The sequence below is a fragment of the Ammospiza caudacuta genome, chromosome Z (assembly GCF_027887145.1).
Source record: "Ammospiza caudacuta isolate bAmmCau1 chromosome Z, bAmmCau1.pri, whole genome shotgun sequence".
NCBI classification, from domain to species: Eukaryota; Metazoa; Chordata; class Aves; order Passeriformes; family Passerellidae; genus Ammospiza; species Ammospiza caudacuta.
In genome coordinates, this window is record NC_080632.1 from 70,982,707 (window position 1) to 71,033,472 (window position 50,766).

Sequence of the window (50,766 nt, forward strand, 5' to 3'; positions counted from 1 at the left end):
AGGGTAGCAGACATTGTAGGGCAATGACTGCAAATTGTGTGTAAGCAGTTGCTTCTCTAGATGACTGACTGTGCTTCAGAGGTGTGAAGGGCTCACAAAAAGTGGTGAAGCATGGTACTTTGAAGGATAATTCTCAGAGGGCTATGGTTAACCAGGGGATTAGGATGACTGTAGATGTCCTGCCAGCCAGCCTTGAGGAGTCATGCTCCAAGAGAGGAGGGAGAAGGCCTGTGCAGGGATCGGGAAGAGCAGCACTGGTAGGTACCACCCTCCACCCACCTCCCTGGGCTGCTTTCTCTGGTATGAAATACCTCTGTAAGTTCAAGCCTAGGAAATCATGCAGAAAAAAAGTGGTTTTTTCCCCCTCCTGCTGTTCTTTTCATTATTCCTTTTGCTCTTATTTTTCTCTTTTTTCATTTCTTTTCTTTCCCTTTCAAATTTTCGTTTCTTTTCTTTCCCCTTCAAATCCTCACAGGGTTTTACAAAGGGTTTTCTTCTGCCAAGTTCATTTTAAAGAGAGGAAAAACTGAAGTGCAGTGGTTTGTGAAGGCAGCTCATGACGCCGCCTCATGCTGCCTCACCCAGCCTCAGCTGCACACCAGCAGCAGTGGCTGCAGGACAGCAGCAGCTCCCAGAACGGGCAGGAGTGCAGCAGAGAGCACCCTGTGCACACAAACTGCATTGAAGAAAGAAGTGTAAAGTCAAAAGAAGTGTAAATGCAGCAGTTTGAATTTAATTTGACATTTTGTGGTGTCATTGAGAGGAGGATGCCTTGGTGATGGGATCTCCCTGCTCTCCAATAGGCCTCCAGAGAGAGTCTGGGCTGCTTCTGTGGGCTGGCTGAGCTGACCCTGCTTCTGCAGGGTGCCCATGGAACCTCCCAGACTGTCAGCACTGTCAGGTTCATCACAGCCCTGCAGTGAAGGGAGCGAGAGCCATGGTAAACTGAAACACGGGGTGCTCAGCATGTGCACAGTACTATGTTGCTCTTACATACTGTGCCTGAAACAACAGATCCTGGTCACTCAAATCCACTCTGAGTGTGTTTCACTGGGACATTCAGCCCCAAGGGTGGGTACATGATGAACACATGAGCCGTGGCCTCACAGGTGCCTCAGCCACCCCTCTCTGACCTGGAAAGGTCAGAGCAGATGGTAGCCATTCTCCCATTCTTTATAGGTTCACACTTACAAAATCTGTGAATCTCTCTTTCTGCAACAGCATCAGCTGTTACACACAGTTCAAACTCTTCTCTTTTTCCTGTTACTCCTTGAAGCGAGTGAATTTTGTGTAACAATGCTGGAAATGCCCAGAGGCAGCCCTTCAGCTGGGGTAGGGAGGATTGCTCAGCACTGGCTGCTGTGTCCTTCAAGGCAATGCTGAGCTCATGTGGCACATCTGTTTGCTGTTTCACAAGTCATAAAAATACAACAATAGGGATTCCTTCTCAAAAAAAAAAAAAAAAAAAAGGCCAGGGAATAATTTTTAGAGCACCAAGAGAATACAGTGAGTATTAATGCTGCCCTTAGCTAGCTGGAATTGACATTCTGAATGAATTATCAGAGAAGTTGAATATCTATGAATTATCAGAGAAGTTGAATATCTATGAATTATCAGAGAAGTTGTGTTTCTGACAGCTCTGAACTTTCACCATTGTGCTGGGAGGTGAGATTGGTTCAAGCAGGGGCTGGGATGAAAATGTACCTACTGCTTAATACTTTCAGTTCCTAAGAAGAAAAATACTTTTATATTTTGCGATGGTACAACTAATAGCAATTATGAAAGGAAGAGGCATTGCTGGTATTTCAGCTTGATTTCATGGCCTTTATGCTGTATTTTTAAGGTAATTCCTAAAGGCCATATTTAATTTAAAATAATGTAAGAATGCAGTCACATGCTTTGAAAGGAAGACAGCTGATTACAGATTACAAGCATAGGGCAAGCAATCTGCATTTTCCATTTTAACTATGCTCTTAAGTCAAGAACTGCAAACCCATTAAGCTGAAATATAAATGATCCAGTATCTGATCTCAAACCAAAAGAATTTCTGCTTTACAGTCATGGGATAAGACTGATAAATTTACATTTGCAAAGTATTCAAGATTATTCAGTGACTTTTTGGGGGGATTGCAAACTCTGTTTTCACTACTACAAACTGTGCCTGCACCAACTCATTGAAATGAAACAGACAATTTATACACTGACATTTACTGAGAGGATACCAAAGGCTCTCAGATTTTCAAATTGTCTTGGAAACCCTCTACACTGTAAGAACTCTGCTGGCATCTGGGGCTCACACTACTTTAAACAGGTAAGTTTCAACAGAGTACTCCAGTGAAATACTGCAAAAGCATTTCTTAATGGTGTTTTTCAAAAGTAAAGTGTTAAGTTGCAGAGTTCCCATGCTGAAAGCCTAAATGGACCCTCTTAGTAAGAAAAGTAGTCTATAAAGAAGTTTTCTTTCACTTATATCTTCTGCTGGTTGATGAAAATACAGAACAGCTTTATTTCTTGTGCACAAAATTTTGAGCGAGTTGATAACAGCTTGCACATAATTCTCAACATTTCAGTATACAATTCCTCAGTGTGCAATTAGTGGTCTTCTTATGACAGTTTTTGTTTTAACAAAATCCACTTCTGGTGAGTTTCACTGATGCTTAGACTGGGGAGATTTTTATACCTAAACTTTGAAAAATAAGAAAGTGAAGAAACACGCATCAAAGGATATGTGACTCTTGTTAAGCAGAAGAAGCAAGCATTTCAGGACAGTATACTTCAACACAAAAAAATAAAGTGGCTACTGAACACTGGCTTTGATTTATGAAGCCAACAATTTGGTAATAAATATACATCAAAATCTGTAAGAGCTTTGAATCTGAAAAAAAGATCCCCTTTTGCAAATTTCTGTCATGGGGGAAGTTGCCCAGGTTCCCCAGAGAACAGGGTATGTTTCTGTGTATTTTGGCCTTCATTGTTTATTAGTCAGCTTGTCAGCTTTCTCTCTCTTCTCAAAAGTCAAATACAGAAAGAGACGAGGGTTGGTGTAAACACAAGGCCTCTTTATTTTGTTTCAACAGTACATGACTTCCTATTTAGCGTGACCAAAACCAAGCAGAACAGTGGAAATCGCATATACCATTTCTCCTAATACATTGTTCTTCCTTGAAACTGCACAAGTACAAAAGGAAGGATAAATTCAACAACATTATCTCCAGTTAGGCATTTTCACATGAACCAGAGCTTATGCACAACAGGTGACAAGCAGACAAATCAGCATCAGAAAAACTTACTTCAGCAAGGTGTGAACTCTCCTTTGGGGAAAGAAAATTTGTCTTGAAGCAAGGGATGCAAACATCCTCAGGTAAGGAGCACATGCTAATCCTTTCTAAAAGCTTCATCACTAAAAGTTGTTAGAGGAGTACACAACCCAGCTCCAAAGCCACAAGGCCAGATAGGATGCAGTTTAGAGCCTTCAGTCGTCACCAAAACTGGCGCCTTCTCCTGCTGGCTTATCTCCAGTTTTCTGTATCTAAATATGCCACAGAGCACTTGGCCAAGGAAAGCTGCTGATGGCTTAAGTGCAGATCACAGTAAAACACCTTTATGTATTTGTCAGCTGTTCACAGTTTATGTCCTAGCCTTGACTGGGTTTAATTGTTACGAGTTGACTCAAGTCATTAAGCCAAATCATTGAGTCTAAGAGCTGTGCAAGTGTAACATCATCTACCTGGTGGGACAAATATTTTGTGTTGGAGCATTAGGCAGACTGGTGTAAGATTGCCATTTATCCTTATCCTTCCCTCAACTCCACTCCTTTACCATAGTTATTTTCAAACTAAGACTCAGTCTATGAGAAACCACAAACCAATACCAGAATTAAAGCTAATACACACGAGTCATGACAGGGTAAAGAAGTGAGGATCTAGGCATGAATAAGGCATTCACTTCTGCAGAAGTGACTGCCTCTGCAGAAGCCACAAAGGACCTTTTGGTAGGAGCGCACTGATTCTGGGCATTTTCTAAGAAAGAATTTCCACTGAAGTTTCCAGGAAACTGTCTCCCAGAAACTGAGCTCAGCCTTTTCACATAAACTAACAGTTCTATTAACTTCAAACAACAGATTGTTGTTAATGCTGCTGATGTCCTTTTGGCCTCACAAGAATGGTATTTGTTGTTCTTGTTGTTACTCTTTTTCATACCTCGGGGATGTAGTTTGCTGGTTTCTCTGTTGAGAGAAGCATGAGTTGTTGCACATTTAGTGCAAGGACTTAAAAACCCCAGAGATTTAAGCCAAAGTCCTAGTATCTAGAAGTTCAGTACTAGATATATGATTGTGTGATTTAAATTGTATGCATTGGTCTCAACAATGAGCTTAATTCCTAAACAATCTGATATTTAGAGGAGTTTGTATTCAGTACTTCAGTCACACCAGACTGCTTGCCTGTGCTGGACTGGGTTATCACTGCATCACCAGGCACATGACAGGGAATGATGTCTGGGGCAGGCACAGACAGAAATTGTTCACTGGGACCAGACTAATTCAGCCTCCGTTCTGGCCAGTGCTCAATGTTTCACAGGACAGGTGTAGGTAAAACATAATATGCCCTTACATTACATTTCCTCTGGAGCCATTACAGGTAATTTTGATTTAAATCTTGGAGCCAAGCTCTAGAAGCTGTGAAGAGTTACATAATTATGCCATGAGCAGGTATCTGGGCCTTTATTATTAAGTATGTAAACAACTGCTTTGGAAACTTGGTCAGGTTTTGGACCTCCACGACTTTTAGAAGGAATGATATCCATGATCTAATGGATCATTACCCGGGAATGTATCTTTTTCTCTGAGCATTTCACGGCTAAAATTTTACTGACATATCATCTTCCTTTTATGAGCTCCTCAGATCGATCTCCTTTCTACTTTGCAGTATTTTGTATTCTGCTACCAGTATTTTCAAATGTCTTCTGAAATAATTTTTTTCCCTGTCCTTGGGGATGGTGCTATGTAGGGCCAGGAGCTGGACAAAATGATCCTTGAGGATCCCTTCCAGCCTAGATTATTCTATGACTCTACACTATCATTTTACAGGTGAGTTGACTCCTAACACATACCAGGCTGCAAATAAAGCAGCATAGTTTATTAATGAAAATCCAGAACTTTCAAAGATGTCCACCTTATCATCTGTTATGGATTGTTCCTGGAAATGCTTTAAATAATAATTTTAAACAGGTCATCTGAGTAATGACATTAATGTCTTTTCCTTTTAAAACTGCGATATCCTTTGAAAGAACCTGGGCTTAAGTATTTTTTTAAATAAATAATCAAGAATAACTGTGTTCTCTTTTGCTCAATTTAACTGTAGCTATTCAACAGTAATACCTTTTGCTAATTTGCATTGCATTATAATAATTATATTTGAAAAAAATTCTATTTATCTTCACTTCTTTTTATATTAAATGTTACTATTCAAGTTCATAAAACCATTATAATTCTTTCCATTCATGAGTGTATAATCAGGCACAGAATTTTAGACAGGGTAATTTTAAAGTTCCCTTTTCTAAAAGAAAGCCAACTTACTGAAAATTTCAGTACAGTGAAAAAATACACTTTTTTCCCCTACAAAACCTTAGGATTACACAAAAATACAGCGTAAATATAAACATTAGGCCAAGGCAACATTTTAAAGTGCAGAACTCCACTTGCCACACATGAATAATTCAAATAATGCTGCATAATGCATAGGCAATTCTTACTAGTATTTCAAAACCTAAAGTGACACAATGAGATCAACACATAACAGTAATTCAAATGCATTCTATTTATAATAAATAAGTGCTCATCTGACCATAGAACACAGTAAGCATATTGTCCCAACAAGCAAGCTCTACACAAATACCCTTTTTTTTCCCTTTGTCTGAATGGCGTGCTACCATTGAACATAAAGACATATTAAGAAAGAAAGATCTCATCCACCATCTGGTAAGAAAACTTGTGGGGAGAGACATCTGGAATCTGTTGCATGTACATTTTTCCAGAGGTTTTATCTTTAATCAATCAATTTATACTGTCATATTTTTCAATTTATACTGACTGAAAATTATTCCTTTATTTTCTTCCACATACTCATATCCTCTTAATGTTCAGTTGTTTCATCTTAAGGTTTGGAATTTTTTTGGTTGTTTAGTTTTTTTAAGGGGGTAGTGTTGGGGGAAAGGGAGGAAGGTAGAAGAGGGTTGCTTCAATTTGTATTCAGCTACTAAGTTCCGTGATGGGATGAGGACAGATGGAAAATAGTTCAAGTTCTAGCCTCTATTAGCATTTTGGTTTGAGACAATAGTACTGCTCTAAATTCCCAGTCATTCTCCCTTGTTGAACCTTGGTTCAGTTTGCAGAGTGGTTTGCTATACAAGAATTAAGCTGCCTTCCAAATATTCTCCAGTCTCCAAAAGAGACACTAAGAATCTGAATCCATTACTGGGCCAGTTTCAAAGTGCATATGCAGTAGGGTCACCAAGCAAGGAAGCAGAATAGATGTAGTCTTGAGATGCACAGAGTGTGCATGAAGTTTCAGCAGTAACCCCTTTTATCCACTGATCCTCCCCCACCTAAACAAACATCTTGGCAATCTACACACAGGCACAGAGTCTCAAGGACCAAGACTTTACAGTGGGATCCTTAGTGATCCTTAGTGAGTAATTTTCCCTAAATTACTTCAGACAATTCTGGCTATTACATTCTTTGTATGACCTAAAACCTTTAAATTTTTGTGCATAAGCCATCTTCCTCTGAACAAGCTTTTGGGACTGCCTTAGATGAGCCCACTTAGCTTTTCTGGCAGCACATTTTTTTTCTCCATTCAAATCTATTTAAATGCCGCTGTCAAAAGACCATGAGTTTATTTTTTATACGAACTCCTCCACTGGCCTCTCAAACATCAAATTCAGACTTCTTTCCTGTACCTCTTAACACCTCAGCATTTAATGTAATGTTATCCATCTTGGGCATTGCAGAGTGCTGCAGGCAGCCCAGGGCACTACCTGCAGGCAGAGTTCCTCCTCCAGCTGAGATTCTTATTAAAAAGATGATTTTCCATTGCTATGTCTGGGTAATGTCTGGATACTAGACATTAGAAAAGCTATAATCAAAAGAGGAGTTCCTACTTTGTCCCTGAATTTAACAGGAGTCAAACAGCTCATGACCCAGTAAAAATTCAGATACAAAGCTCAATGGCAGCAGTTATTCTAGAGTCCCTTTATAATTGGGCCAGCGGTGTAGTCCTGAACTTGTTAAAGTTTTAGCGTGTTCTCATATTGCAAATAAGTAATCTGTCCACCCTCCGAAAGTATTTTAAGAAATGCTGAATCCCTTTCTTAAAAACACCACAAAATAATGGGAAAACAATTAAGTCAGAGACAGTTAAGACTATCACTAAAATAAAAGCATAGATTTAATTCATAGCTCTGGAGACAAAGAAGTAGGGCACTAGCATACATTGTACACAAGCCTGTGTCATCTTTCTTCGCCACAGGAAGGCCAAAGCTGAAAACCATGTAATTCCCTAAAAATAGTTTCAAACAGTAACTGGGAGGATTAAAACATGTGTCTCACAGTTCTTTGGCTTTGAAATGTGAAATTTGGTCAATTAAATTAATGTCAAAATTCACGAGAATAGATGTCCCTGAATCAGGAAAGCAATCTAGAAAGCTGAAGGTTATTTGCTGAACAAGTGTGCTACCGTGTAGGTGATTGGGACACATGCAAAACATAATGGTTGAGAAGACACCCTGATGGAATGTGTAAATCTTAATCCTTAGATCTTGACTCCTAAAGCCTTAGGAGCCTTGGAACATAGTGGGTAGGAGGGTTGTGCCTCCAGCAAGCAGCAGGACACCTGAGCCAGCTCCCAGGGAGTGGCTGCATCCAGGTGATGCCTGCAAGGCACCTCCTGGTCATTCCCTGCTGTTGGTGCAGCCCCTCAGCTTTGGCAAGGAAACCACACTGAACACTGACTGTACTGCTAAAAGTGCCCAAATTAGCTGTTACACTTCCCCTTGACGCTATGCTGTCTCATGAAAGCATAATCATAACAATACATAAGCTCTGAAAATTCTTTTAAAATCATAGCATTATGAGTGGCGTTGGCCAAGCACTCTCTCTGAAGTAGACACATAGTGAAACTTTGGTGCAGTGACCCCCCCTTGTTTTGTAAACAGAGGTAAGTCCTATATCCCCAGGCAGTGAGATAAAAGTGCAAAACAAGGCTTGGTGAAATCAAAGAAGTTTGAAGTAGGCCTTAAAACCATATTCAACGCATGTTTACAGTGTCTAAATACAATATTGGTCTCTAATGACCCTGAAATTAAAGCGCACATTCTTTGCGTTGCAAAAACGTAATAGAGAAACAAGAAGAAATCCCCTCATCAAACAAATCTAAAAAAATAAATTAAAAAAACTTAGAAAAAAAACCCAAAAGAAAACAAAAAGGGCAGGGAAATATGCCATTTTAGGAAAGGAAGTCACACAGATTTCCAAAACAAAAAGGGCATATTTTTTTACCTGGAATCCTGGAATTCTACAGGGCTGGAATTATGGCTGCCACATTGAAAAACGCAAAGAGCACAGTAAAGCTGAGCTGCTATTTTCAGTGATGATTTTCACCTCAAGTCAAAGGTGGTAATGGCCAGAAAGAGACCCTTTCTCCTGGAAATTTTTAAATGCATTTACTTCCCTTACAGAAAGGAGAAGGGACATCATCATATCATCCTGTCTGAACAGTCAGGAGCAAATGAGTTTGGGAAGATTCTGCAGGATGCTGAACTAAATGAAGTACCTCCTCTAGTCCAGAAAACCCTCCTTATTTGTTTGCCTTTGTGTAGCCTGCAGAGATATCTTAGTGCCTGCTTCTAATTTAAGAGAAGTTTCATTCAGCCGTCACTCAGATCAAGGTAATTCAATGAAGTGTCTGACTACAAATGACGATCCTAAACTCTTAAATAAGGACCCTTATTTATTTATAAACACACACTTCTGACTTAACTCTTCTTAAAATAGAACATTTTAAATTAATTTTTTTTAAACTCATAGGAAAAACTGAAAACTACATTCTCCAAAAGGACACTGATTTTTCCATACTTGATAATAATATTATGGAAATTGCAGTCTTCCATGATATTCATTACCTGCAGAATCAATTTACAAGCACTGGGGTTTTTTATTTCAATTCCTATAGAAAATGAGTATTTCATTGTACTACGTAATGCTTCCTACACTATTATTAAATAGAGCAGCAGGTGTCCTCTTTAAATAAGGTATTCATCAAATCCCCAATCAATGCACAAATGCTATTTTTACAAAGAAATTTAAATAGCCATTCCCTCTAGAACTATGAAAGTTACAGTATAGTAGTTCTTGAAAGGTCTAACAAAATTTTCAATGTATGCAAGTTTTTACCATTATCCAAAAGTGAGGTGTCATTCCTGATGATCAGGCACTGCACTTAATCAATCTTTTCCAAATCAGATGCAGAATGATCAGCAGCATATTTTGCAAACAGAAAATGGATTTATACAGAGCTTGAAAAAGGAACCACTTGCTTTCCAGCCACATACACTTCAGAAATATTCCGATCGTCACCTGAAATAACATGGTCAAAACTGAGGTTTGTTTATAAATACAAACACTGATTTAATTAATGACAATTATGCAGTCTAAAAAAACAGTTTTGGAACACATTATTTGCAGCAACCATTTCCTAGAACTAAGAAAGTCCATTTGGAGAGAAATAGTCAGGGCTACCACAAAAATTAATAAATATTTTAGCAGCCCATGTGTTCTTAAAAAAAAAATAAACATAGCATTCAGCTGTTGCAGTACTGCAATGGATTTTCTGTATATTCAGTAGATCCAAACCTCCAAAATAATATGTATCTGTACAGAAAATCATTTGTTGCACAGTATCTGAACTGGCTTTGAACCAGCCACCAAGAAAGCTGGTGAGACAGCTCCTCAGAAAGGAAAAAGCCTCATTACAGCATGACACAGCTGTGGCCACAGCTGGCACCAGGCACCCCAACATCACAACACAGCAGCAGCACAGCCCCAGCCCGGACACTGCCCAGACATGTTTACAAACAATTATAATCATAGGCCAGTTTGTATTTATTATTGTCAAATATTAATGCTAATTACTGGGGACATGTTAATGTTCACATGATAGTTTAATAAATATATTTAATTACTGCAAACAAATGTATACTTACTTATGTAAAAATACATTTATTATTAACCCCAATATTAATTGAGACATTTGATATAGGAAATGAGAATTCAACTTGAGCTGAAATTCAAAACATACCTAGATACAGGAACTTCTGGAGAGTGTCCTTTAAAAAAATGGAAGAAAACAAATTCAGAAAGCAATATGTGCTGTCCCGGTTCATAATCATTTGAAGCTTGAAAGAACTGATTAAAACACTTCCCCTAAATATTTTTAGTAATAGTGAAATAAAAACTTAATATACATAATCTGTTTTTTGAAAACAAGGCAAAATTTAAATTTTTGTAAAGTGCTAAGGACCAACAACTTAGCTTAAAAGGTTTAGATTTAAACTTAAAAATAATTCTTTTTACAGAACTGGAATTATTTCCAGGTAGTCTGACGACACCTATAAACTCCAATAACTGCTCTTAACTATCTTTTTTGGTCAGAGAAGGTTTTTGAATGAGAAGGTGTTTCCCTACCATAAAACCAACGCTGCTTTAACATTAACATAAAAACTGTGCTTCTAACTCAAATTAGCCATCTTGAGTGCTTGCTTCATTTTGTAACAGCAATACAGAAAAGTCAACCTAACCTTTCTCTGGGAACAGGCTGAGATTTTTCAGTCTGAGCTCTAAGTATTGACTAAAAATAAATTGCTTATTCTCAGCTGCCATTTGTCACTGCAAATACATAACTGTAATTGCCATCTTGGGCTAATAAGATGAGCATTAAAAATATTACATGCATTTTTGCTATGGTGTTGTGGCACTGTCACTGGGGTCAGCAATATTCTGATGAACAAAAACCCCATGGAACATGCAGGAACACGCAGGTGTAGGACACCCAATTCCAGCCACCAGAATCACTCTCAAGGGACCTTTTCTGTATCATGGACCTCCCCCATCACTTCCATTCATGTTCTGATCATCAATCCTGTTCTGATTACCTCAAAATCATCAGCAGAGAACAAGTCAAAAGGGCTATCTGAAGCCTTTGTGTTGATTAGCAGTGCATCAAATTCTTTTCCCACCTCAAAGTTTCCAATCACACCATCCAGTCCTAAAGCTGAGGAAGAAAATAAGCTCACAAATAAGTCTTCAGGACCAGCCTCCTCCCACCATGTAGTAGTACCTGGAACTAACTTGAAATATTCATAAGACAAACAAAAATTTCAATGATTACAAGGAAAAACCCAAAACCAATTTGAATAATATGTTAGCACTTAAGAAACAATGGCTTATATTAAAAAAACCATTCAAAATCCAAATGGGGCAATGAGAAACAGTAAAGCATATAATAACATTCATCTTGCTAAGGCAGTATTAGACTGCATTTTTTTAAAAGTTTAAGCAATTTTGAAAGTTTTTATAGACATATTGCAATAGTAATATGATAATAGAACAGGTATCCAGTGGTAATTGCAATTAGCAGGAACAAATAATAATATGGTGTGGAGAAATAATCATGGCCAGTCTGAAGGTCTCATACCTACCTCTATGGCTTGCCTTGTGGTCTATTATTTAGCTTTTTTTTTCAAAATTTCATTACAACCAAAGTTCTCAGGTCCACATGCCCTGAAAACCTACAAATTCATCTTCAGGGACTGGGTGCTTGCTAGTGCTTAGAATTCCTAAAGAGAAACCCCTGTGCATCTTTAGAAATAAATTAGGGCCCTTTTAATTTCTAGAAAGTACCTGTGAATTAAATCTATTTTTCCAATACTCTGAAATTAAGTCATCAAAGAGCATAATACCTGCAAATAATTTATTTGTTTTCAGATTGCACTGATAAAGGAAATTCAGTCTTGAAGTTACTTTAAGAAGTCATTGAAGTTTGTGAGTGGCAGGAATATCACAATATCTTAAAGACATTTAAACTCCTACAAATTCTGAAATATTTTGATTACCTACTACTTTCAACAAAAATGATCTCATATTCCTTCAGGTTTTTGAGCAGAATGCAATTTTTAGATTAAACACAAGAGGGTGATAAGTGTTTAGAAGTCTTAACAAAGCAAACTATTAAAAAAAAAATCACTCATTTAAATTTCTGCTACTGAAATTTTTCCTTTCAGTATCCAGGCTACAAGAAGCTTGTAGAAATAATTTATATTCTACCCTTAAAATTGATTCAGTAAGGATAAAACAGCTTAAAATCAATATAAAAAATTAACACTTTACTAAGGAAACCTAATATAGTAAAAACACAGGAGTAGCTGGGAAGGGAAGCCACATATGAGTTTGGGATTTTTATAAGTCTTCCTTTCTGTATATATATAACAGCATATATATATATATAACAGTATATATATAACAGCATATATATTGCAGGAAAAAGAACACTATTTGTTCCCTGCTCATCTTCTGTCTTCTCTGTTTTCCCCATTACACTCTCCAGGAATTCAAACTCAGTTCTGAGAAGACCTGATTGACATTTTCACTACATCTTTTAAGCTTCCATTAATAATTCCCAGTGGAGCTTTTTGGCAGCTACAGGCAGGTTACAATGAGAAGATTTGGGACCAGTGCTTTAGAAGGTAGTGAGCTCATTTCTGGTAACTGAAACAATAATAGGTTTTCACTTACATGTGGATTTCCTCTCTGCTAAATCACACCAATTATACTAAAACTTTTCTAATTGTATCTATTTTTATGTGCACACTGATTACAGCAAAATTGGTTCTCCAAAACTGGATAACCTATATACTACATGATTGCATTCTGCAAATGCAATTGTGTTTTGAACAACCATGGTGGAAAACCTGTTTTTCTCCTCTTCCCTGAGTGAGGAGTGATTTGCATGATGTTTTGATTTGCAACAAACTGCCTCACTGGCAGCTCAAAAAGCACAAGCAAAATTAGAAACTCATGACAAATAGAATGCATGATTTTACAGTAATTTCAGTTCTTCTTCTAGGTGATAGTTGCTGAGAAAACAAATTTCCAGCTGGTACAATAAACAGACAAGCACTTACAGCCTTATGACTAAGTCTGAGGATCTTTGCAAAGCAAATGTACAACCCTGAAAAGCCATTAAGATTTTGTTATTAAACTCTCAGCATTAATAGAGTATTCTTCTCTAAAAAGCCTAGTGTGAGTATGAGAAACTGAAGGATTATCTCTGCCTACCAGTTAGATTTCACTCTGGACCAGAAAATCTGTGAATCTCCCATGAAGACAGGAAGACATATAATCAAAGAGAGCTGTAGCTCTTTGTGTGCACATGATAGAATTTTCTTCTTACCTTGGCTTCCTCCCAGAGTGGCTAGCTGAAAAGCTTCTTTAAGAGTTAGTCCTGTTTCATTCACTTTATTGATCTGAAGGCTATTAGATGCCACCATTGTTTTCCTTATAGCATCAAGCATAGAAGCTGAATATCCACCTGCAACATCTAGAAGGGATCAGAGTCTTAGAAACAAGCTTTGGGTATAAATCTCTATGTTAAATTTCTACAAGTTTTAATTCAAAATTCTGAAGTGACATATGTGGTAAACCAAACAAGTTCTACAGCTAAGCACTGTCTCTGAAGGCATAATTCCCAAAAAAGGTGCTCTCACACACAGTCAGGAGAACAGAACACAACACAAAAACAGAAACCTGAAAAGTTGATGTTCAGGCCCTGTTTAAGCTCATAACAGCAACAAAACTCTTAACTAATTTTTTAAATTTGTTTTAAAAGAGTTTTGGACCAACCCTAGAATTTCAATTGTCTACACTTGCTTACTCAAGTGGAGAAAACAAAGGAGGACCAGCAATTGGAGACATGCTGACTTTTAAATATGAACAGGTGAATGTATCTCCCAATGGTTTCCAGAAAAAAACACTTTCAGAGCAAACTACTAACCTGTGCCAAGACCAACTTTCACATTGTGTTCGAGAACCTTTTGCACATTTAAGACACCGCTGCACATCCTGGATTGGAAGAAGAAACATGTTCTGTGTGCTACGTGCAGAAAAAGTTCAGAAGAAGCAGGGCTGCAGAGCCATTTTATGACAAAGACCTTCCTTCAATGTGTACAAGATTTGGTTAATTACTAATTCTGTCCGGATACCATGCAGTATCTCATGTCAGTTCAACAGAAAGAAGACTTTATAGTCCATTTCCCCAAAACATTAACAGACTTCAGGGGAAAAGAGAGATTCCACTGACATCTACTACTGAGAGAACAGTCAAAAGAAACAAATTTTTAGAAAAGAAGTATTTATATAGATATGGATATAGATGCAATAACTAAACTGAAAGACCACAAACTCGTCCAGAGCATGCTATGCAGAAGTGGATAATGAATAGTCATGTTCAATCCAATGTCATTTATGGTGTAATGAGGTATCATATACCTTCTATATCATAGTTTTGTAATGGTAGCACTGACTCAGGGTACTACACAAACAACACCTTTATTTAATTATGCACCATTCCTTCTTTTTTTTAACTTACGAAAAGTTAGAATTGGGGCAATGCGAAATTGCAGCTCCACGAAGACTAAAAAGTTTCAGCTCTTCTTCAGAAAGATGACAGGCATGTGCCATCACAGTCTAAAGAAAAAGAGAATCACAAATTTACTCAATATTTCATTTATTTCTGTGGCTATGAGGTTTGCTGCACTTCTTTAAATAGCCAAAAAGGATAGGTTACCATTTAGTGAAATTAATACACTTCTTGAATTAAGCTCTTAAAACCCACAAGGGAAAAGCTGATTAACTTCAATGTGCCTGACATATCATTCCTTCAGCCTTTTTGCATTTTTTAAATATAAGAATACAGGATACTTGCTCTTGCAGTGACTGCTATGACCAAAGACAAAAGCGAGAACTTCCCAGTTGTCGTAGTGCTGTAGCAAGCTTACAATTTATATTTTGTAGCTAACACAGAGATTAAGTACTGGGGCTAGGAAAACATCCAATAAAATGGAAGATGTATGTACTCTTAGCATGTTTCCTATTAGCTCTCTAAAGGTTTGCACCAGGGAAAGAGAATGAGATTAAATATTCTTTATGTAAAATATAATTAATTTTTTATGCAACTGACAAATTACTTCTACTTTTTAGCCAACATAACTGACTTTAAAAATAAATTCACAAGAAAAACATAGGATAGGATAGGATAATTTAATGGTGGATAAACCAATTATTCCCATTCAAATCTAATTGGCGTTACCTCATATGCCAAATGCCCACTGAAAGAGAGGAGCAAGAGCTCTGTTAGATCTTGCAATCTGCACATAAAATTGAGCATGGCACTGAGACTGCTTCCACTGAGCATCTCCTAATGGCACTGTACCCCTCTCATCTCTACTCATCAAGCTCACTGTAGCTGAAAACACAAAGAGAATAGCCTCATCTTCAGATAAGGACCTACATATGGTAGCTACTGAACCATATCCCTGCCAATCTGTGCTGTTTTTAAAAGGAAAGAAACATTTCAGCAACAGCTCCAAAAAAAAAACCCGCTTTTAAAACACTTAAAAAAAAATTGATTTGGTGTCTTAGTTTGAGAGTATGGGGAGACAATATCTGAGGTTCTGCTGCTGTGCTTGTGTTTAATAGCATCCTTACCCAAATATCCAGGGGCCTGACTCCAGAAGGCATCAGTAATCATGATTTTTCATGACCATTTTCACTTGTGTGCATACAAGTCACAGAATTAGGACCTGTGCTTTTGCAGCACAAATATGCTCTTTAGAACACTTGCACACCAAATCAGCACGCAAAGGACCACATAAGAAAGCAAAGGTCAATTCTGTGTACGTACTTCTTTAGTCCATATTGATTTCTCAGCAAAAAGGACAGTGAACAAGTCATTTACTGGGGTAAAATTTCAAACACAGAAATGGGAGCTCAGCAGCTAATTCCTTGGCAGTTTCCACCTGCCCCTTGTGCGACTGAGAATTCTCTCTCAAATTTTTAAATGAACTTGACTGAGGTTTAGGTACGCTGACTGTAGTTGGGTTCTTCATATTCACTTTTGCAGGAGCAGTCCACTATCTAATTAGATGTGCCCTGGGTCTCTAGCCTGTAATTACTGTGGGCAGGTATAGAACATTTATCTCAACAGCACAAAGCTGCAATGAATTTCAACTCTTCGGGCTAGTGTGCCTGTCAAAGCTCAGTAAAATAAGTTGGTAAAATGAGGTGAGAGTACTTGTGGATAGTCAGAGCAGTAAAGTGCAGCTGTCTGCAAGTGAGGCAGATGTTTAGAATTTAACAGGCAAGGTTGCTTCTCCATAGGAACAAAATGTTACTGGTCCTAACGTAACACCACAGAAGAAACCTTCAGACAAACTGGAAAGACTGGGTAACATCCTTGGAATATAAGGATAACTAGGTACTGTCCAAGAATTACCAGTTCCTACAACACCAGCTTTATCTTGCCTCCTTCTAATCCCACTGCCCTAATTCTCCTAGAGCCTTTAGAAAATTAATCAGGTAGCATAAAATATGTTTCTTTTTCACTTCCTCTAAAATACTTAGGAACACAGAGGGCTTGTTTAAAGATCCAGCAACTCAACATAGAACATAAAACAAATTTACTTTTCCCCAGATGTCACTGACCTTCACAGAACAAAACAAATTTTTCAGGTAAATATATCAAACCATCATATTCTCTACATGGATTAATTTAAGTCATATTTGGGAATTTTTAATGTGGCTACCTTGCTGGTTAGCAGCTTGTTTTTATCATACAGTTCAGTGTAATTCTGGTAGGCAGGAAACATGTTCTCCACAAGCTTGACTTCTTCCTCAGTCTCACTTATGTGACTCTGCAATAAGAAAATGCATAGAGCAAGTCCTTTAAACAGCATTGAACCTGACATTGCAACCTTCTGAGCAATCTACTGGTGCTAAACATACATTCATAAAAAATAGTGCCTGTAAAGCCTATGGTTCCATCTAGTCCTTGCATCTCCTTTTTCATCAGACCTGAAGAAGTTTTCATAGAACTTAAAGAAATAGCTCCATTTGTTCCTTGTCCATCTCAGTGATGTGGTGACACAATGGCTCCACTTCCAATTTTAGGAAGATGTTAAAATAATAGATAAAATAATACACGATGTTATTGTGAAGTGAAAGAGAGAACAAGCCTACAACAGAGTGGATGCTGAGATCAAAGGCATCTTTAGATGGTCAGCATGCTGTCTGTCCACACCACTCAAATGGCACACAGAGCTCTGAGGGCTTACCTGCACATGGAGATCGTGGGTTTGTGCCAAATCCCCAAGGGCATTCAGCAAGTCCTCTGTGCAGGAGGGGCCAAAGCGGGGGGTTATGATAGGCTGTACTCTGGGATACTGAAAATAATAGAAGATGGCATTTGCATTCTACATATATATTTCAGCAACCATAAGACTAGCATTTACACGGCAATTACATTTTGTCTTCATTGCTTACTGCTTACTGCATCCTTGCCATCTCAAATTAAGCTGTACAGTTATTTCCTTTCTTTCATTAGACATCTCGTTGCAGAAACAGAGAATGAAAGTGGGGGTTTCTGACCATAATTTTAATGAACTTTATTAAAGAACATGTTTTTATTTGAACTTTCATCAAGTCCCTGAAATTTTGCCAGCCTTCAGCAGCACTGGATAGTTTTTCATATTTGCTAACAGTCTAAATGCATGATGAGAAGTCAGTTGAATGACCAGATTTTTTTCAGTCACACTTCCATGACCATTGAAGATAAAATTATGCAAAACTGCAAGTTCTATAAAACCAAAGCCATTTTCTTGTTCAATCCTCTTTACTCATAACAGCAACAAACCCCTGAACTCCTTATATGAAGAAGAATGGTGGTATAATCAAATATGCTATACAGGAAACAGGGGAGGAGACACTAAAAACTACAGAGGTTTACACCTTGCATGTCTAGATTAAAATTTTCCTAAAACAGTCAGCAGGACTGCAATTCTGTCACCAGTCAGAGGCCAGAGTTTAGCACAAGCCAGTAAGTGATAACTTGGACTGCAGTTCCTTGTATTATCTCCCAGAAAAAAGGAGCTCAGGTCTTTGCAAATTAGCCAACTAACTCAAGTGATACATTCAGATTAGGCATTAAACTCCAGGCAGCTGCTCTTGAATATTTTGAGGTGGGATGTCAAAAGAAGCCACTGAAAACCAAAGGCTGATAAGAAAAGTACTCAGAAAAGTACTGCTCTGTATAATGTTGGAGTGTAAACTTTTATCTTTACCACTGGAGTGGAAGCATGAAGGTTATTAGAAACACACTTTAAGACACGCACTGACACAAAACACTAATTTTATAGTGGATTAGTAACTTTACTAAAAGAATAGTGATTTCTGCTGGTGAGAATTCCTTCAATTAGTCTGTCTATCTCTATACTAAGAGTGCTAAACTGAACTCCACCTTTCCTAACAAGAAAATCATCCTTTCTAGGAAGCAAGGTTTTTTAACTCAGTAGAGAAACACGCAGAACATTGCACTGCTCTGAGAACAGAAAACTGATTTTACACTGTTACAAGTACCTTTCTCAACATGACCAGAACATTTTTCAGAGTGATGATATCTGTCTATTACACAGACATATGTATATTTATTGATTTGTCACTAAGACAACAGATTTGGATAGCAAGATTAATTATTTCATGTGTTTACACAGCATTTTCTGAATACAGAAGTGAATTCAATAAAGAACACTACTTACTTTCTTTTCCAGTAGTTCTCTAACAAACCTGAAAAAGGGTAGAAATAAAGTTGCTATAAATCTGTCCTCTATGTTATTAATTATGAAAAATATAAAAAATACATACTTGGATACCCTGTAAAACATTTCTGACAGATCAATTGTTTTACAAAATTTTGAGCCAGATTTTCAGATGAAATAAAAAAAGGGAACACAATGAAGTCAGCTTAGTGACACCAATTATGCTAGTTTTGAATTTGACTCTGAACATGCAAATGTTTTTTTCATTGCAATGCTTAGCATTAGACAAGTAGTAATTATTCTGAGTTCTCCCTGAAAACCAAACACATGGTACATTATATGAATTGAAAACATAATTATAACCTACAGCTGCAATATTGAAGAAGGAAAAAACAAACCAAACTTTAATTTGTTTGTCCATGAATTCAAATTGCAGTGTTTTAACCTTTTCAAATCCAAGTTTTAAAAGATGCAGCAATATTTTATATCTTGCAGTAGAGGCATATGTCCTCGTTCACTTAAAGAAGCCTTGATTTTTTTGGAAATCTTATATTAATATTAGTGTATAGACTATCTACCTTCCAGAAAATAAAGATTTACTTACTCTGCTAAATAAAATGCCACTCAGACCTCTACAAAAAACCCTAAGTAGTCACTATGGATAATGCAGATGAGCAAATTAAGCTTCCTCCTACTTTGGAAGGAGGAAATTCTTTCAAAGCCCATTTGTTCAGTGTATGTAAGTGACATGTGAAAGACAGTTTGAGATGCTTTCTGGACAGGATCTCTGTGAATTTTTTTGTTATAGTTCATAATAAGCAAACTGTACAATTTTGATCACAACAATATTGTATCAATTTTTTCAAATGTCTTCAGAGGAAAAAGAAAATTATGCTAGAGGCTACATTCACAGCCCTGAAGGTTGCACTAGATCACCAGATGGAAACAAGAAACCTGAGTTTGACTTCTGCAATCACCAAAGGAGTTTGGGCCCACCATTGTCTTACTTTGAGAGCTAAAATGCCAAGTGAATTAACTACTATCTGCCTGTTTCTCCTCTTACCAATTAACCTGATCACACTCAATCAGAAGCTTTATGATCAGAACTTGATCAATAAAATACACAGTTTAATAGAAATATAATGCCCAGTTGACAAGCCAAAATTTCAATGTGGCTGTTTTCATTCTTTCTCACATTCTTTGAACAGTGTGAGCTGTTTCAAAACTGATGAAATGTGATGAAATATGTTTTGCAAATATAGGCTATAGTTTGTTGGCTTATGTACTTCTCTATGACGAAAGAAGCTCAGCTTCAAATCACTGTCTTCTATAGCAGAACAGACTTGAACACAGGTTCTCATCTTTACAGCTGACTATAACTAATAATACCATATATGGTAATCTAGAGTTCAATTCCCCAAGTTTTTATTCAATCCTCTTTGACAAAGAATGATAGATTCAAATTCTTGATGAATTTAAATTTAATATATTAAGTACTTGGAATTGTATCTTATTTCCATGCATACAATATAAATATTTCTGAATGCTGACTTTAAGTAACTGAAGTGAGTGTAGTCCATTTTCTGACAGTGTGACAGATCACATTTCTTAGATTCTTAAAAAACCAAGCAACAAAAACCCAACTAACATGTTACCCTCTTAATGAAGCAGCTTTTTCGTCCTTCTGCAGTTGTACTGCTGTGATTTGGGTAAGTGCTCCAGATCCATGCCAGGAAGCACACAGCCCCATTCCCTAGACAGCTATGGAGTACTTGTACCAACCTCTCACCCAAACTTCAGAATAATTTCTTTTTACACAATCAAAAAGGAATTAATTGGAGGCAGAAGATTGATATTTGAAAGAAACCTATTTAGATCCTTCTGAAGCTTTTAAAACTATCAGAATTGGAAGTTCTGCTTCTTTCAGACCGTATTATGGAAACTGGGGATTTACATAGAGGGAAACAAAGGTTAGAAGAGTGAAGGTAACTCACACTGCATGTTTTAAACATTTCTTTAAATATAAACACTATAGAAATACATTACTATTTCTAACTTTTATTGTCACGCCTTTAGCATGATTTGTAAAAACAAGGGAACAACCTCACACAAGTGCCAAAAGACATCTATATTACTCTTAGAGGCTTTCTCTTTCAGCACGACATCTGAAACATTTATGTAGGTAAATAGATAGTCCTATGAGAAGAGCTGTGTGTCTGCTTAACTGTTTTCTGAGCATGGGTGCAAAAGACAAGAGAAACATGATAGTAAGCTGCAATAATCCAGTCCTGGCTCCCCTCCACTACAAATATTGCCTTCATTTGATTCCCCTTCATTCTCTCAGCTGCATGTTGGAGTGGTTTGACCGGTGTTGTGATGGAGAAGAAATGTTTAAAATGGGGTATATGAGAGCTGAGCTCTACAGCTTGAATAAAGTCTTAACATAAATGATGGAAGGAAATAGCTTAGAAGTTAATGGGGATGAAGGAACTGACTGCCACCTCACCATTGTATGTCAGGCCCCAGGACCTCCACACACAGAGCTGTGAAAGGGAAAAGAGGCAGAAGAAAACAGACATATCCTCTCAAACCCTAGATCTGTGGTTTCTCCCTCTCTTTAGAAAAGCCAGAGGGATGATACTTGGGCTGTGCAGCAACTTTTTCAGGAACTGCCAGGATTTTCAGGAACTGCCAGGACTGTAGGGGATGCTACTGTTGGAACAAAAAAACCTGTTGCTAATAAATTCACACCAGTAAGCTCTTAGACAGGTTCGCATCCACTTTTCAGATGTAGCAAAAATCTTACTTTAAAAGGTTATGCCGTCAATTTTATCATTTTACCTTTCTGTCTCTTGGACAGAGTCAGCAGTAATCTCTCTGTATTCTGGCACACTGTTATTCACATCCATGCAGACTTTTCCAACAAATGCTCGTTGACCGAATTTATCTGTTGAGATGCATTAGAATATAAAGCTCAGAATCACTGGTTCTCAGAAACCATTACCAAAGCTTGTACTGAAATAAAAAAATTAATTCCACCCCACCCAGCTCCATTTAGGATGACCAGAATTTATGCTCCTGCCTTGTCTCTAAGTTAGGATTATTCGTGTGACTTTTAAGGATAAAAAGAAAAGACAAAAAGAAGGAAACAAACAACATTAAATAGGAGCTGTCTTCCACATTAATACTCATAAATAAGAAGTAGATTACTATAGTTTAACCACAACCAGAATTCTTAATGGTAGTCTGTGAAGACAGCTGTAACACACAGGATGAGAAACACAAGCATCAAAGTACAGTAGCTGCAGTAGATGACTACCTGAAGATGAGAGAAGGCATAAAGATCTTAGCAAACCATCACTCTTTTTGCTAACAGGCAAAGATTGTTAACAGGCCAGTTAGAGGGAGAAGTTTCCAGATCTATTCTGGCCTCTTTCTTGAGATTTACCCATGCTAGATGAAAAAATCAGAAATCATATGTAAAACATGCATATAATATCCTAGGCTGTCAAATGCGTTTTAAAATCAGATCGCTTTGTCCACTTTTACTATTTGAGTTGTTTAATGCAATGGCTTCAAAATTTTCCAAATAAATCAGAATAGCTCATTTTTGATTAAATTTGAGGTTCTTATTAAATTTCTCTGCTTTATGAGCTGTCTGAGCCTTGAGAAATCCTGCAAGAACAAAAACATTTTCAAGCAGGCATTTGCAACTATGAACAGAAGGGAAGGATTCTGATGCAGCTTCCACTTCTCTGATTTCAGAGGGTGTGTGAAGATTTTTGATATTGATTATCAGATGAAACCTCAGTGTATCAGGAAATTAATGCACCGACTGGGCCTCCTGTCGTTCAGTTCTTTTAAACCTCATATAACAAAAGGTTAGAAAAAGCAGCTGAAGAACAAGTCCAGCAGACCTAATTCAAGCTCAGCCAGCAGCAGACTTGGGAATGAGGAGAGAAGGAGCAGCAAGCAGGACAGAGGTGTTTAAATGAACATGGGTAACAGGTGGGGCCTGGGGACACAGTGTGACAGGTACAATGAACAAAAAACAAATTAGGAGAAAGACAGATCCCTAGCCAGTTTAAACTCCTAAACATTGTTTCCTTCAACTAACTCGACCCACATAATCCTTCAAACTCACTGTTAGACTTACCTATAATTTCAGCAAGAAGAAGGGAACTATCTGTGTGAATTGTTGCAAAGTAGCAAGCTGTAGTCGTGCCATTCTTTAGAGTTCGTCTCTAAAAAAAGAAATCAATTTCAACTGTCTGAGAAAAAAGCCAACATAGCTGCCAAAATGCAGAACAGGAAGTCTCATTTCATGCCGCAAGAACATTTAGTTATTGTGAAATTTTGCAGTGAAGTGGGAAGGTAAAAATATAGATTTTTAATTTCATAAAAGCTTTTTTAAGTCTGAGGGTTACTAAATACAAAAAACTGCTCACAAAATTTTTACAGCAGCTAAACCCATAGAAACCAGTTATTATTCCTTTCCCCAAAGTGGAAATACTCCAATTTATATTTAGAAATACAAACAACTAGTAATTTCTTTTTATTTCCTGGTTATGAAAGGCTCTCCAATTTTGATGGTGAAGTACCGTTTGTGTAGTGTTAGCAAAGGAAGGTTTTTGGGGAACATGGTGGTTTTCTTTTAGCAACCTGATCTAGCTGGAAAAACGAGTCAGGTTTTCATGTATCAAAAACCTTTGTTGCCCTCAAATACCAAGTATCAAACTTAACTGTAAAAGTAAACTGAGCAAAACCACGCAAACTATGAGTTAATTATTTATCTAATATACCAAAGGAAATCCCTGTATTACTTTTGGGGAACATAATAGTAAATTATCAGGTATTTTAGTTACATTAATTCATGATGAAATTTGTAGCTTCTCTCATCCTTGGGACTGATACAAACCATGTGGACCACTTATCCAACATACAGACCTACGCTATACTTTTGCGTTCTGGCTGCCAAATAATTTGAGAATTTCTTAAATTTCTTTTAACGAGACAAAAGGTGGGACATTCCACACAATGTTTAGAGGAAGGGTAGAGTTAATTATTTGACAAACATGAAGCCAAGCTCTGTCTTTTCCTTACAATATTCAAATTAAAATCTTTAAAATTACAAAAAAGTCTCAAAATAGCAATGTCATTACAAAGACAAGTTACCTTTGTCTTTTCTAGCTTTTAAAATTCAGAATTCTGTACTTCTGAAATCCTAACAATATTGTTAAAGTAAATCTAAAAAAATTCTGTTTCCAAATCATCAGCACAAAGAGGAGGTTCCAGCTAAAAGGAGGAAAATTGCACCTAAATTGTTTCTTTTGCTGAATATAGAAGGCATTTGTTGGAAACAGGACTTTGATTTGAAAAAATCGGCTGTTTTTTCATAAACACAATGAAACTTATGAAAAGACATCTGCTCCATGAAAGTTTAGTTCTGTTTCTAACAGATGAAGGTTATAACTGGCCCCTTCAAACACTGCAGAGGGTGGTATTATGTATCTTCCACATGTGAAGACATTTTCTTAACCCTGTTCTATTTGATTCATGTGGGGAGAGCCTAACTGTGGTGCTCAGGCTCCCACAGCTAACTGTCACCTCTCTCTGGCAGCTCTTTTCCAGATGATTCTGTGGCACACCTTGCCACAGGGTGAGGTCTCTGCTGCGCTGGGGTGGCTCAGCCTGCGCGGTAACAGCGTGCTGGGCACACGGCTCAAAGGCGAGGCCACCTCTCTGTCTCAAGCACTTGAAGGCTTAAAAGTGCTTATGACCAGGCTGCTCCTGCATGCTTTTATCATGGCAGATGGCAGAAAGTAATTTCTTTTAAAATTTGTGTGGCAGGGAACAGCATAACTATTTATTTCAGATTTGTTATGTTATTATATTGGCAACAGACACTTCCAGGGTAATAGACAAATGCAAGGCAAATTATGCTGGCCAAATAATTTAATCTGTTGAAGATATTTCAGTCCACATTTAAAGGATAAATATCAGTTATAGGCCAGAACTAGTACTCTGCAATATGACCTAGCTGCTGTTAAGATCCAGCAGATTTTAAAGACTTTATAGTGCTCAGAACCAGTCTAGCTCAAACACAGTCTTTCTTCGACCCACAATACCACTGAGAGACTCCTTCTAAGGCCCCTGGAGTGAAAGACATTCCCACTATAAAGACCTCAGCAGCAGCAATGACTTTCTTTACTACTCCAGAACATCCCAGATCTGTCATCCATCAGAAGTATCTTCTTTTTCATGTGTTTTTTTTCAGATGGTGGGTTTGTAATAGAGGACTTTTGTGGAAGAAAGGAAACATTCCCTGAATTAATTTTTTTTTTTACTATGCTTGGCTGTTGCTACATTGAAGTTGTCTGCACCTGCTGGCTGTACTAATTCTGAGAGTAGATTAGTTGCTGTAGATTAGTAGATGTCATTATATTCAGAAAAGGTGATAAACAGTTCATTGTTAACCTTGTGATTAAATTAACTCTACTGCCAACAACAAGAGAACAAGACTGTAACTAGTAACAGACAATCTTGACTAGCAATTAGAACAGTGGCTATCTTGGTTTTATCTGGTTTCCATGACAGTAAAACTTTCTCTACTCTTTCCGCCAGCCTTCTGAGAACATGCCTATATTACACAAAAATGAATGCTGTCAAGCAGGTAAATGTCATTTGCAGGACTTACAACAACTCTGGTGTACACTTCTTCTGCAAAACCACCATCCTGGTATTTGGCTTCTGTTGGGAATGTGTAAGCAGTCAACCACTGCAAAAGAGGCAGGTCTACTCTTGTACCAGTAAATGAATACTGAGGAGCATGAATATGTGTATCAACCAATCCTGGCATGAAGAATTCACTAAGGAAAGAAAATAAAACTGTAATAATCCAAAATGCCTCAAAATTCTCCATAGTAATTAGCTTTGTTTTAAAGAGTACACTTGATTAAAATCCATCAGAATACATGGCAAATACAGATTATTCTGTCTCTTTCAGCATCAGCCTATTAATTCCTGCTGTACCTCTACAAATATTTTGGTATGAAGATGTTGAGTAATATCATTTACACTACAAAATACATATATCTAACTGTGAGAAAAAACAGTATAGGAGCAGGATTAATCTAATTATCTCTAATATTGACCCACCCTAAATGCCAACCAACAGAGGAGAACTGACTTGACAATAACTAAAATTACTCCACTACAGAATCCACCTGAAAAAGAGATTTGTACACAGTCTTTTTTCCTAGTTTGAATATATATGGAATGCCTCTAGCTTCCTGACCATTATATTTACAAAATGTGACTTTCTGTATGCCAGTTTTCTTCTACATTATTTATATGTCTATATAGATATGTAAAATCAATGAATTTCAAGGCTTAATGGAAGAACAGACACTGTGTCTAAAAATGCAGACACAGACACTGGTGATCAGTATCTTGACAGGAAAGGCATATTTACAATGTAACTGTAAAACTATATGTTGTCATGCAATGTTCATGCAATAGCAGGAATGAGTATATCAACTTTACTAGGAAGTTGCTATGGCTATTTTGTTTTGTGCTGAAACTCCTTACTACATAACATTTCTCTCACTCCTCTTTCCTTCTCCCTGGCTACTGAATGAACTGAATTTTGTCTCTTTTTAGCTCCTCTTTTTTCTGTTTTTTTGCAGGCGATAAATGCTGAAAAGTCTTCCTCAATCGATTCACATTCTCAGCACCTTCCTTTTTCCTCAGGCTATTTCAAGTGAAAAAAATATCTGATTATTCATATATACTGTATGATTAGCCTTTCAGCAAAGCATTAAAGATTTTTGACAGTTGATTACTAGAAGGTCTCAATTATAAGCCACAAGTCTTTGACAGTGCTACTACATGCAAAGCATAGCTCAAAACTTTTTCACACAGTCCAAAACTTTTTTACTTCACAATAAAGTTGGAGGATTTCACTGCATGAAGAAAAAAGAAATGCTCCAGCTCCAGTATGGAGAAATCAAAAGCTCTGTGTTTAGAGGGCTTAAATCTTCTAATTGTACTAATTTTTATTATGCAACGTGTCAATGTCTTAGCAAACAAGTTTCATATCTGCAGTGTCAGTGTTATCTACATTTACTACATCTAGACTTTCACGTTAGGCACAGCCCACTGCTAACAAAATGCATATAAAATGTAATCTCAAGAAAGAATGGCACTCACTTTCATGAGCACGGAAGTGATTTTGCCTGAAAATTAAAAATTATGGCATTTTGCTCTGTGCAGCATACATCAGCCAGCACAATTCAGCCGTGTCTGCAATCCCAAACCAAGGAATGCAAAAATAACGTGGACTGTCTGAGTTGCATCCAGAACATAGGCACCTTTGGGTAAAGAGCTCTCACTGCACTAAAATGGAATTTTGGCCATTAAATATATGGGCATCATATGGTTTTAATGTGGTCCCTGTAAAAATAAAGACTCGCTTTACCTCACTCAAAGAACAAACTGCATTTGCTGTAGCTAATCTTAATAAAACACATACTGTTTACTCAGTTGTCTTATGTCAGATGTTTTGAACCCCCATGTCTTAGCCAGTTGCTCTAGCTGATCAGCTTGTTCCACAAACACGATCTAAAAAAAAGAAAACATAGTTAAGTACCGCAAATGTGCATCCCACATCAGCTTTATATGAAGGCAAAACAAGTTATATCTTAAAACCAATTTTACACACTTACTACAGAGGTGTTAGGCTTGCATTGAGATTCTTGTTCTTCCTGACTATCAAGCATGATTTTGAAATACCTTCTCATAATCCAGTGAGTAACCGCACCCACCTTGTAACTTGTAATAAAACAGTTAACTCCTTCTCAGGTAATACACAGGCAGAACCACACAGACCGTAGCGTCCTGTAAGGTAACACCATGCTAGCAGGACAGTCACTTGTGAGGAGTTGTACAACAGCCTCACAGGAATGCAGGTACAGTATTCACAATGAGAGGGGTCAAATTACCTCCTGTGCCTATGACTGACTGACATCAAGATAAGTATTTCCTAATTTTCTGCTTGTGTTAGTCTTTTTTAATTTTTATTTTCCCATAGTGCCTACGATGAGAAAATAAATTGGAGGGGAAAATGTGGATAATATTTTCATTTTACAGAATGGGCTAAAAGGATGCTGAGATCTTTGTTTATTGCAAAATAAAACCCCACAATCTGGAGCCAAACTCAACCCCATTTGACTCCTAGGGAACATACACTTTACTGATGATGAGTTGCTGTTGCCTAGTCAGAATTTTAACACATTTCCTATTTATTTTTAACTTCTGTGGTATTTTAATCTACAAGATGACTCTTAGCAGCTGAATTCTCAACTCTTTGATTCTCTGGTCTATCACTAATAGGCATGACAGCTGCCCGGGAAACAGAGACTGTGGAGCCTAGAGACTGCAATGCCCACTACAGGCTCCATGCAGGATCCAAGTTTCCTCAACATTTGACAATTTAGAGGACTTGGAAGTCTCTCCTGGCCAAAGACTGCCCACCTGAACTTACAGAAATTCCTGCCTCTAACCACAGCCTCTGCCAGAAACCAATTCATGGTCTTCTAACTCCCTTGGTGTAAGAGCTGGTTCTCTTAATTTCAAGGGAATACTCTTTCTGCTACCAGTATCCTTCTGTTCCTGGGATGATGCTCACATGGAGGGCCTGTGTCACGCTCATGACTGCAGTTGCTAGGGCAGCAGTTAAAAAGAAAAACAAAACCACATTAAAAAAGGCAAAACTTAGTACTTTTAAAATGGCAATAGGAAGAAACTTAAGAGGAAGAGCAAGAGGACTGGAAAAAGCATTGTTTAGCACTTATTCGCATGCCATTTTTATGTGCATGCTTCTTTTGCATAGAAATTCACCATTTTCTGGTTTTTCCATAGACAAAATAAGCAAAGCTACTAAACTGTAAATGCTGCTAAACTGTAGACAAGAAGTTATTGGCTGCCTAGTCTTTTAAACTAATCATGGCTAGTATGATTTATATTGTTTAAAGAGCAGATGTTTTACATTTTCAGTCAGAAAAAATATTAAAATAATGCCATATAAATAAATACCACACTAGCAAAAATTGTAAGATTTTACTATTCCATTAATAGTTGACAAGTTGACAAGAAGCAGTATTGTCCTCCATGCAAAGAGGAATACATCCAACTTAATTTAACTGCAGAAGGCTTGGAATACAGACCTACTGAAATATCTGATGTGCAATAAAGAACATGTTATTCAGATATTGAAGTCAAAATGGATGCAGAATGAGCAATGTTAGAGCTGCTGGAGGGGGGGAGAAGGATGAAGAGGGAGAGAAAAAAAGAGAGAGAGAAAAACATGAAACACCAGATGACAAATTCTGGAAACAGGCGTTGCCATGGAAAAGCAGTGGCTGTTATGTACTCTTAGGGTGCAGAAAAATAAAACACCTAAATCATGGAAAAATGAAGAAAATATGTTTCAAGGAAGCTGGGTAGACGAAACCAATTCTAAACCTGACACCTGGTCTCTTATGGTTGAATTAGGCAATGGGCAAATCAACAAGGCCTCTACGTTTTTATCAAACAAACTTCCCAAAGGAATTCCTTAGTCAGCCAGGAGTTGTTCCCCATTGCTTTAGGATGCATTTCTAATGCTGAATGCTTTAAACCCTTTGAGATGCTGTGCTTGAACATTTCCTCCAGTATTTGCTTGCGCATTCAAGGTAACCAACTGGATGCACAGTTCTTTAAATTAGTTCTGCACTGTAGAAGCAAGAAGAAATTCTACACCAGAGTCACTACAGAGACAAGGGCACAAGACTAAGAACTTCAGTTTAAAGAAGGAAGTCAAGGAAAATAATTGGCACTTTGGGAAAGGTATATCACAAAACACAGAATTAGTTGCTGCTAACCCCATTGTCCAAACACTTCCATAAGTTCTCGTGTGTTACTCACGTAATGGGGCTAAAGAATCCAAAGATCAGGGGTAAAGCTCTCCCAACATTTGTGACTAATTCAGGCCTTTTGTATACCAAGTGATGCCCAAAGCTCTTCAACTAAAGCATAGCTGGTCAACTGAACTGTGCATCAACCCTGATGTAGCAAGCCCTGAGTGCCCTCAAGCACCACAGTGCAAAGATGTTACTAACAAGAAAATGGAAAGTGAATTATACTGGCTGAAGGAACATGGTCTGCTTGGATCCAGCAGTGCCTGCCTACGGTATTCAGAGGTGAACAGGAGAAGGGTCTGCCCCTCTTTCCCCTCCCACGTGCTCTCCTCCCTCCCTGTTCCCACAGTTATTAAGTGATGCCTATTGTTTGCCTAGTTCCCAAAACTGGAATGTGAGGCTAAATGAGAGACAAGAACACTCACAACACCCAGCTGCTAAAGGAACTGCCCAGCCTGCTGAGAAAAGGGAAGCAGTGAATTCCAGATGGATGGTACCTTCCTCCTTGTACAGCTGACATGTGTCCACTCACTGTCGCAACAGGCTGAAATCAAAACTTATGCTTAATATCCTTATTCCACAACTCTTGCCCTTTTCATAATTTCCACAAGGGCTTTTAACTTAGTATTTTTTTCTATTTACTAAATATTCTACTCACCTAGGATAATTACACCAACATTTCAATAACAACTCATATTTTGCACCTATGTCTGTTTTCTTTACCCTGAGGAATGCTGGTCTTTCTCTTTGCTTTTCCTCAAGGGAAACTCTACACTGCTCTGCAAACCACTCAGTTAAACATGGTCCTTACTTTGCTAACTTGATGATAAATTGGGGTTTTATATCCAAAGGCAATGATTTTCTTCATAAAACTTTGTATTCATCTGGGTTAAAGAAGAGAGATGACATTTTACATCCCTTGGAGGACATGCAGGGACCCACACTGCAAAACAGAATCCAGTTGTTCATACAAGCTCTGACACACAGTGTCAGAGACCATGCAAAATTTTTACATGATGGAGTCAGCAACATGAGGCAAAAGAAGGACACCTGTTTAGTTAATTTTACATCTTTGGCAGGAAAACAAGCAGTTTTGGTGTAAATTCAAAAAATAAAGGCAAGTAATTTTCTAATCACTATGTCTTTTTTGAAAAGCCAACTCTTCTGTGATTCCAGTGGTTGCTCTGTGTGAGGCTACATTATGAGTAAGAGGGAGAAAAGAGACCACATGGGATATTCCCTGTATCAGCCCCTGGAATATTAAAATGTCAAGAATTTGTAATAAAAAGAGAATTAAATAAAAGTTCTTGTCACTGTATTCTGGTGGGAATTTTATTTTAGGAAGATAGTGTTGTAATGGATTAAAAAAAAAAAAAAACTTCTGCCAATTTATGCAAGAAAAACATTATACTGTGAGTCCTTGTTCCCTAGGAAAAGGAGAGAGTAAGTAAGAGCACAGATGTCTAGGTGTAGCTTACTAATATACCTCTTTTTCAAGAAAATCACTAAAAATATTGATTTCATATGGATGCTGTGTAGAGACACTTTTGCAGAAATTGACATTAAGGAGAGTGGGATGGGGTATGAATTTATGCCTTGTGCACTTGAGTTACACCAGCCAAACCTTTTTACATTTAGATCTATTGTTTTAGTGAACACCAGCCAATACATAACCATGCAAGCCTTTACTCCCTCCAGTTCATCAAAATACAGCTCCTCACAGACTTCAATGCACCTTGCACCAGACTCCTCAACAGCTGTAAGAGGGCTGTCAGGAAACACGCCCTCATGGACCCGTGTGAATAGAGAAAATGCACTGTTAGGGCTCAAACTGCATTTTGCACATATTTAAAATGTTACTGAAGCCTGACACACTGAAGCCTGTTATTTAGCCACAAGAAAGAAAACTACTTTTTTAGATTTGACATAGGGTGACCATATGTTATTGAGCCTACAAAAAATCACCGGTCTACTTGCACAACCTGCACTATGAAACTGAGTTTCAAGTGTGATAAGGGTTAAGGAAATGACATTGCTTCCCTGCCAGACTCTCTTCTACATTATCAGTAAGTGCAATGCTCGTTTTAAGCTTGGTTCATACTACTGAAATGCTCAACATCACCATCTTTCTTAATCTTTATGGGTATATGCCATAGGGGGAATTTTTGTGACGAGAAGACAAAAAATAAGCCTCATTTAGACGGCTGTGCAGTGGGTAGACAGCTATTTTCACCATCACTGTTTAGATACCCTTAGAATTTAAAAAAAAAAAAAAAACAAAAAAAAACAAAAAAAAACAAAACAAAAAAAAAAAAAAAAAAAAAAAAACCAGCTTGCGAAACTGAAAGAAAACAGAGAATCTGAAAGAATGCCAGATCTAGGAACGCTGCTGTTCCGGGAACGCTCAGCACACCTCAAAAGCAGATTTATGCCAACTGCAGACTCGTGCCGAGGGGACGCTCCATCCCGGCTAACTGGCTAACTCCAGCTCCCGCAAAGTGCGAAATTCCTTCTCCGCGGGGCCGCCCCGACGGGCGGCAGTGCGAAAATGCTCCGCCGTCTGTGCCCGGACCCGCGGGCCGGCCCTGCCTCTCGCACCCCGGCCCGCGCCCGGCGAGGCGGACCCCAGCGGCATCGCCCCGACCCCCGCCCGAGCCCCCACTCACGGTCCCGTTATCGTCCACCCCCAGCAGGTGTCCGTGCAGGATCTCCATGGGCGCCGAGGCGCTCGAGTGCACGAAGGTCCCCTTGAAGACGTGGGCGAGCGGCGGGCGCTGCGCGGAGCTCATGGCGGCGGCGGGCTGGGAGCTGCCACCCCGCGGGCTGCCTTCCCTCGGAGTCTCTCGGTGCCGCCGCCGGCTTCCTGGAGCTGTCACCATCTCCCCACCCCCTGGTGACTTTCTTTGCGGGGAGTGGTTGCGGCGCAAGGAGGGCGGGAGGCCGCGCCGCACCCCCGCCTTCCCCGGGCGGGCGGGCGGACGGACGGAAGGACGGACGGGGGTCCCGGTGTCCCCCGGACCCTCGGCCTTCCCGCCGCCCGTGCCCCCATGCCAGGGATGTGCTCTCCCCCGAGCGAGAGGCGCGAACGACAGGAGAGATGCCCGGTGGGTTTTGGGGTCCCAGTTCCTCGCTGGGAAGCGGTGAGGGGTTCGACAATGCGTCTGGTAGTGTTTAACGAGTGTCTGGCAATTCATGTTTGCAGCCAACCTGCGCGTTGTAGCCGCTTGCACAAGTTTAATTTACAATAGGGTTTGTAGGTTGGAAAAGGCCTTTAAGACCTTCAAATGTCAGACTGTCTCTTCAGTCCTCGGCCTCTGTATCGGACAGTAGAAGAGTGTAGGAGTAGACAATAGATGCCATCTGAGGTACCAGAACTTCCAGAAGTAGGCAGCCTCATCCAATGGAGATGGTCGACAGAAAAAAACAGCCGCAGGAGAATGAAAGGCAGAGAAAAATTAATTTTGTTAACTCAGAGAAATGTGTCCCTGGAATGTTATTCTGCTCCAACAGCCCAAGTCAAAGTACATAATGAACACATCCTAGGAGGATCGCTGTTGAGTGTTGGACTAAGACTTCACAAAGGCAGAATTATGTGCATCAAGGATAACACCATGAATGTCCTCTGAATTACTGTTTGAAGTGACCTTTATTCATCAACTTATCAAGTGACAAATGAGGTTGGCACCAAGGGCACTGACACTACTGTTCTCAGGGCTGCATTGCAAAGTTTGTCATTACATGGTTTATCATTAAAGACCTTTGCACTCCCCATTGTGCTGACACTATGCAAAGGCATGGCAGATTATCTTTCCTACAAAATCTCCAGACTAATGGTGGGAAGAACGAGAAACACAGCAGGAAAGTGCAGAATAAATTTAATTTTAGTCTGCTATGGGCAAGTCATCAGCCTCTATTTTGCCTTGTTTGCATAAGAATGTGTTATCCTAATGAGAACGAAGTTTAAAAAATATTGGATTTATTGAGTGGGATGTTCATAGGTGGATTTTGACATCAGATTAATCAGGCAATAAAGAGCGTTCAAAAAAAAAATAGACATGCGAAAGTGACTTTTACTTATACTGGCAATTCTTGTAAGAGTTCTTGCAGTTTAAGAAAACTAACAATGACATAAAATTGTTATTTAAGACATATTACAGCTTTCTATTGTATTTCTAGCATCTTTGACACAAGAAAATAGCACACAAAACAAATCACAAGACTTGCAGATTAATCTAGAAGATCAGTCTTCTAGATTGGAGAAGAAACTGGCATAAATATCTTTCATGCAATTTAGTCTATTTAAAACAAAATAACACTTTCTGTTTCTTTGAAATGCAGAGTAATAAATTTGCCAAAAATAGCACCAGAAGTCTTCTCACTTAGGATTTGCAAAAACCCCTTTCCCAAAGTTGTTTCTCAGGGTGTTTGCGGTTGTGGTCGTCAAGGCTGCAGCTGAAATGAACTGTTTTCCAAGCCATTACTCCCGGCAAGGAAAATTGTCTTTTGCGGCCGGAAAGATAGAGCGGGAGAAAGGCTGGTTTTGCTACTGAGTAGCAAAACTGAGTAATAAGGGGAGTGGAAATGGGAAACCGGGCGAAGGGACCAAGCCCTGCAGCGGTAAATTCACTCGCTCCTCCCGTGAAGAATGGGAGCAGCAGGCAGCACAAGAGCTCGGGATTTGGTGCCAAAAGCTGGTTTAGCCTGATTTGCATTAAGTGGAGCACACAGCTGTCCTAGGACAGCGTCCTGGAGAGGTAAACCAAGGAGGTGCTGCCACCAAACTCATTCACTCGGCTGTTCAAAATAATACTCAGCAGAGCTCAGTGCTCCTGAGGAACCTTTTGGTTGTGTGGTGGCGAAGGGGGCTGCACCTGAGAATGTCTGTCTGCTCCAACCTAGTTTTCCATTAAATACCTCAGGGATTGCCTTCAACATCCTTAAAAAGAGAAGTGCAGTGATTTGAGTGAGATGTAATCCAGATAGTATTTATACAAGAGAAGAAAACCAAAAACATGGACAGTCTGTTTCATTAGCACTTTTATGGAGAAATGTTAATAACAAACACTGCTTGTGATATTTTATTTTATTATCTTTCTTTCTTTTCTTTTTTTTTTTTTTTGGCTTTAGTGTGTTCCAAACACTCTGAAGTTATACAAGTTCCTTGTCAAAAGAACTGTCAAAGGAGGTCTCTTCTGCTTTTTCCAGCTGTCACATGGGAAAGCATAGGAGCTGTGGAAAACTGCTGGTGGAAGAATGGTTAACATCCTTCTCTCCTCACAGATTTTTTTTTTAACCAGTTACATATGCATGCCCTAGATACTTACATGAGTGAAGGTGAGACCTTGGCCAACTATGAAAAATTGAGCCACTGCTCAAAAATGTTGTAAGAGTGAAGTATGTTTAGTTTATTCTGGGATAAACTGGGCTAGGCACTTCACCATCTGGAATAGAAGTATAATGCTCTATTGTGACTGTTACATAGTAATTAATTTAAGGAGTAGTTTGGTGGGTTTTTTTCCTCCTTCCCCGGAATAGCTCATGGTCTGGATAGAGACATTTACCTTCTTATAAATCATGCAATAGGAGTTCTTTTAGTAGAATTTAATATTATCATATATGTGTTAATCCTTTTAATAATTAAGACTGTGTGCTTTGATCTAATACTGCTTAAAAAAAGAAAAAAGTCTGTCTCGTTATTCAGTATCCTATCAGACTCTCTATGTCTTCTAAATTATTGAATTCTAGACAATTATTGAAATTAGTCTTTAAGTGAGTCCTGATGCCAAACATATTCAGGATTAGAAGAATAATCAGTCAATGTATTTCTAAGAGCACAAGGACAGATTTTAACATAAAAATAGTGCCTTTATTCTCCTTAACACTTTCACTTTCTGATCTTTTCTTCACTCGTCACACTGTGCCAAGGATGAATTCAATTAGTTGATTCACAGTCTCAGAGCACCTAAGCTGATCCTGCAACTTCTGAGAAATGTAAGAAAAAGAAGCCTGCTTCTTCCCACTACTTTCAGAAGTAGTTGATGGGGTACTTGCCACCAACAAGAAACTCCTCTGTCACGAGCCTGCTGAGGTCAGTGCCTGTGCAGCCTGAGTGCTAGGATACAAGAGTTATCCTGATCTGGCAAGGATGTTATTACAGCATTTATGATCAAAATGGACCTTGTCTGTTATTTGTAACATAGCAACTAGGTAAGAGGAGAGGAAAAAAAAATACAGCTGATTTATCTGCCAATAATTTATTTTTTTCCTGGATAAGGAAGAGCTGATTATGCAGCTACTCAGTCCTTGGGATTACTAAAAATGAAAAACCAAACAAAAAAAAACAATAAAAAACCAGACAAAAAAAACCACCCCAAAGTAGTGACGCATGATAAATACCTGCTCTCAAGTGAGAAATTAAGTTGGGAGCTAGGTTTTAATCCAGCACAGGCTACTTCATCCACCTTATTTTCCCACAAAAAAAAATTGTATAATCAGGATATGTTACATTACTTAACTTTTCCAACTCCATATAAGAGTGAAAATTACCACACTCCAAAAGAATATGAAGAAATTGCAATAAAAACAACCTCTTTGTCATTTGCTACCAAGAGGTTTCACTCTGCAGCTCCCAGATGTATCTTTCAGCCTTTGATACACAAGTCAATAAAGCCTTGGGAAGGCAAGGCTCAGACACTGCCAGGGGATGTTGGAGTTACTTTCTGGTGTTTCCTATCTCCTAAAGAGGCCAGTACTGGCATAGTACTGTCATAAAATATCCCATCATTAGAATGTAGAAATGGCACATTCTGCTTGCTCACAGATACATAATTAACTGAAGCACAGATTGGCTGATGTTAGTTCTTACGCTCATGAATTTTTTCTGTTTTACTGCCAAGGCTTGTTCATAACAGGAATTGTATTAACTAAGCCAGAAAAGTGCTTGAGGAGAGACAGCAAATGCTACACAAATATCAGCAAAACTCATCTCTCATAAGAAGTACAAGCATGAATAGGTGAAATATGTCAAAATATTTTGTTGACAAATTAATTGTATTTTCCACAAGACGCAAAGGATGAATCAATGTACTTGGTGGACTTTATCTCTGATTGTGTTTAAAGAGAATACAATAGAATTTGGGTGTCTGCTGCTGTTAACAGAGGTTTATGGGGAAAAATATGGACATGACTTGCTGATATTGCCTGAGAACTTTCACTGAGAAACTTTATCCATGGAATTACATTGTGTGGTGGAGCCAACACACATTATTGAATGGGATCAGCTCACCTCTGGTCATGGCAATGTCACAGATCATTGTAGGTAACTGTTCAAAGAAGACTGTTAGTCTCATTTTCATGCTTAAAACCAGTAAAACCAAATAATAATCTCCAACATACTATCAGTGGTGATTTATCTAGCTTTGTATTGCTAACAGAAGATAAAACATTTTAGACATGTAGACACAAATAAATTGTGGTAAGGAATTAAAATGAGATGTTACAATTTACTTCTGCTATTATTGCTGTCCACACATGAACACTTTTCCTACTTTACCAAAGAGTAAATTTCACCAAAGCTGGAATTAACTTTCTTTTTGAGTGAATTGTGAACTCTGAACCATGATGAATAATCTAATTCAAGCATGTAATTAATAGTCTGTGCATCCAAGCCTACTCCTGTAAAACCACTTAATAATTGCAATGTCTTGACCATCAGTTGTACTTCTAAGCTGTTTGAAGGATCTCTTCAAGTGTGCCAGTGTTCAGTAAAGCAGCAAAATCATAATGAAAAGTTTTGTGATCAGGTTGAAGAAAGTCTATTAGAAATACAAAAATAACATCACAGTGTTATTAGTCCATCACTTCATTACAGAAGATAGTATATAAACTGTGAGAATCTAAAAAATAACCAAACACTTTTTGAATTCCATTTGTCATAGTGATGCATTTACACTGAACTAACTAACTTACTTATTCACAGGTACATAATTTTATACATTACCATGTTCTGAAATTCAACAGGAATTTATTTCAATGACTTCTTGACAGAAACTTCCCACTTTGCATCCAAAACTAGATTTTGAAGCCATCTAAAATGTTGGTCTCTAATTTGAGGTATACAATATTTTGAACTTCCCAGTAGCTCCTCTTAAGAAAGGACAGAGAATGGAAGGAAGGAGGAAATATGAGAGAAAAGAAGCAACATTTTGTAGAAGCATATATTCATCCAAGATCAGTCTGAAAAGTTGATATAAATCCCTTCACTTCCCCAAAAGGCAAATACATCTGACAAGCGAGAAAAAAGTGGAGTCTTCACTTAAAAGTTGATCATAGTGTTGATCCTTTCACTAACACCTCCCAGCCTCACCCTTTCCTAACAGGGCTTCATGGGATGCTGTTTACCTAGTTTGAAGCATTATGGCTGCTGGTTGATACACTCTGTAAAGACCACGTGAACATGAAAAACATGATTGCCTACCGCTGGAAAATTGCAGATTTGGATCTTCTCTGTATTCTCTGATCTTCTCTGTATTCATTTCCTCAGTCCTTGTTTTTGTCCACATTTTGTTCTGTATTTCAGAGGATTTTTGATAGTGTCTTTTTCATAAAACCACTGTTTTTTCTGCCTTCCTGACTCTTCAGCACTCAATCATGTAAGCTGAACATAGTACAAGTAAGTGTCATCTAGACATCCAATAGATGTGTTTATGATGGCAATTTCAGCAGACTGAGCTGCAAATGCATATTCGCTTTTCAAGTTGTGTTTGTCTTTTTGGTTGTAGATTTGTCTTGTATCTACATTTCAAGTAATGCAGTGTCTGCTTGTGAGCACCAGTTGTGTGTGTTTGCCATGTTTTCCCTCTTGGTCGAAGGGAGCTGCTGACAACTGCATACATGAAGCCATAAAAAAATCTCCTTCTGAAATATATTTGCAAGGTCCACCAGTAGTTTTCTGTTTATACTTGCAGTTTTCTCTTAGTAAAGACTAGGAAATCTGAGATGTTTCTACAGAAATCTGGTTTCACATGCAATCTGTAAACTTATTCATGTAGGAATCATGTATTAGGTGTAGACACATGGACAGGTAAGGTATGTGGTATCAGGTGCAGGCACATTAGGTAAGGATAAGTGGAGCATTTGATGACCATCAGCTAGCATCAAATCATTTGTTGGTAAGCACAACTTGGGTATGCAATTTTAGAGCCACAACAGACAGCATCAAATCAAGCTTCTATCACAGATTCACAGAGTCACCTACGTTGAAAAATATCGGAGTCCAGCCTGTGGCCAAACACTTCCACGTCAAACAGACCATAGAGCTCAGTGCCATGCCCACTCCTTCCTTAAGCACCTCCAGGAATGGTGATTCCACCACCTCCCTGGACAGCTCATTCCAATGGCCAATCGCCCCTTCTGTGAAGAAACTCTTCCTAATGTCCAATCTAAACTTTCCCTGGCACAGCTTAAGACTATGTCTTCTGGTCGTGTTGCTGGCTGCCTGTGAGAGGAGGCTGACTCCCATGCTGCCACAACCTCCTTTCAGATAGGAGTTGAGAATGATAAGGTCTCCCTTCAGCGTCCTTTCAGCCAGACTAAATACCCCCAGCTCCCTCAGCTGCTTCTCACAGGACTTGTGCTCCATAACCTTCACCCATTTGATTGCCTTTCTCTGGAGCTGCTCCAACACCTCAAATCCTTCCTTAATTGAGTGGCTCAGAACTGAACACAGGATTTGAGATGCAGCCTCATCTGCTTCAAGCACAGGAGGAAATCGCTTCCCTAGTCCTGTTCACCACCACATTGATACACACCAGGATGACACTGGCCTTCCTGGCCACCTGGGCACACTCTGGCTCACACTCAGCTGCCTGTTGACCATTATTCCCAGGGCTTTTCCCTGTCCCCAGCCTGTAGGGCTGCATAGGATTGTTGTGACTGAAGTGTGACACCCTGCGCCTGGCCTTGTTGCGCCTCATGCCATTGATCTCAGCCTGTCTGGATCTCTCTGAGGGGCCTTCCTACCCTCCAGCAGGTCAATGTCACAGACATGTTTTATGAAAAATCCTTTCCTTGGGATTTTTTCTCCTGAGAAGCTGAGAGGCCTCGGGAACAAAATGTAAACAAAAATTATCTGCTGCTGTGGAATGCAGTAGGTGGATCTGTGATTGGTGTCATGCGGTTGTTTCTAATTATTGGCCAATCACAGTCCAGCTGTTTCAGATTCTTGGTCAGACACAAGTTTTTGTTATTTATTCCATTCCTTTCCTTTCCTTGCTAGCCTTCTGACTAAATCCTTTTTTCTGTTTTTTTTAGTATAGTTTAAATATAATATATATATATATATACATATATCATAAAATAATAAATCAAGCCTGCAGAAACATGGAATCAGATCCTCATCTCTTCCCTCTTCCTGGGACCCCTGTGAACACCACCACAGGTCAACACTGAATCATGACAATAGGTAAGGTGAGAGCCTTAATCCATTGAAGGCACTGTCTCACACAACATCCTTGTTGATAAATTAGAAATGTGCTTCGTTGATGGACTACTGGGTGAATAAGAAACTGGCTGGATGGCTGTATCCAAGGATTTGATTTTAATGCCTCATATCCGAAGGAGATCCCTAACAAGAGGTGTCCCTCAGGGATCTGTATTTGCAATGGTAAAATCCCATCTTTACTAATGACAGAAGCATAGATTTCGATTGAGTGCATTCTCAGCAAGCTTGGAGATGACACTAAGGGGAGCTGTGCAGCTGATGTGCTGAAGAGACAGGATGCCGTTGAGAGGGACCTTGACAGGCTTGAGGACTGAGACCTCAATGTGAACCTCATGAAGTTCAGCAGTTTTAAATAACCTGGACTAGTAGAAAGTGTCCTTGCCTGTGGTAGAGGGTTTGGTCTAGAAGGGTTTAAATGTCAAGAAAGCCTAAACCATTTTGTGATTCTAAGTATCTTTCTTCATCTGAAGATATCTTCTTTTTTTTTTCCCAAAGGTAATGACAGTGTTCACAATTTTATGGAATGTTCTTCTTGAACCTCAAGTTGACATGAGGAACACATACTGAGTCACATACCCATACTCTTGTTGACACCTCCTGAAGAGAATCCTGACAGAATTCACAAAATAATCACAGAGCTACTGCGAAAAGCAATGTTGAGGTGAAATTGTTCTGCTGGAAATGCATCTGCAAAAGCTCTGGACAAACTTTACTGACTGGAGCATTATGAACATATAGATAGACAACATACCACAGAGCAGAACACCACGACACAAAGAAATGTTGCAGAGGTCATGAATTAATGAATTAAGAAGCATTGGATCACTTGTCCTTTTTAGTCAAGGGTTGTCCAAGAACATTGTTTCATCATGCTTGGCGTTCTTTACTTCCTCACCTCGATTTATTGACCAGATTGTAACTAACAGCACTTTTTCAGTTCTGTTTTTACGTGACTCCTCTTTATGCTGTAGTCTTTCTCCTGCATATCACACAGAGAATCTTTTAGGCTGGAAAATGCCTCTAAGATCATTGAGTCCAACCTTTGACTGCTCACCACTAGACCACAGCACTGAATACCACATCCAGTTGTTACTTGAACACCTCTGGGGATGATGTCTCTACCATCTCCCTGGGCAGGCTGTTCCAATGTTTAGCAACCATTTCCATTAAGAAATTCTTCCTAATGTTCAACCTGAACCTCCCATGGTGCAGCCTGAGGCTCTGTCCTCTTGTCCTGTTGCTGGGATAGCCTGGGAGAAGAACCAGCCTCCTTCCAGGCCATTGTAGGTGGTGATAAGGTCTTCCCTGATCCTCTCCAGACTGCACACCCCCAGCTCCCTTAGCCACGCCTCATCAAACCTGTGCTCCAGACCCTTTCCCAGCTCCATTGCCTGTTGGAATAAAATACCAATATAACTGGATGGGACGTGCCTGGCTTGTCCAGCCCTTGCTGCTTGACCAAAGGCGGCAGCTGTGGTGGTTTCACCTCACAGACACCTTTGGCTGGCTGGATGCTGCAGCTGGACACTTGGGACAACTCCAGGCTTTCAGGAGCTCAGGTTTACCTCTGGTGGAGAAGCTTCAAGGTGAGGTGAAGGTAAAGGAGTAGGGTTCTGCTGGAGGTGTTATAAATGATCAATCGTGAGCCAAATTATCAAAAATTTTGAAAATATTTATTTATCTTTCTGTATGACCGAATTTCGGTCTGCGAAAACACCACAGCTGAAGAGACAGCATTGAGTCCAGGATCGATGCCCTCTCTCATTCATGAACACCACTTCTTGCAGTGAGGTTTTATACAGTTTATTGTGCCCCAGGCAAAGTTGTCCAAATTTCTTTTGTAACCCTTCACATTCATTGTTGTTCTTTTCAATGTGCAGAGCTGGACAAAGATTGGCTTCAGGTGTGCAGTCAGTGTTGATGAGCTCCGGGGCAGCCATGTATTCACATGTATAATTCTGGCATTGCTGACTATCTTGATAGATGCAATCAGCAGGTTCCCAACAACTCAAGATACCGGTGATCATCGCCCTGGAAGCATCCATTCTTACAACTAAAGCATCAATTGTTCTCTTATCTGTGTCCAGGAATCCATTGGAATCTGAATAGATATCTGCTCTTGGGCCAGGGGTGGTCAGAGACATCTGTTTGTATTTTTACAGTCTTTTATAACATACATTCTTTAATAGCATGAATTATCCCTACCATATGTTACAATACCTCCCCTATAATATCACCAATTTAATTCATGCTCCCTTTATAACCCAAATTGCTGAAGTCTATTTGTTTCTACTTCTACCCTCCACCTTTAAGGGTCTTTCACAAAGAGAACAAAACTTTATTAAATCATCCTATGCTCTCCTTGTGGAATCCCCTGATAGTCAGTATTGTTTACACTCGTTTTTACTTGTTTCTCAAACTTCACCAATAGTTCAGCATTGCTCGCATGCTTCCTCTCTCCCAGGCTCATGATTTTAGATGTGTTACCTCCGGAAGCCAATTCCGGGTCCACAGGCACTATTGCTATCTGCATCCCCTGTACCATGGAATGAATCAGTCTAATAAAACGAGGGATTAAACATGGAAGGAATAGGATTCCGGCTACTGAACACAGCGCAAAGAATATTATTTTGTTCCACCAGGCCCCATTAAGCAATCTGTTCCACCATGATGATTTCAAAATCGAATTCCATTTTTGAACTGGGACATGGACCACTTTCTTCATCTCAGCTGCCCAACCTCTTATGGTCTCCCCATAATCATCACTTTCAATACAACCTTCTGATTCATTGAACAACCCTTCTTGAGCCAGCCAAATAGTATAAGCTATTCAATTTTGGTACACACATGCCTGTACCTGGGTGTGCTGCTGACTAAGTAAATCCAGGGCTTCTGAGGTGTGGTTTGATACAATTTCTACCACTGCTCGCAGCCTAATCAGCTGGTTCAGTAAATAAATCAGAGTTCTATAGCCATGGCTTACATCTTGAGCCCATGTGGCTGGTCCATATTAGTCAATTATTCTCGCAGCCGGCCACTCTTCCTCCTCCCAAGTTTTCTTGTCACTTATGACAGGTATCGTCTTTTTCAGGCTTCTTGTCTCCCTCCTCAGGGTCTTGTATAAAGGAGCCCCTAGCAGGTTACTTTTCGTTCAAGGGAGAGTAAAGGACACCAGCTGGATCATGCCCAGAGTGCATGACCCCTTCCACCTCGGGGGTAACTCACTGTATGCCTTTTTCCCACAAATCCAATAAATGCCTTCTGAGGCTTTCCATCTAATGTTCATTTTCCCTGGGTCTTCCCAGTATTCTCTCAGGCCCTCCAAGGATTGGTAAGGGTTGGGTCCAGGATTTTTGATGCAGCAAAATCCTATCTTTCAGTTCTATTCGCAATTGGTCTCATTTTTCCAGCTCCAGTACCCCATAGAGGGTTCCGGTTGCCAGACCTTGCCTTTATTGTTCGAATTTACCATCAGGGTAGTTACACAGAGTACATACACTGAGTGTATCCCACCATTTCAGTATATTGCTTTCCTTCCTGACTGATGCAAACGGTTCCAATCACCTTCTGGTCCAAAATCCACCCCTCAGGCCTCTGTGCCAATTTTAAGACCCTTGGATTGTCCCATTTCTGAAGCTGTTCTGGACCCAAAACTTCCCCTTTCCATGGCCATTTTTCTGCTGACTTCAGCCCCCCGCAAATCCAGCAATTTGGCAATCCCAGTTCAGTTGCAATACCTTGCATTAAATCAATAAATAAGTTTTGATCCAGGGAAGGTAATTTCCCATCAGCTTATTTTTTCTCAAGTAATTCATACTCTTCTCCCAGAGTTTTCAATCTCTCTTGTTTTCAATCTCAATTATTTTCTTCCTCAATTCTGACTCCCTTTTCTTCAATTACTGAGTGATTTCCCTAATTCTTCCTTCAGGATCCTCACCGTCTTTATTCTTTGCAAAGCAAACAACCCTGTCATATTGCATGCATACCCTATCATCATTTGCCTGTGCCATATCCAATATGATTGGTTCCCTGCTTAAGGTGAATTTGCTGTCAAATTTGACATTTCTTCCCATCCAATACATTTTCCCATTCATCATGCACATCCCCAGCCTCGCATTGCCATAACACAATGGATTCACCAGCTCGAGCTCCTCTTCCAGACACTGAGTGCACAATCCCTTTGGCCTCTGTCCCCTTCTGCAGTGTACAACAAAAACATCCTGACAATATTCACATTTGAAATGTAAAAATGGATAGCATACACCGTCAGACAGAATACAACTTACCCACTTGCCATCCATCGTTTACAAGGATGTTGGAGTTTGATTTTCAAGTCACAGGGAAGAAGTGACCCTCCATTCGGGCTTCCTCCTGATGTTCAACTTTCTTCACCCTAGACACGTGTGCCCAGCCTTTCTCCGCCATCCGAATGGCTGTGTCTGTTGTCAGGAGCACAAGAAAGGGACCTTCCCAGTGAGGAGAGAGGTACATCTTTCCACACTTTCACAAGCACTCTGTCACCCAGTTGGATTTTGTGGATAGCAAATCCCAGAGGAGCACTCTGAGATACTTTTTTCCTAAGTTCCTGTAAATTTTTGTTGTTCGTAACTAAATATGGTTGAATCTGGCTGTCCTCAATCCTGGGGTGTCCCACTGGCATCCCATCCCTATATGGCATCCCATATAGCATTTCAAACAGTGAGAGCCCTGTCCCTGATTGTGGCATCATCCTGATATTAAGCAAGGCTAAAGGTAGGCATTTCAGCCAAGACATCCGAGTTTCTAAAATTAGTTTAGATAACTGCACTTTCAAAGTCTGATCCATCCTTTCCACCCATCCTGAGCTCTGGGGATGCCACGGAGTGTGGTATTCCCACCGAATCCCTAGTGCCTCAGCCATCTGCTTAATAATCTTTGACATAAAATATGTTCCTTGGTCCAAATCAATGTAATTCACCACTCCATATTGGGGTACAATTTCCTCCAGTAATTTTCTGGACACTGTCTGAGCCATTGCCCATGGACTGGGGAAAGCCTCTACCCAATGGGTCGATTTGTCCATGATCACCAGCACAAATTTGAACCTCCACACTTTGGGCAACTCCATGAAATTGACTTGAATCCTTTCAAATTGTCAGTACGCAATGGGATGACTCCCCAGGATGGCTTGTCTTGCCTTAGTTCTTGTTAACTCAGGCATCCTTGTACCTCTTGTTTGGCCAATTCGTAAATTCCCCTGCACCCAAAAAATTTTAAAAATTGTTCTGCCAGGGCCTGTGCCTCCCAGTGTGTTTGCTGGTGCAGTTTCCGCAAAATCCTCATGGGAAAACCTTTGGAGATTAGTTCCCTCCCATCTGGCAATTTCCACTTACTTCCTCCAGTTTTCCCCCAGTCTTCTCATATCTTTCAATCTCCTTTTGGGAGAGTTGAGGAGGGTCATCTGGGACCTCGATCCCTTCAATCTCTGGTTTACTTACCATCATTAGTGCCATGGTCTTGGCTTCCTGGTCTGCCAAAATGTTTCCCCAGGTTTGGAACTTAATCCCTGCCTGGTGTCCCTTCACGTGGACCACCACAATTTCCTCCGGCCCCCTTAGAGCTTCTAAGATTTGCCAGATCAATTCCCTGTGCATCAGTCCCTTTCCCCTGGTGTTGATCAACCCCCTTTCTTCCCAGATTTTCCCAAAGATGTGAACCACCCCAAAGGCATACCTAGAATCTGTAAAAATTGTTCCCTTTTTCCCTTTCAGTTCTTTCAAGGCTCTCAGAAGTGGGTACAGTTTGCAAGCCTGTGCCGACCAACCCGCGCTCAGGGGACCTGCTTCAATCACTTTTCCCGATCATCTGTCCACAGCTGCATACCCCAATTTTCATTTCCCTTCAATCACTCTGCTCGACCCATCTACAAACCATTTTTCTCCTTCATCTAATTCTTCTTCCTCCAAATCCTCTCTGATCTTCATCTGCAACTCAACCACTTCCACGCAGTCGTGAACCAGTTCCTCTGAAGCTTCCCCAAACACTTATCTGCTTACTGTTGTAGTATGCCCGGCACATTTTGTGGTGCAAATACTACAGAGGTGCCCCGAAGGTTACTTTCTTAGCTTCCTCCACCAGCAATGCTACAGTGACAGCCACCTGTTCCAGCCCCTGCTTACAGGGTCCAAAAGCCTTGACAAGTAACCCACTGGTTTCCTGACCCCTGCCCAGTCCTGCGTCAGCACCCCATGTGCTGTGTGATTGCTCACATCCACAAACAACTGGAATGGTTGCTATACATCAGGGAGGCTCAGCACAGTTGCTGCTGTGAGTGCTTCCTTGACTCCTCTGAATTCCTCTTCGTCCTTTTCCATCCATTTGACTCAGTCTGTGGTGAGTTTCTCGTATAGAAATTTCACCTTTTTGCTGTATACCCTTCAATTCACTGCCAGCAATATCCCCACAACCCCAAAAGCAGCCTGACCTCCCTTTTTGTTTGTGGGGCTGGTAAAGCAATAATCCCTGCCACCCTCTCTGCATCCAATTTCTTTTTTCCCTTGGTTAACCAATGTCCCAAGAACCTGACCTCGGGCTCTGTGAATTACAACTTCAACTTCGACACCTTCAACCCCTTTTCCCCTAAAAAGTTCAAAAGTTCAATGGTGCTCACCCTCACAACCTCCTCCCTTGGACCTGCAACCAACAAATCATCTACGTATTGTAGCAATTTTGTCCCCTCCATTGGTACAAAGTGACTCAGCACCTGCTCAAGTGCTTGCCCGAATAAATTTGGGGAATCAACAAAGCCCTGAGGCAACGATGTCCATCTGAGCTGCTGCTTTCTGTTCGTCCCCAGGTCTTGCAAAATAATCTCTTCTGCCCTCTGGTAAAGGACAGGTCCAGAAAGCATCCTTCAAATCAATCACGCACATGTCCTCGGAAGAAACGGAAGCAAGGTATAAGGATTTGAGATTGTGGGGAACAAAGTCTTAGTTCTCTGATTCACAGCCCTTAAATCTTGCACTAGCCTATAGCTACCATCCGTCTTTTCACAGCCAGAATTGGGGTGTTGCGCTGGGACGTGCACGGCTCCAACATTCCTTTTTTTATAAATTCATCAATCACTGGTTTCAATCCCTTCCTCCCCTCCATGGAGATGAGGTACTGTTTGACCCGAATGGGGTCCTCTGGTCTCTCAACTTCGACACGAAATGTCTCTATGTCCAGCCTCCCAGCTTCCCCTTGGACATACCAAACCTTCGGATCTATTTTCTCCTCATCCTGGATGGTGAGTTTATACATCCTCACCCTGAGCCGGGAATTTTCCACTGCCAAGCCAACCTCTAGAGCTACCATCAAGTCCCACCCTAGTAAATTAAAATCTGCATCCCTTATCAATAATATGTTTCCAGTGCATATTTTGTTTTCCGTTTCTATTTCTACATCTTTTATGATTGGAACCTCGAAGGGTTCCCCTTTTGCCCTAATTACCATCATTGAGTCATCGCTCAGAGAACACCCTTGCAGTAGCTGCTGCACCACTGTTCGTTCCGCCCCCCAAGTCTACTAAAAACCACATGTCTTGTCTGCGGGGTCCTATTCTTAATTTTATCAAGGGCTCCCTTGGTGTTCCGGACCCCAAACTGAAAAGCCTCTGACACCCCTAATCTTCTTGAAACATTGCTTGGTCCTTGGTTTTGTTGAGATGATTCCTTCGGATGTGTCCCTTTTGCTTGCAGTAGTAGCGCTTGAAATCCTTCTTTTTGGTTGTTCAGTCCTTTTCCTTAGGAAGGATTCTGCTTCTTTGCTGGCGCTGCTTTCACCATGTCTCTGACCTGCTCCTGTTTCTGTGCTTCCCTTACTGCAGCTACCAATACCTTAGCTTGAATCTTCTGTTTTTCTTCATCTCTTCTCATATAGACCTGGGCTTCTCAGAGCAATTCCTGCAATCCCTTGTCCTGCCATCTGTCTATCTTTTCTAACTTTTTCCAAATGTCTTCCCAAGATTTTGCCACAAACTGAGTTTTCAACAAAACCACCCCAATCGGAGAATCAGGATCTGTCCCCAGATACATTCTCAGGCTCTTTTGGAGCCTCTCCAACCACTCCGTGGGTGTCTCATCCTTTCCCTGGCATTCTCTGAGTACCTTACTCATGTTCTGCCCCTTGGGTACCGCTTCTCTGATACCCTGAATTATCATGTTCCTTAAGTTTATAGTTTTCTGCCTCCCCTCCTTTGTCTGGGCACTCCAGGACGGTTTCTGGTTTGGCCACCTCTGGTGCCCGCTTTCCCCATTGGCATTTCTCCGTTCCCAATCCTTGATTGCGGCTTGTCTGATCATCTCCCTCTCCTCATTGTTGAGCAGCGACCTCAGGATCACGTTGAGATCCTCGTAGGTGTAGGTGCTGGTCCCTAGAAATTCATCTAGCCTTTCCGCCACCCCCAAAGGATTGTCCATCAATTTTCCCATCTCTTTCTTTAATGCCCTCACATCTCCAGTATTGATTGGCACGTGTACGAAGCCAATAACTCCCAGAGCTGTCGGCGCTTCCTGTAAAGGAAAGATGCCAGGCTTCTCTTCCTCATCCCCACTGTCTCCCATGGTTGCTTTCCTCGTTCGCCTCCTCGTTTGATGGGCCAGGGGAGAGCTGACTTTGGGGAAAGTTACCTGTTTTTCTTCAGTTTTGGGGAGGGTCAGCAGCAGCGGCTGCTCACATGGGAGCAGAGGTGCTGCCGCTTGTTCACGTGGGAGGGAAGGTGCTGCAGCCTGCTCCGGTGGGAGCGGCAGTGCCGAGACCTGTCCCAGTGGGATCACCGCCCTGAGAGGCAATGCGGGCACCGGCGGTGCCTTGACTGGACTGGGCTGGGGCGGAGGAACAAGGTAGGGAGGTGGAAGATTGTCCAAGGGTTCCCATTCCTTTCCCTTGTTAGCCGCTCATCGGAGGGCTTATACTGGGTATAAACTTGTACAGGCGTACCTCCACATCTCAACCTACTCAATTTTCTCAAAATCCTGCGGGCGGCGATCAAATACATGATTGTAAAGGGACTCGCAAGTCCATGCCTCAAACGTGCCAAACACTGGCCAGACGACATATCTCCTTGCCTCCCATTTTCCATGCAAAAATGGACCATTTTCTCCTTGGACCTCCCCGCTCTCCTAGGGCTGTAGTCCCACTGTTCTAGCATCCATCCCAATGGACTTTCCCTTGGAATTTCTAGCAGAACCTTCCTTGGGATTTTTTCTGGAACCTCCTTTATCCCAACACCATTTTTCCAAAAATCCCACCCACAAATTTTCTCACCTTGTCTCCTCCACCTGGGATGCTTGATGTGTGTCCCAAATCCTTGTCCGCTCTTGATTTCCTGAGTTTGCAAAATGCTGCCAGTCTTACTCAGTCACGCAGAGAACCATTCCACAGACTTTTCAACTGATCTCCGGTCTTCTTACCTGTTCTCTCCAGTTCAGAAGGCAGATGGGCAGAAGGCAGACATGACTGATTCCCCCCTGAACTCCCTATGAGTCCTGGGTCCCACGTGTGTTAAGAAAAAGCATCTGCTTCCCCCTTGACCAACCACATCCCTTGCGAGATAGTGGGAATGCAATCGTGGGGTCCACACTCGCTTTGTGACAGAATCACGTCTCACACACACGGTCGGTCACACCCCACCCAACCACGCGATACTCACGGTTCCTTCCCTGCGTGGATTCTTCATGCACGTCGATTTCTGAGTGGAAAAAGCACCTCGGCCTCAGAGATCCCCCCTGGATCTTGCTGAGTTTCTGAGAACTGGGCCCGTTTTTATCCCTTTTTGGCTGTGGCTCCAGTTTCAGTTCGGTGATGTTCGATTGGTCTCACTAATTCCCAGTCCTGTCAGACTGCTGAAATCAGCGGGGTGTCTTCTGACCAGGAAGGGGTCTCCAAATCCCAAATTCAAATCACATCAGGTTTCACCAGATTGTTATAAATGATCAATCCTGAACAAAATTATCAAAAATTTCAAAAATATTTATTTATCTTTCTACACAACCGAATTTCACTCTCTGAAACCACCACAGGCAAAGAGACAGCATCGAGTCTGGGATCGGTGCTGGGTGAACCTGGACCCGACCCCTAACGTGTCAGAGTCTCCCCTGATCACAAATGCCACTTCTTGCAGCGAGGTTTTGTACAGTTTATTGTGCCCAAGGCAAAGGTGTCCAAATGTCTTTTGTAACCCTTCACATTCTCATTGTCCTTTTCAATGTGCAGAGCTGGACAAAAGCCAGTTCCAGATCTGCAGTCAGTGTTGATGGGCTCCGGGGAAGTCATGTATTCACATGTATAAGTTTGGCGCTGCTGACTGTCTTGATTGATGCAATAGGCAAGGCGATAATTGCTTTTAGGTGGTTCCCTAGGACTTCAGAC

General features: G+C 40.1%; 1 protein-coding gene across 1 annotated transcript; it reads right to left on the reverse strand.

The window, feature by feature from the left end:
• Positions 1-3,059: 3,059 nt before the first annotated feature.
• On the reverse strand, positions 3,060-32,718 carry GDA (guanine deaminase). The gene is made up of 14 exons (XM_058823676.1): positions 32,543-32,718; positions 27,452-27,540; positions 25,616-25,787; positions 23,075-23,162; positions 21,760-21,865; positions 18,919-18,946; positions 17,440-17,547; positions 16,912-17,019; positions 14,697-14,794; positions 14,103-14,170; positions 13,503-13,649; positions 11,206-11,324; positions 10,353-10,380; positions 3,060-9,631 (listed from the first exon to the last, which is right to left on the reverse strand). Exons 1-14 carry the CDS (start codon positions 32,663-32,665, stop codon positions 9,561-9,563), a joined length of 1,353 nt encoding a protein of 450 aa, XP_058679659.1. The 5' UTR covers positions 32,666-32,718; the 3' UTR covers positions 3,060-9,560.
• Positions 32,719-50,766: the final 18,048 nt, after the last annotated feature.

What these genes read in the sequence shown, in the direction of transcription:
- GDA (XM_058823676.1), bottom strand. Translation starts at nt 32,665, where the DNA reads ATGAGCTCCGCGCAGCGCCCGCCGCTCGCCCACGTCTTCAAGGGGACC. An exon ending in TCTTCTTGCTGAAATTATAG is followed by an intron (nt 21,866 to 23,074) that starts GTAAGTCTAACA and finishes GCATCTCAACAG; the next exon opens with ATAAATTCGGTCAACGAGCA. An exon ending in CACTCTGGGAGGAAGCCAAG is followed by an intron (nt 11,325 to 13,502) that starts GTAAGAAGAAAA and finishes TTTCTTCCTCAG; the next exon opens with CTTTAGGACTGGATGGTGTG.